At 40.0% G+C, this 72,089-nt stretch overlaps 2 protein-coding genes across 2 annotated transcripts; both read right to left on the reverse strand.

Annotated features, from left to right (window-relative positions):
• Positions 1 to 2,168: 2,168 nt before the first annotated feature.
• LOC118231508 (uncharacterized protein At1g10890) lies at positions 2,169 to 7,824 on the reverse strand. Its single transcript, XM_035425355.1, has 6 exons — positions 7,739 to 7,824; positions 6,874 to 6,916; positions 6,352 to 6,477; positions 6,185 to 6,253; positions 4,187 to 4,282; positions 2,169 to 2,851 (listed from the first exon to the last, which is right to left on the reverse strand). The coding sequence occupies exons 2-6, from the start codon at positions 6,913 to 6,915 to the stop codon at positions 2,774 to 2,776; spliced, it is 411 nt and encodes a 136-aa protein (XP_035281246.1). The 5' UTR covers position 6,916; positions 7,739 to 7,824; the 3' UTR covers positions 2,169 to 2,773.
• Positions 7,825 to 14,235: 6,411 nt separating this feature from the next.
• ntf3 (neurotrophin 3) lies at positions 14,236 to 37,253 on the reverse strand. The gene is made up of 2 exons (XM_035425197.1): positions 37,096 to 37,253; positions 14,236 to 15,054 (listed from the first exon to the last, which is right to left on the reverse strand). The coding sequence occupies exons 1-2, from the start codon at positions 37,111 to 37,113 to the stop codon at positions 14,251 to 14,253; spliced, it is 822 nt and encodes a 273-aa protein (XP_035281088.1). The 5' UTR covers positions 37,114 to 37,253; the 3' UTR covers positions 14,236 to 14,250.
• Positions 37,254 to 72,089: the final 34,836 nt, after the last annotated feature.

The following is a 72,089-nucleotide window of genomic DNA, read 5'->3' on the forward strand; positions in this document are numbered from 1 at the left end:
TGAGCTCATGCTAATCATATCAAGTGACATTTCTCACATATTAAATCATTTTTGTCCTTTTCTGATGCTGAAAAGTTAGTTCATCACATCATGTCTTGATTACTTGGTAAGACTGAAGGCAAGAAGCCCCCAAAAAAAACTGAAGATGGCTACAATACAAGCTTGGCACAGCATCACCAGTGAAGATACCCAGCATCTGGTGAGTCACAGACTTCAGGCAGTCATCGAATACAAAAGATTTGCAACTGAATATGTAATAAGAAGCATTTATTTTAAATGTTTTATGTTAATTATGTTACTTTGTCCAATTACATTTGGTTCCCTAAAATGGGGGGACTATGTATAAAAAGGGCTGTAATTCCTACATGGATCATTGGATATGGATGTAAATACCTTGCAAGTAAAGCTGATAGACTGCACTTTAACCGCATATTAATTTCTATATTCCAAATCCAATCTGCTGGAGCCAAAATAACAAAAACTGTGTCACTGTCCAAATACTTATGGACTGCATTGTATATTTATAGGCAAGTCTTTATATTTCTAAATGAATTGGCTATATTGCATGTTTACCATTGGGTTGTCACAAAGCACTGCACAGAGAGAATTTTCTGAAAGGAATCAAAAGGCCAGACCACCTTGAACTATTCTGGGAGTTTTTAAGAAATTATGCCCCCAGCAAGCCATGGCCTAAAAAAACGCCAGGTGGAAGCTTCATGTCCTGTAGCAACTGAGGGAAGAATGTGGAATTCCATTCCAGTGTTGGCCAGGGTCTTCCAGTCTAGCAACACAGGTTGAACCAGAAATGCAGAAAGAATTTGCCTCTTCTGTAAACTTTAGGTAGTTTCAGGCTGTGCTGTCAGCACACTTGTTTCTTCGATAAAATGTGGGGTGGATTACACATTGTTTTTGTCTCAGCAGTATCCTCATAGCTTCTCACTTCCTGAGACTATGACCTCATATTACGAGTATGGATGTCATTGCCATGACCAGTGCACAGCTGATGTCACTTTTTTGTAAGGGTTGCCATGAACATCGCTCATATTTTCTTTTTTTAGTTCCAAGCCACTGACTCTTATTCAAGGACTAGAAGTTAAGAAATATGATAAACCATCCATCCGGCAATGTCCAGTTTTCCTGGAATTTGGGGAAAGGTTCTGGAATCAATACAACACGCAACAAACTTCATTATATTTAGCTTGTTTAATTTTTTTAGACAATGACAAGTCATTATTTGTATGTTTCAAGCATTGCAATTCAAATGAACTGGCTTATATTGTTAGTGTACTATTTTCTTGGAAATGTGTTTCACAAAAGCATTCCTCTGCTTTATAATGAAACCAGATTGGTGATAAACCATCAAGTTACTCATTGGGAGAACATGCAGCTTGTTGTGTTCCAGGTTTGGATATTTGAAAAGAAATATCCAAACCTTCTTAACAAATTAACATTAAATCACTCACAATGGAAATATTATTATTGTTACTTGTTAGTCATTCTCCTTGAAGTTTACTGATCCATTCAGTACAATTGAGCACTTAGATTTATTTTTTTAAATAGCTCCTTGTCACTTTTATTGTCCCTTTTTATACTTAAAATATTAAGTACCATGGATATCATTTGTCATGTGATATTAACCCCATGATCATGGTAATAATATATTTATTGCTAAAAATACAAATTCTTAAAAATAAATAATGTGATCTAATTGTAAATGACGGTGTGGGGCTTTTTCTGTTAATCCACACTGTGTACTGGTTCAAGGCAAGAAGGTTTAAGCTTTGCCCATGGCGTTAGGTTATCTAATCAGGGCAGCGGATTGTGTGGAGTCTCCAGAGGCTGATGATCCAGGAGACTGTGGTATTTCCCTGTCCTCAGGATCCAGACGCGCTGGAACATGACTCCCTGTTTTGCTCTTCTGTTAATAGGAGACCTGCACTACTGGAGCCACCTGTTTCACTCTCTCCCTTGCTCTCTCTCTCTCTCTCTCGCTCTCTCTCTTTCTCTCTCTCTCTCAGTTTCATCTTTTCTTTCAGTGTCAACCAAAGTTGCAAAAAGAAAAGAAAGGGAAAATGTGGAATAGAAAGAATAATTAATTCCCCTTTTTGAGGTTGTGACAGTCATGAACTTGTTCTAAACAGCCTCCGGCTGCCATGGATCTCAGTCTGTTGTGGGGCCTCGACTAAGCACTCAATAGCAAGTGAAGCCTGTACAGTATGGAAAAGGCTTAATCATACAGTTAATAATGGTCAAGATCAAAGTCACAGACCTTAGTTCATTTAATCACACTTATTATTATTATTATTATTATTATTATTATTATTATGACAGTGTGCATGGCACAGAGAGTCAGAACCCATGTCATCTGACTTTAAATCTTTTATGTCTTTATACCAAATGCATTCAGTTAAATGCAAGGATTAGTTTAAAACGTCCTGCCAAGTTGTGTTTTCCAAGAACCTATTGTAAAGGCATTGGGCTTTCTTGCTGTGTATTACTTATTCTGGCTTCAATTTACTTGAGTTATAAGGGTGGGTAATGAGAGTTGGGTGTGAAGGGCCCTATTATATCTGTAATGTACTATATTACATTACTGCTCACTCAGAAAAAAACAAGTTCACATTCAGGCAAGTATTTGCTGGCTATCATACAAAACAAATTGGTTATACTTTGTGCTGTTCAGATGAGAATACAGGCTTCTTTGTCATCACTTTCCTAATCTCTAGTTCAATCTGTAGTTTGTTTTCCCAAGGTGTTGACCCTCAGCTTGTGCTCAGTCACATTCAATCTTCTCACATCCATTCCCCTGGCCCAGATCCATTTCCTTCTCATGAACCTTCCGCTGGAAACTCTGCAAGGTGAGGAGAGTGCTTTAAACATTCCTGAAAGTGGCCTTTTACCTTTCTTTTCACCTTTCCTGAGAATTTTCCTAACATTCTTGTCCAACGAGACACAGATCAGTTAGCATGCAAGAAAATTGTGGTCTTCCTGTGAAATGTTCGCATGGATGACGCCTTCAGATTTGCAGAAGAGAAACAGATGGAATTCCAAGCTGTCAGTCTAACTAATTTTGTTTCTTAAACTAAAGAATTGCAGGTTTGAAATATAATATTGATGCATGATTTTCTTTTTTTTTTAATTCAGCGGTTGGAATGCAGTTGGGTAAAGAACAATAGAATTTTGAAAAGCTAAATGATACTTGTCTTGTGTTTAAAGACTTGAGCTGCTATACTTTCATCCAGATAAGGAAACCACAGGACACAATGACATCATCACTCACTGTTAAAATTCATTGTATTTAGTCACCGGCAAAGGTTTCAAAGTAAAATCACGTTAAAACAAGTAGTGTTCTGAGTCAATACTGTATATTTTATGTATGTCCAGTAATAACTTCCACCCCTGATTGGCCATGGTAAAATATTTTACGTCGAATTTGAAGAAGATTTCTGACAATTTTGCAAGTCGGATGCCCTTAAAATGAGTAAGTAGACAAAGTTCTTTTCAAGGGGGTTGGTGTGGGGTTTCGAATAGCCCACCATACCAACCTGAGTGTTATAAGTTCCACCATGCATCTCAGTTATTGTGTTTTTGATTCAAAGCCACCTAGGCGAACAGTAATGACCTGGTCATAAAATATTGATTAGGGATAATCATAATTGTCTTGCACTGCTTCTAAAAGTGAAAGCACCAGGTAATTTTCAAGTAAAGAAACTATAAGTAGGTTGGGTGAGGGTCTATTTAGTAAATACAACTGGTAACTAAGGAAACAATTTGTTGTATGGTTCCATTGGGAATTGCTGTCTGCCTGTGATATTTGGAATATTGTTCAGCATGTGGTGGTGTTGAAACAAATATGCTGTTTCATGCGTCATGCATATTTTTCTTTACTTTATGATCTACTTGGACATAATGGGCTGTCATATTGCCATACTCCTCACGAATGTGAATAGATGCCGTTTAGCATTTTTATCGCTCACGTCAAAATGTTGCCCCCCTTGCTCGCACAGGATATACTGTATGTACTGACTGAAGTGCCACTTTCTACTATATACATGTAGTTGTGCACATGTGCTAGCTCAAGTGAGTTTCAGAGGTAAACCATATGAAGTGAACCACGACACCGTGCCCCCGGTACTATCGGGCGTGTGACTCTGATGCTGACGGAACGGCTTGTGTTTTTCCTCACCCTGAATTCTCGCAGCCGAAGCGCTCTCTCTTTCAGGGCCCCCTCCCGCTCTGCTGCCAGCTCAGCTACATGGCTTTTCCACTCCTGCTCCTTTTGCTGTGAAGGGTGCAAAACCGCCACTTCAGGTCTCATTAGGAGGACAAGAATCTTCCACCGCCACTCCGGTGATGTAGAGGTTAATGCTCTCGCAAAGGTTAGCGCAGAGGTTAACGCTCTCACAAACTGTTGCTAAACAGCTGGATGACATTGAAGCAGAACATGCTGCAGACTAAAGAAACATCTACTGGTGCCACAACAGCTAAATGAAAGTCATTGAGGGAAAAGACATTGTGGGTGAAGTACATGAAATAAGGGCAAAAAATACATTAATTGAACAAATCATAGGTTTTAGTAAACAGTCGCTGTTGGAGATTGACCATTGCTGCTCATAGGAAAACATGGTTGAGGTCTGTGTTCATGTACTGTACATGGCTGCCTCCCTACAGGAACAGAAGGGTTCTCAGAACCCCGCCCTCTCCCTCCAGCATTTCTGCAACACCAAGCCTCTTTCATGTAGCATCTGAGCTGGTGAGTAATACCTTTTTAAAACCTTTGACCTTGAAGGCCAGACGATGAAAGGCACAAGGTGTGACATCTGAACTCTAGTCTGTTACAAGAGATTTACCCCTTCCGGAATAATCTATTGCTTGTAATGCGCAGTCCTGGGCCGAGGGCAGGGCTGTGACCTTTATCATATGGAAATTGTTGAGATGGCTATTACCCCCGCTGTCTACAACGGCTCGAAGTAACATGTACCGGCCCTTCACCGCCACTTTTGTCAATTTTCATTCCACTGAAACGGAAAACCTCTCACCTCCGTAGAAAGAGGCTGTGGAGAAGCTTTTTTTTTTTTAAACAGGGCATGGTGGTGGCTGTAGGGGGTAGGAAGAGAGGGGGTTTTAGTAATCTTGATTAATTATGACGGTCCCAAATGGAATACACATGGGACTACGGCTGGGCCCTCTACCCCAGCATGTCTGCCATCAGTCACAGGACTGTTTGATGCTCCTGGACAACGAGGGCCTCCTCAGCTGTGAGGAAACACAACCCGCTAGAAAGCAAAGGAGCAGATGGAGGACATTGCCAGACAGATTTCCATGCTTCTAATTCCTTCACTTATTTTTTTCAAGATTAAAAGTGGGAAAAGCTTGTGTATTTTCAGACCTTTCTCATGCATGTAAACTAACAGGGAAAGACAATTCTGGGGGAAAATAACATCTAGTGTTTGTATTTCCCTTATTTCATATTATTTCAACAACTTCGTCCGTCAATGACTCTTAATTGGACTAGCTGCGGCATTACCCGTAGATGTGCTCCTGGGTGATTCTCTAGTCTACAACATGTTCTGGCTAAATGTAATCCTGTGGTTTAGGAGCCTTGAACAGTTTCCAAGTGCAAAATACAAGAGACACCTGCAAATACTCCCAGCCAATTTTTTGCAATCAAGACGTAGTAGCCCTGAATTACTGCCTGGTATGAAACTGTTATTTACATTTTCTGATTATCTAATTATTTACATTACATCGATTGGATTGAATTAGCTCATTTAATTTTTACAACACTGTGCAGATAAATGGCAAAAGTAAATATAATCAGCCATCAACTAGTTTGTTCAGCAGATAACAAGGAAAAAGGGAAAACAGGCAACAGCATGAAACTGTCCTTGCTGCACAGTCTGATTTTATATTGGAATAGCAAACGCAACACACCTTGTTTTCTGATTATGTATAATTTAAAATCACAAATTCCTACACTGAACTTTCTGTTTGAAGAAAAAAAGTAATTGTCTTGATTTTGTAGCAGATATAAGTCACATAACATATATGATTTAAAAAATGCCATGTTGAATGATTACACATATTTCAAGACAGCAGGGCTATCTGTATGTTCATGCTGACTTGACAGCTAGCGTAAGAGCCATCAAGTCTACATGAGCCTTCACGTTCATTTGTAGAATACCTTTCTCATTTCCTCCAGCTCTCTCTGCCTCTCCTCTTCTTTCTGCTTTCTCTCTTGGCTGCGACGGATCTGTGGGTTCGGTGTGAGTGATGAGTGTCCATGGGAATACATCACTGTGCTCAGTGGTGCTCACATGATCTCGGGAAGTGGGGTTCTACATTATTTACCCTCTCTTCGTGGTGTTCTCTCATTTTTTCTTCTTCTAGCTTGTCCTGTTCTGCTCCTTTGTCCCTGGAATCTTCCATCTTTTCCAGGAAGGCATAGTCTTCCTCCTTACAGATCTCCCTCATAGTCTGAGGAGAGGGAATCATTGGGCAAAAGCAGAGGACTAAACCAGAATATGCATTCATATGGTCATAACTCATGACTGCAACAGCTCTACTCTACATAGATGTCTCAAAATCGACACGATGGTTTTCCTATGACGCCACAAAGCCATGACTCTGTCTGTGCTGGCTAAACCATGTGACAATGACACCTGCCCTCAAATTGGATGCCTCACAAGTAGGGTCAGTGCTACACTCCCAGAAAGGCAAGATGGATGGCTGGTTCCCTAGCTTGCAGATTCTTTATCAAGACCAGTGCCTTTCTAAGTTAAGCTGAGGAAGCATTTTCTGACCTGCCCCAAGAGACCCAAAATGCTTTACGCTTCACAATACTGTACGTTTATATTAATGTCTGCACAGTACCTTGGACATGGGGATTCCAGCAAACCGCTTTGCATGAGTCATTCTAAAAAGGGCAGAGCGGAAGGTAAGGTGGCAAGCTGATCATGGAAAATAAACAGAGGACCAGGACCCATATGAATAGTTCATGATAAAGCAATATTAGTATTTGTGACCAGTGGAAAGCCATTAATTAATGACGTAATGTTTTTGTTTTTCAGTCAGTTCTATTCCAGCTTATTTAAACTGCAGAGCTAGAGTATATGCCAGGTTTCCATGTTCAATAGAGTTCACTCATTGTAGTGGGTAAACACACCAATTACAAGTGACATGTAATGGAGTTTGCTGAAAGACATTTGCGTGTTTGCAATGTTGTCACTCCCATTTTGCATAAAACTCACGCTCTGTTTCTCAAAAACTAAAATCAAGGCGTAAACTCAAAGATTTGCAGTTTGGAGGAAACAAGGAAGATACTGTATATAACTCTGAGAAATACACAGTCACATTTTGCATTTTGTGTTCTGTGTCATTACAGCATTAGGTCACTTTATACCACAAAATCTTCCGAATGAAAATTTTTTAATGCAAGCTTCAAGTAAAGACACTTGCATGATAAACATGCATGATAAAAAAAATGCATGATAAAAAGTAGAGAAATGCATAAGAATAAATACAGAGATACACAGGCCCTTTAAAACTGGCTGTATAACTGCACACAATCTCAGAAAAGTAGGCAAAGTAGACCCGTAACAATAGGAGCAAACCACCAGTGGTCATACATCTCTCACAGTAAGGACAGGATGAGGTCTTACTGACAGCTTGTCAAGCGCATTCAAGCAACCCTGAGGGCTTCTGAATAAGACCTGAGGAGCAGCCCAGCAGTACTCACATAGAACCGGGTCCAGTGTTTAGCCCGCGGCGGCACTAAGCGTGGCTCACTCTCTCCCTGCTCTCTCTGCTGTGCTGGGCTCCGGGTGTCCAGCATTCAGTAATATAACTCAGTGTTGAGGGCTGACATGACAACTATTTTGACAGCTCTCTGCCAAAAGTGCCACTTGCATACTAATAAAAATCTGTGCCCCATCTTGTTTGATAGATTGATTTTGCTGGTGTTGATATGTTCCTAGCTGGAGAATGCACAGGGGCAAGCTTAATTAGCAATATTTCAGTAGACCAATGGCAAGAGTGGGTCGGAATTTTTTTCTATATGGCTCTTTCTGTCACTCTGTGTGTGTGTGTGTGTGTGTGTGTGTGTGAGATAGAGACAGAGAGAGATAACAAAGAAAGAAAGACTTTTTTTACTTTTCATCCGCTTTTAGAAAGAAAGAACTAGAGGTGAGCACAAGCAATTGCAAAGAAACAGGCCTCATTATCACTTAAATCCCCCTCGTTCATGCTAGACATGTACCTCCTGTGCCACTTTCATGTTACATGTATCTCCATCCAGCATTTATTGTACTTTCCATCATTATTTTGATGTTGTAGTGTGTCATGCCTCCTAGTTTGACTTAGCATAGGTTAGGTCAGAGTAATGTTTACTGTGTGAACTGGACTCAATGTGTTCTTGGCTATAAATAACTGTTACAAATTGAGTATTGTACCTTACCGGACCTGTGTTTTGAAGTTGTTCCAATGACCTTCGGTATGCACTTATTGTACATCGCTTTGGATAAACGTGTCTGCCAAACAAATGTAATCTAATGTAATGTCATATTCTGGTCTGATTGGATAGTGCACTGAAAAATTCAGTTTAAAAAAGTAAAATATTTCATATCTAATAACTCTCACCATGTATATAGAGAGAAGGCAGCACAGCGAAACCTCACCATATTTATCTAAAGCAGTTTGCAAGCAAATGTACTGCAGACCAGCTTTGTTTTAATGGTGGAGGCGGTTTACAGTACCTTGACTAACCCCTCTGGTGAGTAGACCTTTACATGAGTGCAGATGGGATTTTACCCTTAAGTGGATGTCTTAACTCTCAGACTGCCTTGAGTGAGACTTACGTCCTAATTTATTTTTGACTCTAGCTCATTTTGACTACCATGTTCGGACGTATGATTTATTTTTAGGCCATCAATCATTCGAGCTTGCCCCTGGTCCTACTTAGGTAATTAGCCCTAGTCTAGTGGTAAATAAATCATAGGGCCTATTATCATGCATGAGTGTGTATTCATCCTGGAACGCAGCTAAATGGTAACTGGTAAATATACTATTCCTTAGAAATACAGCACAGAGAACGTAAAAATAGTTTTTACATTTTTCAAGAAACTGTCAAATACCAGCAGCTGTTGAATATTTTGTGCAAATATTTATTTCCCTAAGTTTTAAATAAAGGTCATATTTGGCATTAAGTTAAAGAGGCTCATTCACAACACGTTAAATAGACCCTGTGACAAGGGTACATTAATGGCATTTCCTGGTCAGCCAGAAATCCAAACACGCTTACACAATGATATAAAGAAAGATTAGACATGTTCATATAAAACATAATCATGTTTATTCAGATGTATTTCACACAGACTGCAGGCCCCATTAACTTAGGAGGACAGTGTCATTCTGCAAAATGGTCCTATGATTCACAATGTTTCCTCAAGTTTCACATGGTGGAGTGATTTTAAATAATGTTATTGTGAAGTAGGATTGCTGAAAAGCTCCAACCATATGGAGAAATATGCAAACAACAGATGGACTAGTTACATCAGGCAGCAAAAATAGCTCCTTTCTTATACAGCATATACCCAACATACAAGTTTTAAAAAAAATCTTAATTATGACAGTTGTGTGGTCTTCACAGAGAATGTCATTTTTGCTTTTTTGAGATTCAAGATCTTACTTTTTTGGCACAATTGCTTTTTCAAATACATATAGTCACCCCATATCCTTGGTACAATTGTAGTTAAACTCAGTTTACTGCTGTGTCACGATATTACAATGAAACCTGGGTCATTCACACAAATTTGAAGATCAAATGAAAGTATACCAACAGTAAATATGTAACAACAGTTCTGAGATACAGGCAATAAAAATGAAATGTAAAGGAATAAATCACTGAATGTACTAATAACCTTAGAACAGTGTTAAAAAGTGCCCTTTAATTTGTGAGTGCCAGACTTTCAGCTTGCATTTTCCAGATGCACTATAGCTCTGTTCACCATGGCAGCCTTTTCCCCAGAAAGGCAACGTTACTGAGCAGTGTTCTGGCCTACTTATCAAGAAAAAGATGGAAAACAGTGCTTTCAAAACAGAGGTACAGTAAAAGTTCAAGGTAATGGGTTCCTTGGATCAGTAAAGAGGTCAATTGCAATGTGTACATCTTTTTTATGTTGACAAAACACTTCTGCACTTCATTTACCAGAACGATGCTTTCCTTGATGATGCTTTTGAGTTATGTCTCACCCACTGCCCCAAAGAACCCTGAGATGGAGATGGCTCTCCTGTCATTCACATTCCCAAAGGCAGGGGTCACCCAGAACCACAAAGATAACACCAGTCCACTTGACTGCTTTTTGTGTGTGAGTGCACTATGCTCAGAAACATTGCATTGCAAACTGTTGCAATCCTGCATGTATTCTGTGATATTGTCATTGGCACAGCTCACTGGTCGGATGAGCCTGCTACGTACGGTTCGATAATGTTTGATTATGTCCATGCAAGTGACCTGGGTAATTAGCAGTGAACACGTCAATAAGGATCCAATCAACATTTGTTCTTTGACTCACAATTAAATGCTTGGGTTTTTCATTGTTTTTTCTTTGCTCATTAAGTTTGGGAGTAAATCAATAAAATTAACGGGGGAAACCCTTTGTAAAGAAATAAAATAACACTCACAATTATTCGGTAGTCAGTGTTAAGGACAAATGTTCATTGGACCCTGGCTACATTTCAGGTGTTGTCAGCGTGCAGTTTTTATGAATTCTCTTGTCATTGTATGTATTTCTCTTGTGTATGTACAGTATTTCAGCTAGCAATGTTCCTCTGACATAGAACACCGATGTTCTGTTGATTGCTCTGTTATCCTTTACTTGCTTTACTATCCTTACTGGCTTGTTTTCACTCAAACTGCCTGAGGTAAAGTTTGTCTTATGAATGACATGGGAACCAGAAACTGAAAGGACTGGTGATTTCCCACAGAGTGCTTGGTGAAACTCTGTTGCATGTGATTAGGGATTTACTGTTTTAAAACCCCCAAGGACTGCCATAATACTAAATCTGTGATTTGTGATTGATAGGTGGGTCTGGAACCTCCCCTGCCCTTGGACACCCCACCTCCAATGACCCTAAACCTGAGACCCGCCCCGCCCCTTATGCCTCAGAGCCAAGTCTAACTAAACAAAGCTGACCCTGGAGCAGTCTGTCTCTTGCTGATTTAAAATTCCCTGAATGGTTCTATGTTTTCAAGGATGGGAACATTCTCATTCGCTAACGTGTGATGCATTGTCCTTCGGGACCTGGAACCCTGTTAAGCAAAATGAAAAACAATACTCCAAAAAAAAAAAAAACTTATTTCCGAGCAGAAAACAAACACCAAAGATCCTGGATAAAAAAACTTCTTTTGGCATGACAACAGGTTGAGTTCATCCAGAATGCAAAACTAAAAAAAAATATTAAAAATCCTGCTGCACTGCAGGGGGTTATAGTGGTTTTCATTTGTTTGTATAATCTTCTTGAGAATGGCCAAGCAAGGTAGTTCTAACCATGATCAGAGACAAAGATCGTTCTGACACTGGCTGTTCTTTTCACAAGGGAAATCTGACAGAAAGACACCACAGAACACAACTCTCAACCACGTTCCTCACTGGCTGTGAGTTTGTCTTTGTGTATTTATGTCTCTGTCATGCCCCATCAGCAGTGGTTAAAGAAGGCTGAACACATCAACAGCCAAATGAGCTTGGGTGATAATAGAAGATTACTTTCTCATAATGGCCTTAGCAGGCATAGCTTTGGTGAGGACATTCGGGTCACACCTGTGGGAGCATGATGTAAACAGTAACATTGACTGAGAGGGCTACCTCGCAAGAACGAAAGAAAAAAGTCACTCTTTTTTCACCAATGTAATCTTCACCCACTCGAGTTGGCCATGCATACAGTAAAAGGGGCATTTATGTAAACTCTCACAGTAAAGTTAGCTATACCTTTTCTTATCCCGGGTACACTGGTAAAATGCTTATCCCCTAAGATCAACCTGACAAGTCGTAAAACCTCTTAAAGTGGAGATTATGTGTTCAAATCCCAGCTCTGCGCGTACGTACAGCTTCTTAAGGTAGCTATCCCCCCAGTAAGACCGCATCATTAGTGATGGCATTACACAATTAGGTGTCCTTTTATTCAAGAGGTGATCCATGTATTGAAGGTAAATTGCAGACGACTAGGTCGCAGTTCCTCCGTTAAAGGTCAGCCCATGTCGTGGGCGGGGGTGTAACGGGGGTCAGACTGGCCCTGGTTCAGATGGCTGGGGGAGGGGCTGGTAGAGCTTTGTCCTACAGCAATCATGACCACCCACCCAGCGCTTAAGGAGAGCCTGGCTGCCAGCTTTCCCCAAGAGGTCTGTCTGTGTCCTTTTACTGCCAATCAGCTATCACTTTACTGAGTATTTAACTCTGCTCAATATTTATTCCGCAATTTGTTCCTATTTTACCATATTTTGGTTCCGAACTTTTATTTTATTGTGTTGTAGTTTACATGGCATGGTCTCCACAATAAATAAATATGTGACACAGGATGTTAGGAGCGCAATTCTGCACAATTCTGACACCACACATGTTTGTAGTTTAGTTGATTTCAATGACCGTAGATGTTGGGCATCTAAATGATCTTTTAATTTTGTGGTTTCTCAATTAATGCAGAAAAATGGGGACTTGTCAGCTAGCATTTCCTATTCCGTAGTAATATACACAGTACAACACATGTATGAGACTGATGTTTGTCAAATGCTGATATAGAGCAATTCCTTCCATAAATAAATACAATTTTCTGGTAACTAGCCTAGTGTGTCTTGCATTCACCTCAAATGTTGACACTGAGCTTTCATCCTGGCTTCAGTGTGGTGTGTTATTTTTGGTTTAAAAATTCACATGTGGTTCATTTTCTCTCTCACGCACACATACACACATACACACACACACACACACACACACATATACACAAACAGTGCACACGCACACGCTCATAGTGTTTCTGCATCTGTCTAACAGTTTCCATATACAGTACAGTGCACTGGCTTCTTTCTAGAGCCTGAAGCATTTTTGTCTAGTTCAATGTCACTGTGGAGACAAATTTGTGAAGAGATTTATATTCTTTTGTAGCTAGTTCTCTCCATGCCATTCTTTTTATGTGGCCTGAGTAATACGGTGTAGGATGACATCTTTCCTTCCAGTGAGCCCATTTCAGCAAGCTGTTTTCAGTTCGCGCCTGCTTTACTTTAGATTTACTCTCCATTTCAGTGCATGTAACCAACCTTCTGAGGAATGCAGGGATTCATGGCTGCCAATGAAATTGAACTTAGGAGAAAAAAAAATATTTCAAGTTAGAAAAAAAAGAACCAGGAGAAGGTTCTAAGTAAATTCAGTTGCAACTGATTGCCTTGGGCTTTTGTACAGCTTTGTGTTTAAAAACAGGATTGTGCTTAACTGCAAACGATACATTGCATCTTGGTTTTCGAAAAAATGGTTTTTGTCTGACTTGCAGATTCTGGCATATGAACACATCCCCCATGCTAGTTTGTAATGTTTAAATTCAGGACTTTTCCATTAAAGTATGTGAGACCCATGTGCATTTGACAAGAAACATGTATGGAGACCAAAATGTTTTGTGCCTGGAAAATATGAAATTGAATTACAAAAATGGACCAGGTATTTTGTAACATTGTTTTCATGTGCTTAAGTGTCACTATTTATATATTTTTGTACACATATTTGAGGAAAATCTATTAATAATTCTTTTTTTTTTATCAAAATGGCTAAAATGGAAAGTTACAATGGCACTTCTGCAACGATCTCAAAGAGTAAAGGTAATGAAAAATACTGTTGTGAAATACTGATTTGACTGACCCAGATTAATGGACATTTCTCCCCGCAATCCTCCCTGAAGTCCAGCAAACCCAAGTGATGTTTGCTGTCTAATCCAATGTACAGAAGCTGAAACAAGGCACGTAATCTTACCATGTGATGTTCTTTTTTTTTTTGGTGGCATTGCATGTGTTCCATACATTTTTTCCATTTATAGTTTTCAATGAAGACTTCAAATAAATAACACATATATATCTATACATTATATATAAACATTTATATACTACATGCAATTCACATAACTTAAATAATAACTTATATTTACAGTCCCCCCCTGGCCACCCCCCACCCACCCACCCCCGTCCCACAAGGACAGAGTGTGTAGCGGGTAGCGTTACGTCCTGCGCAGTTTTCGTGAAAGGGCGCAGACGCAGGACGTGTCTATCCGTATCCAGCGCCAGCCCACAGAGGTCTTTTCCGAGGTGAGTGCCCTCACGTAGGTCTGGGATGTCTTGCACTGGGAGTTCCAGTGCTTGTCGTCGATTCCCCGGCAGCCACTTTTAAAGGGCTTGGCACTCCGGCACTTTGTTTCGTAAAAGTACTGCTTCACCTCATTTCCGCCGCTGGCTTTGATCACGCCCAGAACGGTGACCTGGTGACCCCGGATGTCGACGGCGTTGGTCTTGTCCGTCACCCACTTGCTCTCGCTGTCGCACACGGAGTACTCTCCCCGGTAGCTCTTGTGCTCCGCGTAGCGCTTCTTCCGCGTTTTGTTGGCTGCGTCCGAGCTCCCCGCGTAGTCGTCGATGAGGTACAGGGGCGGCGGCTGCAGGGGCGGCCGGTCGCTCAGTAAAACGCGGGGCGAGTTGTAGCGCTTGTGCTGTTTGAACAGCTCCGCCCCAATGTCCAGCACAGGCTGGTAGAAGGAGCTCGGTTTCCTGTCCTGGTAGTCCGTGCCCTCTGGGAAGCTGGGCAGGGCTGGCGGCGGGGGCGGGGCGTCCTCGATCGCATCATCCCAAGACTCCGCCTCCCGCTGCTTGCTCCGGGTGATGTCTGCCTGCAGGAGTTTGATGACTAGGGTGTTGACGGGGTCCTGTGTGGGCTTGCGTTTGTCCATCGACGTGGCCTTTATTCCACAAAGGTACACCAGGAACATCACGTACAGCAGGATGGACATCACTAGATTCACCTGTAAGATCTGTGGTATAAAAAAAACAACAAAGGCCTGAGCAAGAAAACAAGGGTAATTTATCACTGTAAGCTCAAGAATCTCAGTTTTAAGCTGCCCCATTTCAACCAAAAACTTTTCATATCTGTCAAGACAATATTATGAATGGTGGTGGAAGTACAACAGAGCGCGGGGAGGGAGTGTGCAAATGTGTCCTTGTGAAAGCGTGCCTTCAGATTTACAGGCTGGTGTATGGATAGGCAGGAGCATTACAGAGCCACGTGCGTGTGTTAAAGTCTTTTCTGACCAACATCAATAATATGAGCTGTGTAATATTGTAGGCTGCATCAAAGGAAACAGAAGATGATTTAGCACCGCTTACTGCTCTGATCTCAACACAAATTCATAAGGTGTTCAAATTCAGCCTTGTACAAACGGGACGCCAGCAGCAAAATAGAGGCTGTCATATGCTATGGTGCCTCTGACGAATGTATGACATATGGCCTGAGGTGCAAACATTTGTCTCAATGCAACATGTGGGTAAGCCATAGTCTTTAGAGACAAAACATCTAAGGCTGATTACAACTATTAATGACTTTCCTCAGAGTACTATTGGTCATAATCAGACAATTAATATTATAGTATTACAGACAGCACCTATAATTCTGCAGGTCATCCAGGTGTTATCATGTATATTTCACCAACATGAATGGAGGATTTTCTATATCCATTCTCTTAATTTGCATACAACTGATATCCTCTAAGCATAAGCACTTCTAGTTTTTCTAAAATATATATAATGACAAATTGTTTTGAAATTACATGCAATACAGTTCTACACATGGCCCACAGGTTTGTAACCAGATATTCTGTTTAAATTTTTTTAAGCTGCTGTTAGCCACGTCTGAAACCATTATTTATACAAATCAGGTGAATGCACAGTATGTTCTCCTACATCGTAAGTCACTCTCGTTCAGGGCATCTGCTAAAGGAATTTAATGTAATGTACGGTAAAAAAAAGTCCCTTGTGGACATGCAGTCCATGCCTGACTGATTGATTTGCCAGCTGCTATAGGAAGGAGACACAGACCCTCGGTGCTCTAAGATGCCATTGATACACAGTAAAATGTCCAGTGTAATTCAACTCTAACAGTTCACATTTGGCCCCAATGAGGACCAAATGTTATCTGTCACAGTTGAATCAACACTGTTAGTACTGAATGAACACAGGACATTTTACTCCTGTGCAGTGAATAGCCCATCTTGTGGATGGCCAGCAGTGCCAACCACCCTACCTCCCTCCCTCTGCCATAGGCCACACAAGCTCTCTGGGCCACTCAGGTGTCATGATAAGCCGCCTTTTTCTTTGTGTGAGATTTCTGGGTCCCTTTTATAGTGGAGCTAGGACACTCAAAATCCCAAGGAAGGTTCAATGGATTGCGGGCACCACAGCATGCACAATTAACAAATGACATAAGAAAAAGCACCCAGAGATGCTGGTACCTCGGGCGCTGCAAGTCATGTTTCAAAGGGGGCACTATGTACGGGAGTTGGTCCCCCATTACAGATGACTCTACTGCTTAATGCAAATAAACATGGCTACTCAAGAGCCTCGGCTCTCCCAGTGTGTTTACATATCCCCTTTCACTACGGCATGTCTCACCCAGCTGGAGTTCACACCCAAATGATTTATGTGTGTGCGCAAGCTAAACACCGCAGACAGCGGCCCATCTCCTCAAGCACCCAGCACAGGGACGCCCTCGGTTTGCTCAGAAACACCGCGTCCACGGGAAACACAGGCAGTCTGGAATAACGCACTTACATTGATTGTGGTCATTATGCCCCGATGATCTCCTTTTAATACCACTTCCCTTCCCTGTGTAAATGATATGAGCGTGCCATAAAATAAACCTCTTTGAGGGGATGGGGTTAGACTCTGAAGGCCAATACTTGTCCTTAGAATAGTGAACTGAATTACAGCAATTGAAAGATCTAGCTTACAGACCAGTATAGTTCTACGGGTGGCCCCTTTGGCCTTGCAGATACAACCATTGCTCAGTATATTTCCTGCTTCTGCACCAAGATTACATTCCCAGACTGGGGACCTTGCAGTTTACACAGATTATAGATTACACTGCTATTCCCAGACTGTGGACCTGTGTCTGCATTCCCACCTGCGAATCAGAAGCCATGCTGCAGCAAGGGTTTTCCCATAAATAAGAACTGTGGAACTGTAGCATATTGTACAGACAACGGTTTACAGAATACAGTTGTCAGAGCAGTCTTCATTTGTAACACAGGTATGATATCCTATGCTGTAGTGTACTGTAAAGGTATGTTTTTGTCTTATTCTTGGAATAGTGACTGCAACAGAATGAGTTTGAAAGGTATGACGTATCGTTGTGCGTCAGTAAATTGTGTGTGAAGATGAATTGAAGGCCTTAGACGTACTCCCACCTTCCTTCCAGATTTTATGGGCTGCCGGAGTGTCTGACACTCCTCACAAATCAGAGGACATTGGCTTAATTACGGACCCTGACCCTGTTAGCAATCAATAAGCACAACTAATTACACTTTTTTGGCAAAGGGGGATGCTGACATGCCAACCTCCTCATTACAATCACAGGTTAAGCTTTAAAAAGAGAAACAGCACTGTGAGTCAAAGTCACCTTACAGGCAATGGTATATGCAATGCCGTACTGCAGTACCTCCACACTACACTTTCATTTTATTGAATGTGCCCTTTGTGCATTACTTTTTTATTGTCATCTGGGGCAACCTTTCTATAACTGTTTGTAACAAGACATATGATTTTAAAAAATGCATTCTGTATAATCCAAAAACCCAGCAAATCAGTATTGAAAGTGGTAGGCTTCAGTTTAATCAAAACCTCAGTGCTGACATGTTGCGATGTTGCATAACATAATTTAAATTGCATTTGGAGTAGCACCTTTTACCAGTAGATGAATCAACACTACACAGCAGTGAAGCAGAGAGCAATAGGATGTTACTGCAGGATGATGGAAAGAGCAAGTTCATATAATGCAGTGTACTAGAAAATAGTACACCCTAGACCATGTCTACCAACCAATCAAACTTTTTTAACAAGTTATCAATAGAGAAAATGTTAGGGGGAGGTTAGTATTCATACAATGCAAAGCATTAAAGTCAGAAAATAATCCAGTGACAATCAAAGGTAACATCGTTGTTAACACTATGCAGGTTGCCCATCAGTATCTTGCACTGCATACAATGTGATACCACCTTATGAACAGCATTACCCAGCAATCTCATCAATTCATTTTTCACTCCTTATTTATTTATTTATTTATTTTTTTGGAATGCTAAATCATCACTTGTAAGATTGCCCCAACACTGTGTCAATAAACTGCCACCACTCTTCCCAATCTCAAAACCACCAGTAAAGGTACTACAGATAATGCACCAGGTGACTGAACAGCAGAGGCAGCCAACCCAGGTAATGTCACAGGTAGTCAATCAATAAGAAGTCACTACTAGGCAATGAGACAGAGGCTGACCCCGGTGACACAACCCTCAACCCCCAGGCAATGCTCTGGCAAACAGACTGCCCCCTGTGGGGCATGTGGGCACAGCTAGTACTAACAGAGTACAGGTTTGATGCTGGGTCTATGGGAGCATCACTGTAGATTGCACTGCATTGTGCCACTCAAGCCCATCATTATTAAATTAAGAAAAGGAAACCTGACCAATGCACAATTGCAGTCTTTCCATAGATGAAGCACGAAATGGGAAGACAAGAATTAGATTTTTGCTTACACAAAATAAAGACTGAGAACAATGTAGTCTATCCCTCGTCTGTCTTTTAATATGAAAGTACCCTTGGTAAGATTCGGTAACGGATTCTGTCAAAATAAAAACTAAAAACGCTTAGGAATTTAGTCCCGGTCCCGCAAGGATTGTGGGATTGATCAAACTATACGTCAACAAACTGTGTTTCCGGTCACAGTCATTCATGTGGGCTTCTCATGGTATTTCAGGGCTGAAATACGAACCAAATACATGCATTTACCAATGAAAATTATGGCTGCTGCTAAAGACCAAGCGAAACGATTTCCTAATGTTTTGCATGAAAGCGTGTATCAATAATTTGCAATACAATCGTTAAAGATTGCGGTGGAGCACAAGCGAAAATATAGTCGGTTTCAACCGCGAAGCATTTCAGGAGAACGGCCGAAATGCCGACCGGATGCACTGGCAAATAACCGCGATTGAAGCCGTTGCATCGAAGTCAGCGGCAACCGCTGAATGAGAAAAGGTATGTAGCTATTGGGTTTGATGGACTGCGTTAGACAAGCCGCGGAATAGTGTTGCTTTCTCAAGGGAGGTGGCTGAGAGAGTCTGCGAGTGAGGTAGACAGGCAGATGTGGGCGATGTAATGTAGCCTTTTGCTCATAAAGAAATCTTTCCTTCAACTCGCGAGGTTTACCAATTCCCACAATATCACCGCAAAAGACCCAAAGAAAACTTTTCCTGCGTAATCAAGCATTTCTGATCACAATAATCTGTGAAAAATTCTCGAGAACGCATGTACAGTATGTACTAAAGTAGAAATAGACGAGTTTAACATGTGTTTTTACTCATTTATTTTCAGTTTATTCATTCATGAATTATTCTTCGTCTATTCAGAGTGAAAGGATTACTCATCTATAGATCAAATTCAAAAACTGTTCCAGACTCCACCAGTCTTGTTATTTAAGATGATATAGAAGAAGATTTGGGTCACGCCAACACACCCACATTAGAAGAAGTTGGAGCTCTTAACCATGTCAGGGCATGATCAAAATCACTGGAACCTTAAATTGCTTAATAAGCTTTTACCACCTTTTTATTTATTCAACAATTGCTGTGAGTTAAAATATGATCACTTCTGTTGGGTGAACTTAATATCATGCTAAACCGGTTCTCCTTACCTCGTGTCTGGGGAGTTTTGACTGTGTCGCTGATATTTTAGGTTAGTTTAAGTGTAATGGAAACCGAGGATTTGTGAATGGAATTTGGTGGCTAATCACAGTTCGTCATGGTACTGTATACTATGTTAAATTGTATTTTCATAGCTCACAATCAATTACTGAAGGTTGTACATTTTTAATGAAAATATCCGAAAGATTTGATTGACAGCGGCTCAGAGTAAGATCACGAGAATAGTTCTCTCCAAAAAATTGCAAATATTTAAAAAATGAATACATAAATAACATTTTAACTGTATATTTAGCTTAGCATCACACCAGGCTTATGCAAATGAAGAATAATCACCAAGCTGGAATGTGAACATATAAATCCCAAGCATACATAAATTTGGATAATTAATCAGTTGATTACACTGCTAACTCACCTAACCTGGTTTCTTGGCTCTGAGATGGTTGCGTATTATAAAGTGAAAACAGAAACCAGCAGAACCTGTGGCAGTTAAAAAGAACCTTCCGCTCTTTTAAAGAAGCATGAAACAATAATGTATTTAAGACTTTTTTCAGTCAGTGTTTATATACAGTGTATAATCTGTCCTAAGAATATATTTTGCACCACCCACAGAAGGTTTCTCACGGTCCTTTCATTTTAATATAAAGAGCTTCAAACTTTCAAAAATATATTAATAACAGTAATTATATTAAATACGGTGGATCTCTTTAGAGTAAAACACTGGATTTATGAATCCAAACATACAGTCAGATCCTTCACCCTCATCCGAACCACGACTTCACTGCTATAGCACCTCCACAAATGTTCAGTAATTTATTTTGCTGGTCTTTGTAAAACTTTTCTATAGCCTTGAGAAGCATGGAGCTCAAGACAAATATCTGGAGCAGACCCTTGCTAACTGCATAAAGAACAGATGCTATTCCCCAGCAGGCCGCAGGGAGAAGATTATGGATCAAGTGGGGAGGAGAGATGGGGTTCAGCTCTCCCTCTCCCTGCCTTCCCATAAGTCCTTAGTCCTTCAGGACAATAGACTCGCTAGAATAACTTCAGTAATTACTGTCCTGTCAATTCTCCCAAGTTGCAAAGTGCCTTTTCAGTCATATTGAAGCTTCTCACTCATCACCCTCATCATTATGTTTTCATTGCAGCATGAGTCAGTGATGTTGGGCCACTGCTAAAGCATTCTGTAATAAAATGGACAAATGTACACTCAGTGACCACTTGGTTGGGTACACTAGCTCATTAACACAAATAGCCTGCTCCTCCAAACAGCAACGATTGTGGTTACAACTTGATATATAAAGCATGCAAACATGGTTAAGAGGTTTAGTAGTTGCTTGAGCAAACATTGGAATGGTTGATCTAAGCTTGATCTAAGAGACCTCATTAGATCAAGTGACTTTTCATGAATCCAAAGGGACAAAATTACCAAGCTAAAACCAACTAAAATCAGAAATATTAGATTCCTTTGCCTAAACTGCACCGAGAAACACACACCAGAAATGACAGTTTTATTAAAGCGGTAACAATATTAATGGGGGGGCCAGATTTTTCCTGCAGACCGCCAGTTGCCGACCCAGGCTGTAGAGTTTCCTGAGAAACAATAAACAAAAAACAAAAAGGTGCAATAAACAAAAACGTGAGCAGCAGTTCTGTGTGCAAAACACCTTGGTAATGAGAGAGGTCAAAGAATGGGAAGACTCATTCAAGCTATTCAAGAAAGGCCATAAATGTTAAAATGACTGCTGTTTACAACAGTGGAGTGCAGTAGGGTATCTCTGAATGCACAATGCGTCAGCGGGTGGGCACAGCAACAGAAGACCATGCCGGGATCCACTCCTGTCAGCTAAGAACAGGAAGATGAGTCTACAGTGGGCATGTGATCACCAAAACTGGATGATTGAAGATTGGAAAAACGTTGCCTGATCTGACATATCTCGATTTCTACTGTGACATCTTGCCTTGTGCCAGTGGTACAGGCTGGTTGTGGTGGTGTAATGGTGTGGGGAATGTTTTCCCGGCACACAGTTGGCCCCTAAATACCAGTTGAGCCAATTCTTTGCCACAGCAATACCAATTCTTTAATATACTCCAATGGCCTGAACAGCCCCCAGATCTCAATCCAATGGAGCATCTTTGGGATGAGATGGGAGGTTCACAGCATGAATGTGTGGCTGAAAAATCTGCAGTGTAATGCTATTGAGTCAGCATGGGCCGAAATCTCAAAGGAATGTTTCCAGTATCTTGTTGAATCCTGCTATGAAGAAGGCCACTGAGTGCACATAGCTCACCATCACTGTGACAAGCAACTAGCTTAAATTTTATGAGGAGAAATAGCATCACAGACAACATACACACAAACACTTAAAGTTTGATTCACAATATTTGGCCAGCTCTACCAAGGCCATTTTAATCTGAAGCTGTTGCTGATCAAAGCCACAGACAGTGACTTGGCCAATAGCTTATTTTTCCTATGATTTAAATTTTGAAGCACAAATGGCCACCATGTGTTTTGCCTCGCTTCAGGGACAAATGAATTGATGAGCTCACATAGTGTTTCATCAGATTGGTTACCGTCTACCACCACCTTCCTAGTGCTATATATTACCCATTCCAAAATAATGCAATTAGATGAAACTATTACCATTTGGACTTACATCTGGTACTTCTTTCTCAGCACATTGGGCAAAGAAATAAAAAAGGACCTGAAATAAAACACATTATAGGCATTTATGTGTACAACTAGGGCCCCTGGATAGCACATGCTAGATGTTGTCTTTATGCCTTCAAAGTAGGTAGGAGGAAAGGTAGCTAAATTATTATATTAAATCAACCTTATAAATTAAGAAATTCATGAGAATCCAATTTCTTTACATATAAAAAAATGCAGTGTTAATGTTGTTTCAAGTGTGTAAAAAAAATATGAAATTAAATCATTGAACATACTGTTGCTAAAACCTTTAGCAAATGTACCCAGGCACTTCTGTGAGTCTGCAAGTTGCCTACTGTACTGACCCTGCCTTTATTGTGCCTGATCATATAGTGGGCCTTTGGAGTTATGCAATGAAGAACACAGACCTCAACTATAACCACGCTATTACACGTATGGGCGATGGAACAGGCACGGGGCCTGGAAACGTTGGCCAGAGGAAATCAGAGGACAGTTCTTCCCACAACACCCTGGGATGTGTTCTGATGCACAGCTTCTTATGAAGAAACACTAAGAAAACACAGAATGCTCTATACTTATATTAGAATATTGTGTGTGATTTTTCAGACAACCACAACACATTGAGAAAAGTACAGCCTGTAGGCTTTAGCCCTAAAGCAAGGCATGTTTGCATTAACTGAAGATTTTCTTTCGTACAATCACTCATTATATAGTTTCTGTCCCATTTATCTATTTGTACCTAGGGAAGAAACTGTTTATGTCTTGTTTCTTAAAGTGAAATCTATTTGTCCTGCACAATAACATGAATGGTTTATTTTTGCAATTATCAAAAAAGGAGGCACTTAACAAAACTGTATTTAAAGCGTTAACACCATGTTCGATTGTCCTCTCATGAGACATTAACTGCAAGGAGTAGGAGCCTGGTATGTGATCTCCATTAAGTGGTTTACAGATGTGAACCCTGAGGCATCTTCTGCCTTTCCCAAGCCGTAAAAAGTGACCGCCCAGCAGTGAAAGACCTGGACTGCCTCAGGTTGTACAGTAACTGAGATACTGTAATTTAAAGTTCCAGAGATTCCTTTTCCCCTTGCACATATTTTGTCAGCATGCTACCCTTAATTTACCACATTGGCAAAGAAGTATCACACTTTCCTTTCTCATTGCATTGATTCACTTCAGCAGCAGAAGCAGTAAAAACAGTAGTGCACTCCGCCATGTCTATTATAGAGACCTGGACCTGGACCTGACTTCACTCTCAGATGTTGACCTGTGTTTATAACAATGCAAAACAGCCTTTTATGGTCTGGCTGGTTTGGAGTGTTCCTCTCTACAGTTGCACAGCACCTGAGACTTACTGTATGTCTCTCTGAGCTTTTAACTGCTGGCGATTTTTAACGCACTGGGGATTAGTGGTCACACAGTCTGTGGTGTGGCTCAGTTGATGCCACTGATCTCATTGATATCACAGCACCGTGATCTTTCAGGAGACACACATTTGAGTAATCCTGTTTGTCAGTCCTGTGCTATCTAGGCGTCAGCCGGGAGCGTTTGTGCACGAGGCAGCTCGACACCCCACACAAGGGCTTTCTTGTCTTGAGAATGTGGATGGACCATACGTCTTGTCTGAAATAGGCCGATATGGTGTGATCTGTGTAGCAATGCCCATGTGACATTCAGATTAAACAAGGTATGGCTTGTTATGGCTGTACCTAAACAAAGCAACAGTGTCCCTGAAGGGTAATATCCCATTTGCCAGACATTCTGACTGCTTTTATCCCATTGTAACAACTCGGGCAAAAAAGAGCTTCACTTAGATGCCAAGTCACCTGGCTAGGCTGCAGCCTGTGGTGTAATGTGCTGTAACGTAGACTATGCAGTTGCAATCTTGAGTGCTTACCTGTTCTGTTAAAAAAAAGTTTAAAACAAGTTTTTAAAAAATTTAATTATGTAACTTTGTAGAGATCCAAATTGATTGAGAGAATCATTTGACACCTTTGCCAAAGCCAGTCAGTTTCACCCCAGAAGATTATCTCAGAGGGCATCGTGCCAAAGGACTGATACACATGTATTTCAAAGGGAAGCAACTAAGCCCCATCACAGACCAATAGGCTCCAGATGTTCCAATAAAAAAGAGTATCTGGACATCCCATCCCCCTTCCCGCCCCTTTTCCTTGGGCAGTCCCATGCAGCTACTCCCATCTGGATCTGAGCGCAGTGAGGAAAGAATGTGTTTTACACGCATCTTAGTTTACATACGGCAACCTGTGGAATGGCGGCACCATTTGGGTGCCGCACGCGGTGTTTGAAATCTCATCAGAGATCGTGAGACACATCTCAGGGAGAATAAGTACCTGCACATGTTCCGGCCCCTGTATTTCATAATACTCTCCAGTTTATTGGGTGCATTGCTGCTGACACGTTGTTTGACGTTCTGTAATATGAGGCGGAGTCCAAGTTCAGAAAGATGACGGTGTATATGTTGAATGAAAACATATTGGTACATATTTATCTGTTTGCTAAAGGCAAATAAATAGCCCCTTGTACATTATACACAACTTTGCGCAATGTTCAGTGCCAAGTCTACTCATACAGTTCATAAAACTGTTGACATATTTTTTATTTCAATGTGTACTCATTTTAACATTTTTGTATGAATGATTACTGACTGAATACTGAAATATTGTTTCAGCAAAATAACATGTTTCTGTACCTGCAGTGTATCTTACAGTTTGATATATTATCATGTGTTGTACATCAGGAATTGTGTGTGTACCAGATCTCCTCAAAAACAAGTGACGAGTGCACAATTTGACCACTCCTCCAATTACATCCACCCACTCTTACAAACACATCTGCTTTCTCCACTCCTTCACTTGTTCAGATGAATTCTGAGGGGATTGTATGGATTTATTTCTTTCCAAGTTCATGAACAGCAGGGCACAGCACAAATGATCTCAAGGCTTTCACCTATATGTTTTATTTTATGTGCTCAATGATCACTAAAATATGTCTTACATAAAATAATGTCTAATGCTCAGTTTAAATCTTTTATTCATTTTCTGCATGAAATGGTGAGGGAGAAAAACCATCGATTCTTTCCGTACATCATTATTTACACAGTAAGGGCCACTGCTTCATATTGTGCATGTAGAAAGGACATGATTTGAATATCAACATATTTGATCATGGAAATCAAAGATTGTTCCAATGTAAAAAATAATGCAAAGCAGACATGCACATATCTAGTGGGGGGAAAATAAGCAACACAAACAGACAAAGCTTCAGACTTCACATGACACATTATCCTCCATGAAAACATGGAGATGAGAGTAAGAGCGATATGTCCTTTTAAATGAGGAAAGATCTTGCAGAGATGGGACCCCTGTGGATGCTCAGAACCTGAGAGAGGTGAAGCATATCCACACACAAAAAATGGTGAAACTTAATTTTTTCAAATTTTCAAATTATATACACAACATCTAAATGAATGAAGACATGCCTTAGCAGAAGTATCCTTTTTCTCCTTAATTAGCAAAATGTAAATCTCGGCAGTGTTTGCAATGATTTTATGACAAATCAGAGCTGCATATCATAAATAAACAAGTTACAAATGTGAGGGCATTACTCAAACCGTGAAGCCAATCAGTTAGAAGCTGGGACTCACTGCACATTCCACTCTGCCCTTCAAAAGGAGCAAAAACTGCCGTAACAAATCCTTGAAGAGACCTTTAACGGCCAAATAAACTTGGAAGAATGCTTAAAATGACCCCATTACAGAACACTAACATTCAGAGCCAAACACAGTAATAAGACCCGTAACCCTAAACAACGGTCCCAACCCATCCTGGGAAACCAAACCAAACAACTGTCTGTAATTCTTCCAGGGATATACTTTGCTTATAGTCATTTAGTATTTTTTACAAAACACAAAGTGGTATGGAGGATGGGGGGGGGGGACTCTAACTGGAGGTAGTAATTCTGGCCAACTCAACCACTCACCTAAAACATAACGCTGTCTAGAACATACTAGAAAAAAGTTGTATTGCGGGAAACTCATCTCATAAATTGCAGCTTCCCTTTCCTGATTTTTTGGGGATGGAGTTGAGGTCAAGATTGCATAACTGTAGTCATTCAGTGACCTGGAGGTGTACACGTATAGTGGGACAAGGGTTGAGCAATACAGTCAAAAATCCTCTCATGATTTTTTCAGATGTTTAGGCAGTACACAATACATATCATTGTGTATTGTGTCAATATGGTTAATAAACAAGTAGTCATGATGATAACAAGCGTAATAAAGGTTTTTGCCGGCTTGTTATAAAATGTCTTCAATTTTATGTCAGTTTTTCCTTAGTTTGAATAACTAATATTAATGTATTTCTTCATAATTGGGAAACATTGTGGCAGATGATTTATTGGGTGAGGTTTTACACACGCTAATATTAAGTCATCATATTCATTCATAGCCGTGCATTTATGTTACTCATTGATAGCACTGGTATTATCCCTGGTATGATGTGTTTTGGCCACTAATATAGGAAATGCGTGTTTCACAAGTTGTATAGAATTGCTATTTTATTTAGATGCCTTACTGCCTTTGATGTTTCTGAAGTTTTATTTTATTTATTTTTTATATTATGTATTTATTTATTTTATGACTGCATGCAGAATTTCACAGAATAGAATGCTGTAATGTTTGTGTAGAAAGATTTCCAGCATGAGTTAGACATACACAGTAATGTACATTGTTGTTAAGTCGATGGTATCTGGTAAAATATGCAGAAGTTGAATGCAAAGACACCAACTCTCAAATTAGTCTGCATGCCTCTGTCAAAGTCACTTAAATTTTCAACTGGCCCCAAGTTTGTTTCATTGGTTGAGAACCCCTAACACCACTCCCCCACTTGAAAAAAAACATTCCTGCGTGCCAGCGTATCACCCTAGCAAGTGGTACTGTACCAACTGAAAGACAATATGCCAATCAGGGCCTCTTCCTCACTGGCGATACGGAAAGCTTTCAGTTTCATGAGAAAACGCTGAGGTGCCCAGATAGCATGCAATCATCGGCATCACAGTAATCCTGCGCTGCGAGCATAGGGAGGTTTCCCTGGGTGTCCTGACCGAATTCCCAATCTGGCTGTCTCAATCTGGACATCTAATCATCTCCCAGTTTTAACGGGCGAGATAAATCTCTCCCTCTCCCTCTCTGCTGCTGAATTTCCGGTTCAAAATGGCAGCTGTTCACCGCAGAGGGGCCCACGCAATGTTGGTGGGTTAGGTGAATCCCCTACCCCCCCAAACACATACAGTAAAATGCTTTGAGATCCATGTGTAGCGCTGTATGAAAGCACTCCATTATTATAATTGCACTATTTTGCAGAAACTTGCTATTCAATTTAAATATGTAAGGCACTTTGTATTTCTAAATAAGTACAAAAATATATTGCTTATTAATTAATCTCTCAACACATTCAGGGAACGTTGTGAGAATGTTGTTTCTTAACTCAGGAGACAAAGACATTTGACAGCCAAAGTAATACCTTCTTGACATATGCATGTGATTATGGTATGACATTGCACTATAATTACTTAAACTAAAAAAGAAATGGGTTAATATTTAATGGAATCATCTGAATTTCATCCTGATTTTCTTAAATTTAAGTTTTTTTAAATGGCAGGACAAGATGTTTTACCCCTATTAATCCCATGCAACATATTATTCTTTAGCCATACAAAATATGTGTCAAACACTTATATCCAGCACATGGAAGAGGGCTTCATGAGAGAATGCAGACAGTAAAAGAAAGTGCACACTAGATGTAGATACCTTAGTCCTGTGGTAGAGACAGAGTGCACAACCTCCATCTTGGTCAATAGCAGAGACACATATGCACAATAAAAACTTTGGTGGTCATAAGTAGGAGGGGTAGAGGAAGGTAGTAATAGCCGTCATTAACCACCAGTCATCGCGGTGCATAGTAAAATAATTTGCAAAATATACAAGGGGTCACAAAAACCTCGCTGGTATAATGGTGTCAGTGACCGGTTCCCACAGTTTTGTGGAAGTTGTGGTAGAAGGAGCCAAAAGAATTCCTAAAAAACAGCAGCAAAATGAAAAGCGCATGTCGCCCTGTCTCCAGTTTCTGAGAGGTGAGAATATGCTGGAGCAATGAAGGCTCCTGATTGGCTCAGCCTGGAAAGACACTCAGTCTCAGAGCAGACTGAGCCCTTGAGCCCAGACAATGCATTTTTCTTATAGGCTATGCCGACTGTGACTGGGAATCCTCCGCAGTGGGACTCTTTTGTTTTCATCACTCTTGATTAGGACTGTCAAACATACGTTACCACTGCTTAAGAGCTCCCCGAATACTCTAGAGATTACCACAAGCCAGCAGTTGTCTTCAGTGAGATATGCACCTCTCCACTGCCCAGCATTAGCTCTGCTGTTAGCCACTATGTGCTCTGTAGTGTAGGACAAAGATACAAGATCATGGGAAAGTGAAAAAAGGGGCCCCTGTACCATTGTGGGTGCAGGGATGGGAAAGGGGGTGACTGCTTATACAATCAAGAGCACAATAGCATTATGAAAAATATTGCCATACGATTAGTCATGATCACACATGCCTTTTGTTCAAGGAGTCATACACTTTGCAGTAACGTTATCAGGATTTATTTTCCAAAACTAATTCTGTCAAAGTATTTAAGTTTTTACTTTCCAAGAATACTTTACAAATCAATACTAAGCATCAAAGTATTCGTTTTTACTTTCCGAGCTTGTTTGTTTGCTTATTGCAACAAAGGGTGTGTTCTCCGTCATTTGTGCTTCCACCCATTAATGCTGAATCTTGACGGCACACTTGATTAGAGCTGTCATGGAAACTAAACTGTTTAAGGATGGAAGGAAGATGTAGGCGTGCTAGACAATGACTGGGCTTGTGAAGGGACATCTACAACAGTGTAATCAGTTTAAGTGTCAAGCCATTGTGAGCAATATACCTTGATTCAGCCAAGCCTGTATTGAGACTATTCTAATTAATAATAATGTATAATCTTTATACAGATTTTATTTTAATAAAAAATAACCAATAGTTCAGTTTAATATTTATAAGTTGACCAGCAAATTATTTTATTGCATACTGAGACCTCTAGCTTACAGTTGGCTGGTGTTTATCAGAATGGAACTTACTGTTTGGGAAGTTCACCATGTCATGATGAACACTACTCAGCAATGAAAGAGAGGAGAAACTCTGTAATGACTCCATAACATAGGCACAAGAAATGGAAGAGACTGAAATATGTAACTATGGTATAAATAGATTAGAGCAATAGCTTTCCTATGAAGACTGTAGCTGTAGTTAACTTTACCAGGTAATACTCCTGTCACTTTCGGTATAAAGCTTGACAATTGCAAGATTCTAGTTTACACTGTGGTATATGAATGCATAAGGGGTGACCAGATGAAGGAGGTGGTTCGCTTCGCTCTCAGGATCGGAGACAAGGGTGGCGTCATTAGCTTTATGGTGACTCATGTTCCCATACTCTGGAAGTATGTCACTTGCAGAGTCTTTGGGTAGTTGGCATCATACCAGTGGAAGCAGATCGTGAGATCCTGTCAAGACACTGATAAAAGCCTGTGCCTAAATGAATAATGCATTTTAAAGTGATTTAAATGTCACTTTACAAGAAATCACTGGGAAAATGGCAATGTGACATGGCACTTTGCTAGTCTAGTTTTTCTGAAGCACAGCGACCCCTCTGAACGCTTCTAGAACTTTTGTTCATTCATGTGTAAGAAAATGAGCTTTTAAGCGACACATATTCCCAACAAAGTACAACATATTGCAGGTGGTCCAGGTGGTCTTCTGCATTTCTTTAGCAAACTGCCAACAGGAACGGCACAGAGAGCTGAAAGCACTGTGCCACAGTATATTTTTATGTATGAAATTGAATGTGACTGAATCCATTTAAGGACAGTCCTGGACCAGGATTTTACCATCCTGATTGATAGCAGACCAACACACAGAAATTTATGTCAATGTTCTTGCTTTCTGACTTACTCTTGTGTCCCTGGTTTTATAGCAGTGGAACAACTGTAGTTTTCCTTGTTTTGTTAAAACATTGTACAACAACCACAATAAGGGCATATCTGAAAGATACTATAAAAAGAGACAATGTTGCCTTTTTAATAATGTTTTTACTACTGTTTACTGCAGATAGAGCTCTTGAACTTTGACAAAGCAAAGGTTTTTATAAAACTATCCCTCTGAATATGGATTGTAAACAAGTGTTTCAATAAACAGGTTTCTCAACTTTGAGTTCACTTGTTTCTTAATAATGGAAGAACTGTCAACCTGGGGGTGTTTCTGTTTTTCTTGCAACAAATTACCATTGTTTCATTTTTGGATAAATGCTCACATGTCTGTGAATCTCATCTACCAAGTATCATTGGTCACCTTCAGGAAAACAAAAACCTTTATAAAATGCATTATTTATGCATTTTTGATAATGATATTCCAAGCTCAGATACACCCCGAAAGTAAACAAGTAATTCTCAACAATATTCCAGATGTTAGCTACATAGATGCATAGCAGTAGGTTAAGTGAGAACAAGGCAGATATCTAGCCAGCCAAAACTTGTTTCCCAAATAATGAATTCACTTTACTTCACGTGCTTTACCTGGAACAATATTCAACATGCAAAAACCTCACAATGGAGTCACAATTGGGAGTATAAGTGGAGGAAGCAAAGGAGCAACAAATTCATTGGGAAAAGAGAGTGAGTGATGGTCAGGCAACAAGCATAAACAATATCAATCTGCAATAAAACTATAGGTAATATAAAATTAAATTTAAAATAAAATAAGGAAATCTAAAATAATCTAAAGCTTTTACTTGTTCACTTACTCGCTGGCTGTCACTTGTCTCTGTTCTCCCCATCAATCCTGGTTAAAGAATCTACAAAGCTAGTGTCTGTGAGTATTCCTACTTAACTCTTTCAATTTGCAATTTTATTGCAGTTTTTTCTTAAAGTTTTCAGTTTTTGCTATTCATCGAAATGATTTTGTTCCAAATAAGCTTTGTTCGGGTTAAAACGGAATGAACTGAATTGGGTGTGCACCCATTTCATCACATTTATGTTCTGCAATAGTGCATAGAAAAGAAATGGAAGGAAGAGGAAGAAGGAAGAATAGGAAGGAAGGAAGATACTCTTTTTTATGTTTTGCCATGTGAAAATGAAAGGAAAGTAGGCTGCTACATAAACAAACTCACATTCAACTTGCATGTTCAAAAATACCTGAGGTTTGCTATTGGCTGTAGGTTGTACAAATAGAGGTACCTATCATTATTTAATTTGATTAATAAATATGCATGAGTCTGTTTTACTGTCATGCAGCTTTTTCTTCCTTAGAATGCTCATTTATAGCATAAGGAATTTGAAGCTTTAATTTAACCCCTGTCCTTGTCTGCCCAGTAATTCATTCTCTGTTCAATTCATAATAAACAGGCAGGGCTCCCAAATTAATATACTGCATGTAAGCATAGCAAATATACTGCAAATATAAACTGTATATACATTATGTAACTTGCTTCTTGTCCAGCTCACAACTGTTTGACAGTCAAACACATCTATTAAGTTCTGTGTGCATGCACAAGTTATGTATCTAGTCGCATTCAGGAATGAAATGCATCTTCTCTTGCATGTGAAAGAATCCCATAGTTTTCTTTTTCTTGTTCCCGCTCTCTCCACCACTTAACCGATGAAATTAAAGCTTCAAGGTTATGGTAACAAAGGAGAATATTGCTTTCTGAGACTCCACACCACACTCACATTTCTCTTGAATGCTGAGCCCCAAAACAGCATTATTCTATGTACTGGAATAATAGAATGGCAAAGAATAGCAATACGCACATAATAAACTAAGAAAGCATGATGATTCGTGATGGCCATTCAGCTCATCTAGGGTACCCAGCACTGCATCAAGCCTGGACTTGAATACCCCAAGTGTTTCTGCCTCAGGATAATCAGTACTCTGAAAATTTTCACCAAAATTTTCACCAAGTATTTGATACTACTGGAAATATTTGATATCTCCACTGGATTTTCTTGGAATTTTCCTGGATTATACCCATCCCACATATTTATTTATATATTTTTCCTAATTGCCAGTGCATTACGTGTATTTGGGCCTAAACCCCATCTATGTTTGCCAGTAAGTGTTGCTTGTACTATAGTTTTAACAGCTCCAACAATGCATGTATGAACCATGAGCAGTCGGCCAAAAACTCTTGCTGCACATTCCCCCGCTGTGCCTGGGTTTGAGTGAACAGCCAGGGCAGTGAAACATTGCACGGATTCGATGCTGGATCCTGGCCTGTCCTGCATTCAGTGACACAGCGGCTACTCTGTGGTCAATCTGTCATCACATCTGCCCAAAAATGGGTCAGAGCTGCATCTGCACTCATCTGTAACAGGCCGCCTTATATTCAGAGACATGCAATCCAACGTTAGACAAACTGGCCCATTGATTTTTATTGCCGGTTTTTGGTGGTAGCTTGTTTGCTCCGTAGGGGAAAACGCCATATGGATCAGAGAGAAGTAAAGGGTGAAAGAAGACATTTTCAGATGTGTTTTTGGAAGGCCCCTGTCTGGCCACTTATGTAAGCTTTGTTTATTAGGGTTCGAGCTGATGACATCTAAGACATTGTCCACTGTTTTCTGCCCCTTGTAAAGAGAATGAAGAGGAGTCAGGACTCATAGGCACCACTAGCGTTACCTGGTATGTGTTAGCAACAATTTGCGTGCAAAGCTCAGGCCCTTTCGTAACTTTCATACCAATATGGACGTTCTCAGTACTGCAGACCTCATGTTAACGAACTTTTGAAATTCTTAGGAAATGTTTCAAAATGTACTTTTCTTTACAAGATCAACTTTTGAGCATATTCGCCTTTTTGCGTTATCAGACTCTTAAAGAGAACATCCCACGTCTTTGCCAATCATACAGGACGCAGATTTGAGGCTTACATTGTGATGCCAATATGAACTGAAAATGTAAAGCGAGACAATGCTCTGTGGACCACACTCTCTTCTGTTGCATTGCACACTGCCAAAGTACACATCCTATCTAATCCCATAGATTAAGCTGTGATCTCCCTGTAAATCCATTGCACGGGTTTCCAACAACTTCAAAGCAAGATGTACTGGAATGTGACAAAATAAGAAGTGTCAATAAACTAAAATGCAATTGAGTGTGACAATTGCTCTTACAGTTTAAGATTGTGTCAATCATTTTGACGAGCATATTTCAATACATTTCTTTTCCCTTTTTTAAACTCAGCTTTCAGTTTTGTTGTGCAACTAGACTAAATTTACATTTGGTCTATGTACTGTAACAGACAAAGTAAAATTCCCTTTCATCTATGACTGATCTATGGCAGCACAATGACGCATTGTTTTGACACAACACAACTCCAGAAATGAAGGATTAAATTGCATCCATGGGATATATCATGAAGGGAATGCTATTACCATGTCAAAGCACCCTTTGCTGTCCCACCTGTTGTTGCTCACACTAGCACTTGAAACTGCAGAGTGCACTATATAGAACTTTAATGAGTCTTTTAAAATGGCTCTGTGCAGAATGTCTGTTTTTCAACATTCACAGGTGTTAGTGCCAAGGCTCCCTGTAAATAACTCCAAGAAACTATAGATCAATGTGTGTGTGTGTGTGTGTGTGTGTGTCTGTGAATGTGGTCTGCTGCAGCCGTCCTATCAATTGGTCATATTTCATGTGGGAAATCCCCTTTAATAACAGTGTTACAAAAATTCTTGTAACTTAACACCAGAAGAATAATACGTAACATCAAAATAAAAATATATGTTCTTAAAATGGTGTATGATCCCAATATTGGACTATGCTTTGCGTGCCAGTTCATCCTCATTAATTTGGTTAAGAAAGGCAACAACAAAAAAGTCCTTGAAGGTTCAAACATCCATAAATCAATAATCTCATAAAAAGGATTGGAAGATTGTATAAAGTATGGTACATTTATGTGGAAGTCTTTATAATAAGAATGAATGAAGTATGACATCTCCATTCTTTACAAAAAATGTACAGTAAATAGTCAACCATGTCTTTCTGTCTTCAATATAACAATGACAGCCAGTCCCCCAAGGACATTGCTGTAACATGCAGAGAGTAGTGTTGGATGAAATCTCAAAGGGAAATGCGGTCTGAAACCGGAGAAAACACAGAAAGGGATTCATTTTAATCCACAAACGATAAATCCTTCCTCCACTGAGTAAGACCGAAATTCAACTTCAAATCCAGTCCAATAGGAAACGCCTTTATTTCGCCAAACACGGACAGAGATTCTTTTACTGCAGCCTAATCTGAAATGCATGTAGAATAGGTCTGTGTGTATTGAACAATAACCAAGTGTAGATGATATCTTCATTACTCAGAGTAGGCTAATGTAGTGGTGCCATATGAGTGCAAGAATTTGAAACTAAGCACAGAGAAAAGAACAAGGTAGATTTTCATTAACTTGCTGTACTGTAAATACAGAACCTTTAGTGTTCTAGCTTTGACTGAGTTAAATTGCTGGTGACAGAGCCAAGTCAAAGTGTAAGTCCTATTTATTTAATGTTACACATATATTTTGGAAAGCTATGTGTTTTGAATAATATTGTATGAAGACTTAGATCAGCACACATGGTATTGGTACTACATGCTGTGTGTGTGTGTGTGTGTGTGTGTGTGTGTGTCTGTGTCTGTGTAGCACATTTCCATGGTTGATTTGGTTCCTGGTTTCCTCTCCATGCATAGGCCTACCATATGTTTCCCTCATTCAATAAAACGTTCAATTAAAAATTGACAATGGATTAAAATGATGAGTTATGCAACCAGGATTATTGATCCCAAAACAAATGGTTGTGGTTCTAAATATGGAAAATCAATAAGATATGGTGCCTTCTTGCCAACCAATGAAACTTACTTATTTGCTTGTATGTATCCTGTTCTGGAAATGAATTAATCTTTTCGATGATGTTTAAATTGTTATAATTAAATATTCGGTGCGTTTTTGCCTTCGTCGACAATTGAACAATATCCCTTAAAATGAGTATGCCTGCATGCGATATAACGTAAAACTTCGTTTCTGGAAAAATGATTTTCAAAAAACCTATATTCTCTTCCTAGTTGAAGCATCTAAAGTCTTAAGTAGAGACAATTATTTGACAGATGCCTTAGTGAAAAAGCAAGCCTACACACGACTGCCCAAAGAGCGCGCCAAGAAAACGGGAAATTACGAACACCAGTAGCAAAACTGCAAATCGGGCGTCGAACAATTTCAAGCCAACTGCGCTGGTGAGCCTATCAAAATCCAAAAAAGAAATGTCATGCTCGTCCTACTGTACATTTATAAAAGCGGATGTCCATGCCGTCTACACCACTGATGCGTGTGGATTATCCAGGTTTAGAATTTTTTTTCAAGAACTCTGCTCAGGAAAAATGGTGATAATATCTGAAATACCTCTATTTTGGTCAGTACTTCAAAATTGTAACCATATAATAGTTCTACTAGAAGCACGGCGCTGCTGAAGTTGGACTGAAGTCTCATCCTCAGAATAACGAGAAACGCGCTGGGTAGCTGGACTTCCCTGCAGTTAAAATTCATCTATTCAGTGCATTCTCGTGAAATGCTTATTTAAATTTTGTACATAAATTTTGAGATTGGAAGAAAGTTTTAAGAAAATAAAACTACATCGCGCACACTTCGCTATGAAGTATTGGCTAGCCCATTATTTAGGAAAGTCACTGCTGAATTGTGGCGATGTGGTCAAACCACCCGAACCGTGACTGAAAAGGGCGTTAATGCTTAAATAACAGAAAAGAAGAAAAGTTACAATAACCTCGTAAAGCCCGTGATCTATTGTTTTCCACCTGGGACAGGAATGCATGCATTCTCGGTAAGGTAAGAAGACTGCGCCCGTACTGGTTTTAAGTTCCCCCTAGGGCAGTGCGCGCTGCGCAGAGCTTTTTAGAGCATTCCATCTAGATGTATACCTATGTGCACCATAAGCGACCAGGTAGTCGCCCTTGGCTTCGTCGCTCAGATTATGTTAAAACAAGTTTTTTCTACCTCTAAAAATCATCCGCCTCCACAGAAATACCTGTTGTCCTATTACCCGATTCAAACTGTCCCCATTGTGAAACTAATTAACTCAAAAGTAAATTTCACCCATTTCACTGTAAAAGTCATTTTACTGCGACTCTATTTGTTATTGTTGCTAGAAATATACAACGACATATTTCCGATTTCATCACAAAAACACAGTCCCAAATTAGTCATGTCAATCAGAAGTATATACCGCTTCCAATCCCCATGGACCGTAAACACAAACAACAAGAAGCGCAAAAGCATATAATAACAGATCCTACCGTAATAAAGGTAACCATAGCATCGGTGTGAAAAGATCCAACAGAGCCGACATTAAGGTAGTAAGTTAATATGTCTTTTTTGAAACTTCCCAATTTAGAACGCGTGGTGCGTGTTGCAACACTCTAGCTAGCATTTACTGTGCAAAAGCGGTCTCTTTCTACTCGCTCTTTCTCTCGAGCTCCCTCACTCTCGCCTTTCCTCCCTCCCTCCCTCCCCTCCTCCCGGTCGGTTCTCTTGAAAACGTAATTGCACTGCTGTTATACCGTTCGAGCTGAGCCAGATGGCTCTCAGTGCTGTTAAACTGCAGGACCCGACCGGACCAGAAGCGCAATCTCTACAGATAATTTATGTTTAAGAAATGCACTCCATGTCCCATGTAGGGTACGCATAATAATGTAGATGATATGTGCATTTAGAATACATTTCGTTTCAGATGTACAGTGCATAAAATAGAAGTATTGCAGCAGGACTCTGAAATAATGACTGAAATTAATCTTACATGCATGCTGAAGTCAGTGTCTTGGTCAGTCTCCGTGCCTAGCAGACACCCTCAGTGACCCTATAGTATTTTCCACTGTAGGATCGTTCTTCAAATATCGAATTTGTTTTGCACAAGTGTACACCGGTAAACTAAATATTGCCTCGCATAAATATTGCAGTTGTTTTGTATTTCGTCGATTAATTTCCTGTGTTATACCTACAAGTTTAATTAATTCCAAATATACCCTCTTGTTTTTATGTTTATTTAGGTAATATTGAGGTAATATTCATGAAATATTAAAACGATCATGAAACATTTCAGCAGTTAAACATTTGCTAAATATATTCAATAACTATATTGAATGTTCACAGGAGCTTTGAGATTGTGTAAATGTTTGAAAATATGAATCATTTTAATAAGTATGCAATAAATGCGGTCTTATGTATCAAATATTTGTTAGATATTTGAAACTTGTTGAATTGAAGATTCAATGTAAATGCAAGAAAATGGGCTTTTAAATCTTCTTAATTCAATTTTCACAAAATAGTCAGGAAATATGGTATTTTGGTGAATGTATGACACATGGTCAAAGCAAAAATTTTGTAAACATTGTAAAACACATTTTTTTTTTTTTTCTAGATTATTATGATAACTAGTCACTCGTTGTGTAGTAAATTGATCAGAAGAAGATCATAAGAAACTTTGGAATAAAAAAGCTTTATGTTTAGTGCCACTGTTGAACGTCCCTTGAAATTGTAGTCCTGTGTAGCGGCTACCACACTAACTAGGTCTTACTGGTAGGGAGCCATGGAACAATACTACTTCATGTTTTTTTTAAAAACCTGTGGTATAATGGGAAGAAACTACATGTATTAGGGGTCTTTGTTTTGGAAATAATTCTGAAGGAAGTCCTGGATGTACAGTACAGTACTGTAGAACAGAGAGCTGAAAAGTGTCGTTAAAAAATTAATGAGTCCAATTCACATTCCCATCCCCCAGGCATTTTGTGTGACTCATAACATACTGCTTTAATCATTCATTCATGCAAGAGTTATGCAAGTTTAGGTAAATACGGAACTCACTTAACTGTGTTTTTGGAGAAAAATCAATACAGGGGTACATTGTTGAGTGGAATGTAGTGGTGTCCCAAGGAATCCTTGCAGATTTACACCCATCCTGCCCCTGGTTGAAAGCAGTACAATTCATATAAATATTGCACACATAAATTCCATGAACATCTTCAAAGAATAAAAAATTGACTAATTTATATAATTCAATCAACAGCCCATGTATTTCTTGTTCGCCTTACAAGTCCTTTAGAAGCATTATTAGCATGCATATTATTATGGACAACATTTCTAGCTGCTCTTTTGGCTGTGTGCCAGCCATATAGAGTGCAGGGACATTTATAAGAAACTTAAAGGACCATATTTTCTGAATGAAAGCACCTGTCACATAAACCCTGACCTTGCTGTGTCGCAGGTGCTAAATTTGAACAGAGCAACAGTGCCAATCATCATACAGTATAATATCAAAACACTTTTTCAGATATAGGCTGAGGAATATAGTTGTTTGAAATTATGGATGCAATGTGAGGTGTCCAGTGATGTCAGTCTTTATGTCGGACCAGTTGGAAGCGATCTGTTAATAATGCGAAACTTTTTGAATCTCAAAATACGCAAATAATGTAACAGCAATCAATGACCTTCAATCTTTCTGATGTGACAAAGAAGGCAGAGGCAAGCAGGTTGACCTTCTTGTGCACAAGTGCATGCTGTACTTACAAATGTATGAGGGAAAGAGAGAAGTATGCACTCTATGAGCATGTGATACGTGTTTCGTCATAAATTAACGAAAATTGCCTTTACTCTTCTCAAGACCCATGTCTACATGACAGACAGCATTACCTCTCGAAACCATATCACATCTCTAATGCAGCATTAGCGCCCTGCTAACCTGTTTGGTCCAGAACGTTGACTTGCAGTGCTGTACAGTACATGTTGTGTACGGATGAATGTTCAGAAGAGCATCTCCAGCTGCTTCTGCATAAGTATGTGGCCAAAGATGGGAAAAGAAAAGAAAGGAAAGGAAAGGAAAAGTGTGCTGCTAATCCAGTCCCATAATTATGGCCAAAATGTTATTTCTTGGCTGATACCTTAAGACCAACACATATTCTGACTTATCATGCAGTGAAACTGCTTTACTGTGTCCTTCCAGTTAAGGTAATCTAGTTTGAGGGTACAATGTTTGCACCCCAGCAAGAACCTAAACCTTCAACCTTCTGGAAATGAGCCTAGTTCCTCCATCACTACATCATCCTGCCACTCTTTTTATAATGTTGGTTATAAATACCTCCCACCTGTTAATTTGTCACAGTTAAAAAAAATTATTCTAGTGAGGTTTAATGGTGCATTGCATTGAGGTTTAAGTGCACATTCTCAGCTTTTATTTAATGGTATTTTTATACACTTTGGTTTCACCATGTAAACTTATTATACTCAGCCCCCCCACCCCCTTATTTGAGGCCACCATAATGTTTGGGACGTATTAATGTTATGTAGTCATGTTTAGTGCTTTGTTGCAAATCTTTTGTATGCAATGCCATCACCAGATGCTGAGTGTCTTCTCTATCCTGCAGCCACTTTCAGCTCCTGCTTGTATCAGCATAAGGAACTCATGTTCAATTGGATTCAGATCAGGGGAATGACTTTGTCAGAGCCAAATCAAGAATAAGTGTGTCTTTACCCCAAACATTATGCAGCTCTATGTACAAGATGGATGGTTTTTCTTGAGAATCAAAAATGACTGTTTTTATGCTGTACAGAAGCCCAGGAGCTTGTAATGGCTATGAAAAAAGTTAATTCCTAATATAAATCATTTTTAAACTGTAGTGGATAATATGATTCGATTGTAAAGCCATTAGAAAATATCAAATCCCAAAAGTTTATAGATGAGTTCTTTTCACAGCCGCATTCAACTTTTCTGTAGTGGAGCAAAACAGTTTAACATGCACAAAAGCAGAGGGAGAACAGTCAACACACCACTCAGACGTAAGACAAATAAACAGGAGGAAAAGGCAATGGAGTACAGGTCTCAGATGGACTTGGAACTCTCCCTTGCATTGCACTGACTGTAATCAGAGACTACAGCCATGCGTTATAAAGAGCCCCCTCTGACACTTGACTACACAATGTCTTAATTATACTATTAATCTTAACGTCCCTACTTAGAACTACCACTGGTCCTCGAAGCGTACCATTCAGTTCTGTCACTGAGTAACAGGCCTGCATGCTAATCAAATGCAAACATTCTCGTTTATCATCAGAGAGTGGAGCAGTGTTGATGACAAAGAAATGTGAGAAAGGTGTTTTCCGCTATTATTTATTATTGTGTGTGTCAATCAAATGCAGACATTCTCAGTGTTTTTGGTCATCTGAGAAGATGACTAAGTCTATGACCAAGTCGTTTAAGAAATGTGAAAGTTGGTTATTTCCTTGTATTCATTTGGCAGAAGCTCTTATCAAGGTTCGTTTACAGCACCATGGTGACACAATACACAAAGCTCAGTGTTTGGTCACTTTCACTTAATGTAGGCATGACTATACAGATGCACTCATTTTTGTATGACGTCTCTTAGCTGACTGATCCCCCCCTGCTATATTCCCAAGGTTATTATGCCACACAGCCACTGAAGTCATCCTTCCCCAACATTAAAAAGCCTTCCAGGTACCATACGCATAAATGATTCAAAGATGTGGCAATATTCAGAAGGGTTTGATAATTTCCTCTTATAATAAAGAAAAATATGTCATACTATGCATTAACACCTGTAGATACACGCAAGTGAAATTTTCAGTTCTTGGCCTTTTTAATTCCCTGAAATATTAGTATGTAAAATGACTTCAGTGAGTAAATATTCACATCAAAGTAATGATAAATTGCATTCTGTGAATAATTCAAAATGATGTATTCAAGTGGAAAAAATTTAGTGAATGGCAAATTGCCTGTTGCTACACCGACAAACATGTTTTCTCTTCAAAATCTACTTTTGACAACTTGTTGGCACCGTAGGTAAGTACCGTCTCTAGGACTGAATTGTCTCAGTATTTAAAGTCTTCAAGTAAGTATATGTCATCCATGCATCTAAACGTTTGCTTTATTATATCCTCAATAAATTATGCTATTTGGAATCCTTAAATCCCAAAGAGATTAAAGTTTTTGCAGAGACATGCCACAGAATATTCTACATGGGGCATTGGTTTCAGAATGTTTCTTCATGTGGTTCTAGATATCTAAAAGGTACTATATTTCAGTCTTATCAAATAGGTGCTGACAGGGAATATTTTTCCTACCAATGTACCAATTAACGTCTGTTGAATATATCATTTTTCACTATGCCTGCCAGAGTACTGACCTTATTTAACTCTCTGACACTGCTTTTGATCTGTAGTACAACTCTGCTGTTGCTCAGTTGTTTAATTGCTGTTGCTTAGTATTTTAACTCTGCTGTTGTTCAGCAGTTTAACTCTGCTGTTGCTCAATTGCTTAAATTTTCTGTTGCTTAGTATTTTAACTCTTCTGTTGTTCAGTAGTTTAACTCTGCTGTTGCTCAATTGCTTAAATTTTCTGTTGCTCAGTAGTTTAACTCTACTCTGGCTCAGTGCTTCAGCTCTGCTGTTCCCCCATTATGCCCATACGTTGATTATGACCTCCTTCAGCTCTGCTGTTCCCCCATTATGCCCATACGTTGATTATGACCTCCTTTAGCTCTGAGGTTCTTCGTGCAGTAGAACAGAGGGACCCTGGAGCAACTGGAGACTCCTACAGTGACGAAACACCTTTGAACCGCTGCCAAGATCACATCACATGCTCAAAATCAGGAAATTGATGAGGGGGAGGGCAAATCATTCAGACTAAGAAGTGTAGACTTTTTTTTGTTTAAATTGGAATGTTTGACGCACCTCTTGGAAGTGAGTAGACTGTGCCTGAGTATCGGAGAGTACAAACTGTGGCTGACGTTGGGGTGAATCCGTGCTCAGTCTCCAACAATAGAGAGGGTGCAGGTGAAAATAAAAGACATGGGACAATGCAGGCAGCTGTAGACTGAAAAGCAATCCTCTAGTTGATGCTGTTTCTCAATACCAAGTTTTACGTATACCCTGTCATTCAAACACAGCTAGCTTTACCTGCCATTTTTCCTTTTCTCTGGTGCTCTGCTTTATTCAGATTCAATAAATCTGACTGTCAACAGCCTCTTTTGGTAAATGCTCCTTCTGTAAACAAGTAGTGCATGAAAGAGGAGAATAGGGAACTTTTAGCGTGCATTCAGAGCCTCCGCTCTTACATGTTGTCTGCCACGTTTGTGTCAACCGCAAGCTTTTTTTTAAAAAAACCTCCCGTCAGACTCGTCTGTAACTGTAAGCCGAAGCCGTTGTCAGCTTTAAGACTTCTTTTGTTACTTTCCTTTTTCCTCTTCCCTGTGGTAGACTTGAGAACGCAGCTGCCTGGTAACAATATTACCTCCCCGAGGGTGCATGCCCCAAATGCTGCCTGATAAGGGGCTGTGCTCCTCTGGGGTGTGCCCAGCCCTCCTTTGCTGTGTCCTGTGGAGAAGCAGGGCCGGTCTGGTTGCCAAGGAAACCACCTTTGACCTTGCGTGCCTATGGGCTTTGAACCCAACCACTGGTTGAGCCTGCCTTCATTTTGGACTCAGTCAGCTTTACAGCACAGGTGTCACACAGTTAGCTTGTCTGTTGCTACGTGTGCATGTCCCGTCCTTTGTGTATCTGGGTGTGAGAGTATTTACTCGCGCGTGTGCACACATGCATGTTTTCGTGTTTTGTCAACCACTGCTTGTTAGATATTTTCAGGTGTGTTGCTAGCAGGCATATACCATCCTTGAGCAGCCTCACCTGCTTCTCCTTCAACCCAGTGCAGTCGGAGCTGCGTGCAGACGTGTTTTAGTGGCAGTCGGAGGCCATGGACCCTGATAGGGGGGAGCGAGGGGTACTACTGCTGTTGGCCAGATCAGATTTCTGCACATTGCCAGGAATCACTGTTTTCTTTTCCCCTAAAAAACACACATACACACCCAATCACACATATACACACACACACACACACACACATTATCAAAGGCTGGCACTCACACACATTCACACATTCAAGAGCACAAATAAACAGACTGGAGTTTACCACAGCTATGCAGAGCAGTGAGACACCTCACTGTTGGGGGTCACAGCAAACCATACAAAAGCTGCAACCTTCCTAAACCTCCTTTAATTTGTTAAGCTTTCAAATATGCTGCAAGTACGGCTTTTGTGTCTGTTTTAAACGGCCTCTGCACACTTTCTTGTTCAATGTTAATTTAGTCCACATTGGTGGATTAAGTCTCCCCACCGCCATATCCACCCACCAGGTACTGTAACCTCTCGGTTCCTGTCTTTTCAACAATTATTTATTTTAAACTTGCGCACAGGTGGTCCAGCAACCTTAAACCCGTCTTGTAATGGGTTTATGTCTGTGTGATTGTAACAAGTGTTTTCTGACTTGAGTCCCCTTGGCACGTTTGGCACAGGACTCTGTGGGCCTCTGGGGTTGGCTTTGACAATGCCTGACGCCAACGCGCGAACCCGTCTGAATGCCCTTGATGAAATGGGAGTGTAGGGCAGCGCTGAAGTGTGCCCTCCAACAAAGACAGGGGCTCCTTGTCCTCTTGTACACCCCCCTCCCCCCACCATCACCCACCAAAAGAGGGATCAAGCCCCCAGGCTGATTTTTAAAAAATTGGCCCCAGGAGCCAGAAAGAGGATCATTCAAGGACTGAGGTGGTTCAGCTTACCTTATCTGAGCACTGTTACCATGACAAAACTGTGCATATGGTGCATAGGATAGCAGTATACATGTGATCTGTCTGTCTCAGCCTATATTGTGCATTCCTAAAAAGTGCACACTTTCTTGCTCACACACAAACATTTTCTACAGATTTGGCATTTTTTCATTGACAGTTTTTACTGACAGTAAAAACTTCCAACACATTGTACTGTTGCTTGATAGACGTCAGTTTCAGCCAAATTAAGCTGTATAAAATTGGTAAAGGAATGTAAATATTAATACTTTATCTATGACAGCGCTAGAACAGCAACATTAGTATTAATATGGCAAATGCATCGGTTGGACTTCTGAAAGCATTCCTACCAATACAGAGATGCCTACCCTCACCACAGCTCTCAAATCAGCTCTACAGCTTCAGATCAAATCTCTCCCTTTCCAGCACCCCAGTAAATGCCCACAAACTCAGTGAAATCCAAGCAGCATCTGTATTTCCCAGTGATTCGCTGACATCACTCTCAAGTAATGGAAGTCGTTTTGAAAACACCATCCATAAAATGGAGGAAATGCAAGCTTTCCCCAGGAATGCGCAATACATTGTTCTTTAGTGTTTCCTCAAGAATGGCAAGATTCCGGAGCAGTTCTTGGCTTTTCCTGGCTTGCCTGTTGTTAAGGAGTGACTCGTTATTGCACACTAATTTTGATTGCGGCAGACATGACTCCTGGCTGCAGTTTGAAGGTCGAGTAGCTTAATGGTTAGGGAGCTGGACTTGTGGCTCCGAGGTTATAGGTTAGATTCCCAGGTGGGTCATTGTTAGTGTACCTAAAATGTAAGTGGTAATCATAATATCCACTCATGGGAAATGACTGCATTGTGGCATGTGAAATTAGGAAATAGAGTGAAAAGAACAGAATAAAAAGATACAAAAAGTGCATTTATGTCCTTAAAGCAATATAAAATTTAGCGGTTCTTTTGGAACATGCTTACAGTAATAATTCGGCACACACACCCCTTTCCCCCATGCTGTGATTATTTTACCACCTTGATTCTCTTCCAAAGCTACTTTAGGTCAACATTTTCCAGTTTATCTTTACAGACTTAATTAAAATGGCTGACTCTAACAGTTTTTTCGAAGGGATATTTCGGGAGGACGTACAAGATGATTTAAAATCCTCACCTTATTCAAGTCCCAGATTGCATTACACTACATACTCTCTCTCTTTATTGACTAGCCAATCGTGTCGTTGTTAATTCATTTAATAATATTCTTGATCACTTGACTACATGAATGGGGGCTACAGATGCTTTTTTGTAGAGCCAGAATCCATATTTCAATAGAAAAGGCATATTAAAATGAATATTTCAGGTGAGTCACGTGTCACCCGAGGTCAGAGAAACTTTAGAGGTACAGTAGAGAGACTAATATCATTGTCAGAACAAGAAAATATTGTAGAAGGTAGTAGAGCTTGTTTGACCATGAACACAGTTTCTTGATTTTTAATATGTATCCCTACTAAGCGTAAGTCAGTATCCATTTGGGATGACAGAAGTGTGCGTCAGCAAGAGACCCCGTAGGCTAATTTACAAGTGTGATTCATCATTTCCGGGATTCGTTCTTTTGTCACCCAAACACAGTGAGTGAATACAATGTGTCACCTGTAATTTGCCTTGTGCTGACACATTTCAGGGGGACAGTAATGAAGGGTACAAGTTGAATTTAGACTATGTGTACGTGATCACAGATAGTGCCTTTCACGTCATAAATCCTTTAATATATGTACCATTGCTTACAACTGAAGAGTGTATGTGTGTGTATGGTGATTGAATGTAGATTAGACAACTTGGCCCCAGTAAAGTCGTCTTTGCTATGTTGAGGTAGTAAGGTTGTAAAGCACATTAAATTGTTTATTTGCATACCCCTAATCAAGTCATTCGTCTATGCAGGTGAATATTTTCATTCAGCACAAGTAATCTACTCAAATTCACCACAGCTGTGGCCCATCCATGATTTGAACCTGCAGCCCCCTTGACCCCATGTGACAGACAACCGCGCTTGCAGTTCAGTGCTTAAGATATGGCTGTTCTCTTTAAAGAGCTGACACGACTGAATGAGGAGACTGACTTCAAATGTCCCAGGGCCCCACTGCAGGACCAGTGGAGCAGATCCTGACGATCCCAAGGAGAGAGAGACGGCCATATCTCTCAGGATCATCAGCGCTGGAAGGTCGTGTCATTGAGTTTCACTGCGTCATCGCTGTCTCTCGTTTGCATTTGGAGAGCTCAGCTCTTTCATTTTGCAGATAAAAAACAGGTATAAGGAAGTAAATTCAATCTGATTCCCTCTCTTTTTTAGATTTGAGCTAAAAGTGAGAAAAAGACATGTAATTTTGGGATAAAAATTGGTTTAAAAGAAAGTGCATTACCATACATTTGAGTGGTATGCAAAAATTATGAATAAAGAACTCTCCCTGAACCCGAAAGATATGGTACAGATATTCAGATTGAAATTATTGGCATGTGGTATCGTATGAGTGTCTTCGGTGCACGACGGTATGCAGTGATGTCCCATTACCAAGAGTATAGCACGTGCAATACGCCGGCATGTGCATCATAGCCTACTTAAACATGCTAGAGATTCTCAGTGGAGCTCAAAACAATCTTCAAGAGAGAGCTTGCAAAGCATCCCTTACATTTATGACATGAAGCCTGGATTTTGATGCCATTACTTTTTTTGTTGTTGATGTTGTAATTCATGAAAGTCATAAATCAGTATCGAACATTTATAAAAAGTCATTGAATCAGTATTGAATATTTAGTGCCATTTTTGAATCAGTAACGAATATTTAGTGCCATTTTGTTAAAGCCTAGTCCTGAGGCTCAGGAAAGTCCTTTCTCAAAATGGCCTTACCTCTATTCCTCTATTGTGACCTGTGGATTTCCTGTGCGTTTTGTTGCTTCTCCATGTTCAGCTGTGGGCCTTGTGCTGTTATCGTACCCAAGAATACTGTATCTTGCTTTTGCTCCTGGTCTTCTTCAGGTGTGTCACCAGGAGCTCCTGAGGAGAAACAGCACCCTCTGTCTCTCTTGTACCATCTCCTCTTCCCAAACCTGCCTCCTCTTTTCATTTTTACCTGCCGTATTGTGCAGCACCGGCTAGTTCCCTGCAAAGCATGATGAGCTAGAGATTCCTCTGTATGCCTTGTTGTTGTCGTACTGGTATGCATTCACTGAGCCCGTGGCTTTTTCTAATCCTGTAGTGTAAAATCATATAGGCACAGTGAGGCACAGGTATAAACAGTATATTTAACTGTAACTCTATTTTAAAAGTCAGTTTGTGGTATTCCTACATATACAACTGACTATAGTGCATTGTTAGATTTCTTATGAATGTTTTTATGTGCGTAAGTAAATAATGTGCGCCCAACAATGCAAAGATCGCCGAAGTATTCATGAAAGTAGGCTACGCATGAATTGGCATACAGGGAAGTATTGATCTTGAAAAACACTGGAATTCTGGGATTGTACGCCTTGTGCAATATAGATGGAAATCTTTAATGATTCTGGTGTGTGTTGTTATAAATCGTGGCATTTTCATGTAGTTATAGAGCAGAGCTAAGTATCCATCACACACACATGCATGCAAAGGTACAATGATTGTGTTTGTAGCATGTTTATACTGGCATATGATTCGTGTTTGGAATGAACTGGTAATTTTTCTATTTGTCAGGCTGGCAAGCAAAAATGTCAACTTACATAAATTCTCAAAATGAGCAAAGAAAGCCAAACAGGAAACATGCAATTTATGAGAAATGAAATTGAAGTAATCTTATAGTAAAAATTCCTCTTTAAATCAACCCCATATTTCTGCGATTAATAAGTAATTCATCATTCTCAGTATAAATGCATCAAGGGTGGTAATATGAGGAGACATCATAGGCATCAGTTCATCCCCCAGATTTATTTTTCTTATCAAATATATATTTTAGTTAGCTTATGATAATCAAATATAACACGATAAAAACATAAAACATGTTACTTGTCAATATGTGTTGCGAATATTTTGGACAGCTAGCCTAGATGATAACAGCAGATTCCATATTCTTTTGTTTGATAGACTGCAGAAAGACTCAGCTTCCACTAATGAATTCTGTATCTGGCAGCCTATAAGAACAATAATTGATTCACAGTTTAAATTCAGAAATGCAACATTTCACATTTTAACATTTAATTTACTCAGATCAGATAACTTATGATGGTTGCCAGGCATATAGAATTCTGTGTGCGTGTGTGTGTGTGTGTGTGTGTGTGCATGAGTGCGTGCATGCTTGTGTGTGGTTTGTCCCTAAATATTGTTTGAGTTATCCATCAATTATGTTTAAACAAAATTCACATGATCATTTGATGGTTTAAATTTGGCTTTCATAATCCTTTGAACTTGGTTTCATAATTCTTTGTTTTTTTGTCTGAAGTCCAGAAACAGCCCATATTTTATGCTGAGGAAATTGGAAGAGAAATATGTGTTACAGGCTTGATCATAACCATATTTTCAAGTGTTACCCTCAGAAAATCTTATCACATGAACTTTATGTCCAATTAATTTACTGTAGGTCATAGATTTAGAGGTTTAGATTGTTTCAGACTGTAGCTCCTACCCAAAAACAATAACCAGTGCATCTCATTAAACATGCAAACCTCAAACTCAGAACTCTCTGTCTCAGCTGTGGTCCATCCAATTTTCATACAATAACAAACTGTGAAATGGGGGTATTTGTTTTTCATATCTGGGTGCATATAGTCAAGCATCTCAGTTATGAAAATTGTCACTTACACTTTGCAATAGCATTGCAGTCAAAGCAGCTATTGAACAACTGTAGTTTCCCTTCTTTCTCCTCTGCTCTCCCCATTTCGGGGCCTCTGATTCAGGGCTTGGCAGCAGCCTGCAGCACAGATTAAGTGGCATATGTATCTGATGCTGGGGCAAAGCGTTTAATGACCTGCTCTTCCTTGTGGGTCCTCACCCAGACCTGCTCAGTCAGGACACGATTTTGCCTGAGGGAAGAGCTGTTGAACAGAACCAGTAGAACTAAAATTGTGTGGAAATAAAACCCATATATTTGCCTTTCACAGTACAGTCTGCACTTCATCAGTAAAGCTATTAAAATCTCAAAATATATGTGTTCGGATTGGTATGTCTATATCATATGCATAGGGTGTTGTATGTACAGAATGCACTGTAATGTGTGCAGCAGGTCATTTTGTTCCTGCCTCCAACTATGTTGTAGGTACCAATTAAATTTCTTAAGTTTACTTATTATATTAATCATTTCAGTCATTGCACTGGATTGTCCTGTGGTTCTAGTGTAGTTCTCTGGGATCAGACCTGCACTGTGTTTGCACTGTGTGCACCTTTTTCTTGTGTTCACTGTTTCACAGGTGCATTGGCCACTTTTTAGAGCTTTTTAAATTGTAAATATATGCATTCAATTGGCCAAAGTTTGAGTAGGAAAAATGTGAGTGAGAGGATGGATGTGCAGTGTCTCTATCCTGCTTAATCCTTCAAAACTGAAATTGTGCTGTAATGAGCTGAAAATAAAAAAGTTAAGTCGTTGAAAACAAAATAAGAATACCACAATTTTCCCTAAACGTGGTTGTTCACAGCAGTGCCAGAATGAGCTGTGTTAACATCTCCGTCTATACGGTGGCCTTCAGCATTTGATTTTCTCTTTTTTCCTCTCTCTCTCTCTTTCGGTCCTTTCCTTGTGGTTAAACTAAGGGTTCTTTTCAGTTTTATTCATCTGTGACCCTTCCTCCCCTTCCACATCCTTGGGTCTGAACAACAGGGGCTGTAACCCAGGAATCCCTGTCGGTATTACTTACATTATTTGCATTAGATTCTCCGAAATAGGGCTGTCTAGGCCATTAGACCTCAATGGATGGGCACTGATCTGGTGCAACACCAGCCAACAAACAGGCAGACAAATAAGAGGCGGCCATTGTTCTCCTGCCTCTGCTTCATATTTTCAGTCTCTCTGCGTGCTGTCTCAATTTGCAATCTGGCAGCTTGAAGATACTGCCTTCCCACACAAATTGTACACCTAAAAAAAATAAATACATAAATAAAAATAAAAAAAATAAAAATATATATATACACACACACACACATGCAGATGTGTGACAAAGGAAAAACCAGAATAAATGAGTGGAGAAACATATTGAATGCAGATGCTACCATACAGGTGTACTGCATGATACAATTAAGCAAATTAACATGCTCTAATGCTCTGTGGCATGTATAAAAATACTGAGCAGGCCCAGTTTATCTTGATTCTGGATCAAGATGGCAAGAGAAAAAGATCTAAGCAGCTTTGAAAGAGGTTTCATTATTGGGGCACTGATGGCAGGAGCTTCAGTCACAAAGACTGCTCAACTGGCTAGTGTTTCAATAGGAACAGTGACTGAAGTGACATCTGCATTTAGATCTATGGGAAAGACGTCAGTAAATAAGGTGCATGTGTGGCGTACACCAAGAAAATGGTACAGCCATGAATGCTTGACCCCAATAGTGAGGGGGTCCAGTGGCTCTGTTATGCTGTGGGGGCATTTTCCTGGCATGGTTTGGATCCCTTAGAGGGGAGGGTCACTGCACATTTTTTATATACAATGGGGTTTTAAAGAGTATAATCCAAAAACAGTGTATAGGTATTTATTGACAATTGTTAGTACTTGGCGTGATTTATCTCGCCTTGATGAATGCTTTCACTCTGCTTGGCACTGATTCCACCAGCTTATGCAGCACCTCATCTTCCATTTCATCCCAGCACTTTCTAAAACCTTCTTATAGATGATTTGCTGATCTTATTTGCTGTTCAGCCTTTTCCCTGTTTAGCTGTTTTACTGTTTGTTCTGTTTGAACTGTTGGTTCAGTTGGGTTTAGGTCTGGTAACTGTGGTGGGAACGGCATCCTAATAAGCTCCCCTTGAACTCAATCATTAAGTATTCTTGAATAAGAAGTGAAATTGGAGTATTATAATTGCACTATTCCTTGGTGAACAATGACAACAATCCATTTTTTCTAGCATTCTCAGGCTTTTGGTCCTCACTGTGTATAAGATGTTGATTGTTCTGCTGACCTCATTTGGACACAATATAATATTATGTACAATATTAAACCCTAATTGAAAGTTACAAATTATTCCAATCGTATGGGTCTGAAGAATAGATCAGATTGATATGAAAAGAAAACTGTTGCACCTGTAGCTTTTTGTGCTGTTAAATATTTATGCTTATTTACTTCTTCCTGTGGTAACCCTCTTCCCTGGGTGATCATGGGTAAATTCCTTTCACAAGGTCTGACTTTATTAATCGGCTGCATGAGCAGTGTTTGTGATGTGGATGAAGAGCAATAATTGACTTTCATGTGCAACACCCAGCTCTAGTGTGTCTCCACTCTGCATCGCATGTTTGCTTGTGAGCAGTAAAGTAAACAATTGCAGCCTGAAGCTCTGCCTTTTCAAAAAACAAACATTGACAACTGCTTTGCTTTCATGACATGTGTCATCTCTTGCTTGAATTGAATTCTTATTGCATTACAAGGACATAATTACCTAAATTACACAATAGATCTGGAAGGCAAAGAAAACTAATTGTGATGCTGTCATAGCAGTTGTGTGCTGTGTTACATCATCACAGAAGCTGAACAGTTTCTTCTCAGTTTTCTTTTCGATGACAGCCACAGTGGTTCTGAGGGGAGTGTGATTCTGCATCAGATCTGCGTCTGATGAATACCCTCCCCATGTTCTTCTGTGTATTGAAGACTCACTGCTTCACTATGGCTCATGTGGCCCTCTTTAGATAACCACATATTTATTCTGTCTGTCTTTGTATTTCCTTTAGAATAATAATGTAGTTATAGCTGTAGAAAGCTAGGTTATGTGACTCGTGGTACATTCTTGATTAGTTACAAATTGTTGTTTGTTAGGTTAAGATTACTCTTATATATTATTAATGGACCTTGTGCCTTTTTGGTGATGCCACATTTTTCTATTCCTGAGAGTTATTGTACACTAATGTTCTGCACTTTTGTATGTCCCTCTGGATAAATGCATCTGCTAGGTGATTGTATTGTAAAGGGATGGGCTACCGGCTAGGACAGCCTAGGAAGAACACCAGCCCTTAAATGCAGTGATGGGCCCCACAGTCCAGAAACTGATCCTGGCCAGGAATCCCATGTAGTGAAGCCCACTGTCGTGTAGAATCACCCAGGAAGGCAGGGCCTCCGGCTCCAGCGTATCTGCTTTCTCACTGTGGAGCTGTAACTCTGGCCGATAATGCACCTGCTAACTGCTAGCACCAGCTTGGTTAGAGCTGCGGTCCTCTGACACATTTCTCATTTAAGGTAAAGGGAAAAAGAGTAGCGGTAAAGCCCAGGGGGTCACTGAAAGGGCCGCATGGAAATTCTCATGAAAGGCAGTAAAGTGACTCCTTCAGTCACTTCACTTACAGTAAGTTGATTGGAACAGATGTGACACTGCAGATGCTGGGCATATGAAAGACATTATAAACTCTGAAAATACTCATGACGCATAAACCCGACAGCCCGTCAAAGTCTTTGATCAACCTGCCATGACCATTTACCGATTACCTGCCAAAAAAACCAAGCAAATCTGACAGGAGGCAAGGCAGTGCCGTGTATGCCTGACACCTTAAATTGTGAGAGTCTTTCTAAACTGCAGAGAGCGAATGCTTCATCCTTTACAGGTTGATCCCTTTATTTTTAGCCATGTGTAAGGAATTAGCTTGTGTGTGAGCATGTGTGCGTGTGTAAAGTATATGCCAGTTTTATAGCCCAAGCTTTGATAATGATACTGTTGTCATCATTTCTGAACATTTGAGAAGACCATATTTAAAAAACGCAGATTGTTCTTCTCCATTAGAGAGCCCATTTTCAAAGAATCTGTTTCCAGCTCATTGTACACACACTAGAAAAAAGTGTATTCAGCATTATTATATTTTTGTTGTATATAACATGTATGAATACAAAATAATGTAGCTATTATATATAGATGCTGCCTGGATCTACACACGTGATACCATTGGCAACCACCACATGAAAATGTTGGCTATAAATTCATATAACGGAGTTTTCTTGCACATTTTATTTGAAGCCTTTCTTTGATATGGAATTCCTTGGCATAAAAAAATTAAATTACATGAAATGTACCAGAAAGCTGTCATTGGGTCAAAATTTAGAACCTGAAGGAAGACAGACATGCATTCCCGTTTCTTACTATAAGGAGGACGTGCTCCGCGGAGCGAGTGGGTTGCACACGGAGCCCATTTTTCGCTGTCCTTGTGCGTCCTGTGAGCCGCCATCTCCTCGGTTCCCATCATGCCCATCTGCTCCCACATTCCTCTGGTCTGACAGGCTCCGGCAGCAGTAGACTCCCTGTCCCACGCCCGTAGACCCTGTCCCGATGGACCCCGAGGCTGGACGACAGTGACACCACCTGCATTGTCCTGTTGCCCAACCCCTCCCCCCCCTACTCGCGCTGAGCTAAAGGCTGCTGGGATAGTCTGGATCTGACATAAATAGAATGTTAAAAAGTTCTTGCACATCTTTGGCCCCAAAAATGAGTGTACGTCTCGTCCCCTACTCCTTCCCCAGTGAGAGACTCTTATTAAAAATAAAAGATTAATCCCAGCTCTTGCTTACTCACTATATTTAAGGTGGAAATTATTTATTATATTAACTCCTTTTCATGAGACTTTCTGTGGTCAGAGAGCCTGGATGGGCAAAAAGACTGATCTCTGAAGACCCTTAGTGAGTGACCGAGTAAGAGAGAGAGAGAGAGTGAGGGAGAGAGAGAGAGGAATAGAAACTGGGTGAGAGGGTCCTCCTCTGAAAACTTTGCAATGACACACTTTTCATGAAAGTGGGAAAGGAATGCCCTGCTCATAATTGCCAGAGGCAGATGTACTTTAATATGCACTCCTGTCTCCTTGTCTTTGACCATGAGGCATGTGAAGCTAAAACGGGAGGGGGAAATAACACGCTGTCCTTTTCCATTAAAAGTGCTGCTCTTAAGGATGTCCACAGCTATAAAACTGCACATAAGTCACGCCATAAAATTATTGGCAGCCCAGCATTTCATTTCTGTATTACTTTGATGTGCTTTTTTAATTCGAATGCTTGTTCCAGTTTATCGAGTCCAATTGATTTTCCAATTGTCCAATCATTCTATTGGCAACTCAGATTTATTTCGTCCAACATAGTACTTGTTTCTCATATCTTGCACATTTATGATGAAATGTACTTTTCACACTGACAGTTATATTCATTTTACGCAAACATTTTACGCATTTATAGCTGGTCTGGTTTGTAAAACTCTGTCAAGTAAGGAATGACAGGAATGATAATATTTTAGTTTGAAAAGTTTGTGCATGTGCCTTCCAAGGGCCTACAACAAAAATGAATTTGATAAAATGTGTTTATTATGAATCAGTCATCATTATTATATTTGTTTAGCACCACCCAGAATCATGTCATCAAAGAGCCTCTCATATAATTGCCTGACCCCTTAAAAGCAGATCACGTTGAACTTGACAGGCTCCCCCTGGAACTGCAAACCTGCATGGCTTTCTTTAAGAATGATATGATTTCTTTCATGATAAAAGTGTCAAATGTATTATGATGATAATGATGATGATGATTATGATTATTATTATTATTATTATTGTGAAACGTGAAATAATGAAGCAAGTTTATCATGGAAGGGCTGGTGCACGCCATGTGAGTTATCTAGCACTCCATTAAAACTGTGCAGAATCAGTCCAGTTTAAACCAGTTTATCCTAATCCCTCTCTGAGATGATGATCTCTTAGCAGTGCCTAGGAAGTGAGCACTCCTTGTGACGTGGTACACACTAACCAGAGTTCAGTGTAGCAGGGGGAACAGGCAAAGCGAGAAGGACATTTTCTGGACTGCAACCAAGATGAGAGGAGGGAGACTCTTAGGAAAAAGAAGGACCGATTTTGTGAGGAGATTCATTGTGCTGTAATTATCAGCAGCTGCTCAGAATGGGATTAAAATAGGTATCACAAGACAGTGGTCTCACGTCTCTACTGCATTCTTTACATTGGTCCTCAGGGGCAGACTGCTTCCTGCAGCTAATTGCATGACTCAAGAATTCTCTCCACCCACTCAAGAGATCAGTGGAGCTGAACCATCTGCCAACTATCCGTCCTCAGAATTATTTATTTTTGTGAGATTATCTCTCCACGTGGGCGTGTTGGTGAAGAGTCTATGTTTTCACTTTCATCGGGCAGTTTGCAGTCCACGTCCTTTGAGGACCGAGGTGTAACATAAAACAGTATTTCATTTTTTTGCAGTCATGCCAAATGGTGAATGGTGAGTGAGTGTTATTACATGGAAAGGTGGAACCAAAGGAAATGAGCCTTAGATATATTCAAACAGGAAAATGTTTACTGTCAGTTGGTAAAGACAAATCTGTATAGTTAGAACAAGTACCTGCATGCCATTTTATTAATTTCTGGGTACAATAAAAAAAATTTTAAAAACCAGGTGCAATTTGTAAAGAAATAGCAGCATTCAAAACTCCCTCAGGCTTGGTCTCAGATTTCATCTGTGTTAACACAAGTGCTAATACTATCCGGTGCTCCTTACATCACATTAAAAGCAAAAACATAGCTTTCATCACTTTACTGAACTCTACCACACCAATAATGATCTTGTTATACAGTCAGTTTTGTTCCTTCACAAGAAACATGTATATTTTCAGTTGTAGTCAACTGGGAAAAAATATCTGTCAACCCTAAAATAGCACTAATATCTGTGCTGGTGCACACTCACTGGTGTTGGACTTGTATTACAATAATATTTTTATTATCATCGTAACTGAATGTTTACACGTCTCTCATTCACTACACAGAGATACAATCTACACAGAAATTTAGGGCCCTAGTGCCCCCTGCGGAACTTGGTGTTGACTGGGGTGTGGATGTGATAGCATGCTTTTTCCAAACAGAGACTAGGACAGGTCTCTGCTATAGTACACGTCCTTTTCATTCCTGGCCTGGGGTCACCATGATCGGATTTCAAGTCTGGTCTAATCTTATATATCCCGTTCAGTCTTTTCAAGGTCCTGCTTTAAAGTTTACTTCCATTCAAATCCCTGGGCCACAGGGATTGTTTGACCCCACACATAGCATAGGTATGAAAAATGTGATCATAAGAATTACAGTTATTCTGATGGGGATGACTCCCTGCAGTGATGACAGAATCTTGTCTTTCTTCCACAACTGTTTGTTTAAGCATAAATGATTCGTGTGAAGAGTTGGTGTTCTGTTTGTGCAGCCTTTGGGACGTCAGCTCTGTTATTTGCTTTTGTATAAGCCTTGCCTCAAGGGAGAATAGTCTGTTCAGCTGCTTTTGCCTGTGAGTGGTAAAAAGACTATTGTTCTTACAGATCCAGCCCTCATTGGCTGTGCATATGCGTAGCCTTGACTGCTATAATGGCCACAATTAATTATTTAGATCTTTGTGCAGCAGGATGTTAAAATAATTGTGCATAGATGCAACGTTCCACAGAAATGGAAAAGTATACGAGTCATGCAGAGGGAATCAAAAACCGATGACGGAATGAGTAATCGCACAAGTGGGAATTGAACACAAATTCTTTCTCACAGGATTTTCCGTACACACACACGGACGCACACACACCCACACACACACACACACACACACACAAACCATCTTTTAAAACAAGTTCTGCTTTTTTCCTGTGATTGCATTAACAATGATGTATGTCCATTCTATACCAGAATGTCTAACCCTCTTGAGTGAAATTGGCTCAGGTACAAGCTGTTAATGCTAGAATTGTTCCTTCATTTTTTTGTACTATCTTCCCTGTTTTGGGTGAAGTAGCGCAGCCAAATGGGCTGAAGTCAATCAAAGACATCAGTGCTCCACCCATGGACTCAAAGAGATTGTGCCATCATGTTGATTTAAAGACATTCTATCCTGAGGGGCTATGTGGAAACTCCCTTGTAAGTATTAAACCTGGCTCTTAAAATTATTAGCAACATTGATGTTAGACAGCTGATTGAACTGATAATACATACAGTATACTGTATAAATTACAGTGATGGATCTCTGATTGTTTAATAATAGTACTGTGTGTATACAGAATCAGATTAACCAGTTTTAATTTAGGATACTATTCAACAGCTCCTGTGGGGTCTTTCACCAAAGGCACAGGTATCTTGAGCGCATGCTATATCAGTGATATAGGGAGATCCACCCATATGGATGCAAATGAGTTTTTCTTTTTTATTTATCCTGTCACTTCAATGTTCATTGGAGCTCAGTAGAGACGTAAAATATACTGTATTTATTTATTTATTTATTTATAAATACAACACACGGTAATCAACATTTCCGCAGTTGCATCAAATGGTAGTGCCAGAGTTTGGTCAAGAGCTAATTTTCATCAGTAGTAACACCTATATCAGCATTATTATTTTGGATGGTGTGCTTTCCGGATTCTGTCTGGTCACGGAATGACGCATCATCGATTTTACACGTGGGAAAGGCTGCTGTTTCAATCAAATGGAGAGTGAAGTGTGGCCTCTGCCTCTTAAATGCACTGACCCTGGTTTGCAGTGTGCCCAAGGGGGCCATCATCATGAGGGTGGGCTGAAGTGGTCACATTGTAATCCTCATTATAACAGGAGCTTTCAGCACTGCAGGCATAAAGATGTCCATCTCGTGGTATTTAACTTTCACAAGTTAAACCCATCATTGGAAACCTTGACCACACTATTTCCGTGCACAAGTCGTGACCCCGTGCAGTCAGTGGACTCCCTGGAGGTTTTGCATAACCTTGCATGCACAGACATTATCAGCCTTTCATAGTGTAAGACATAGCCTGTCAGAAATGTCATTTGTAGAAAGGCATATTTTGTTTGTTTGTTTGGTTTTTTTCTTCTTTTTTTTGCAATGATGAGCGCAGGAAGAATGTAATGCATTTGAAATTTGTTGCAAAAAAGATAATCACAAAGTAATTAATGGATAGCTACATAGATAGATAGATGAAAACATTGGCAAGAAAAAATGTAGTGTAATCACTAAATTCATTTGACAGTAATGACAGTGAGATAACAGTAAATAATAGTACTGTAATGATAACGGTCATATAATAACAACAAAGAATAACCTCTCCACCTTCAAAAGCAGAAATGTGTGCAATATATCCTGGGAAAGACAAGCCAGATGGGGGGAAATTACAAAGAGCGAGAGAAAGAGCAGAACATATTATTGTATGTGCTGTACTCTGTTGGACAAACAGTGTTACAACATAGACTTAGCAGACTTCAGATTCTCCATCTCACATATAGTTTATCTTCCTTTCTCTTTTAGAGGACAGAATCGGCAACACAGCACTGGGAAGAAAGGCAGCAGGTCATTTATCATGTCGATGAAGGCTGGATGAGGAGGTTTTGGATTGTTGTTTGTGCAAGGAAGTCTATTCATGTGCACATTATTTTCATATCTAAATCAAGATGAATTCACTTCTTGTGCTTTGCTTTTTATGCATGTCATACTTCTCACACATGTATGTCTGTGTTCCACATTATTCATGTTGTCTTCATTATTCAATGTTTGTATTTCCAACTAAAAATAGACTGTAGTATTCTGTAACTTTGCACTGGAAAATGCCCCTAGAACTGAATAATTTAACATAAATGTTTTAGTTTTTTTTGCTGGATGAATGCAAAAAAACATCCATCCAGCTGACGTCCAGATTCAATCTGTTGTGTACCATAAAACGTGTGCATAAAACTATATATAAAAAATAAATTTTAAGACTTTATCAATTACTACTTTGTTGTCACTTATTTGGTATGTGCGTGTGTGTGTGACTGACAGAGAGAGAGAGACAGAGAGAAAGAGATGAGTTGTTTATGCATGCATATTCTGTGAGGTGTATTATGCATGTCTCAATTATGGTTATATGATTATATTACTTTTTAATCCCCATTTTCTTCTTTTTCTCACAAGTTGGAATGCCCAATTTGTCTTTTCTTTTCGTCTCCTCAAAACATCTGACATAGCAAATGCAGCTAGGGCAGACGGGCTGCAGGTGCCAAACTGACTGCAGGAGAAATACTAGAGACAGCCTTTCCCACTGTTATCATCCCTCCCGGGATGGTGTTATGCCCATATTTACTCATTTTGCTGTTCTTGAGAATGAACTTTTTCTGGGGGGATATAAGAGTTGCCACTAGTACTCACTTAACACACAAGCCTTACTGTGTAAAAGGACACGTTATTGGCTGTATGATAAGAGTGTTGAAGCCACTTGATAAATTGTTTTAAGCAAATGCCATCAGAGTCAGGTAAGAGGAATTCTAAAGATTTATTTGAACTGGTGTCTTTATTTGAACTTGAAAAGTGCTGAAAATTGTCAGGATTTATCTACATAATTAACTACAAGACCACTCTAACTGGAACCATGTGCTTCTGACATCCAGATCACAGAACAGCTAGCAGTGCAGCCAGTTTTGGAAACCTCTTACTGAATGCTTCAGTTAGGTAATTTGCTGCTGCATACCTTCTGATATAAACTGGTAGAAGGGAATGGGGCTTTTAAATTTGATGTCCTCTATGAGTGGTAATTCAATGATGTTAGTTACCCACAGTGTAAAGCTGAGGACACACCCTGGCTGCAGGAAGAGACAAGCAAAGACTTAGGCTTTCCCATGTAGTGGCATGCGGCTGCTGTAATTGGCATGGTGGGGGTGGAGGGTGGTATTATTACATTAATTTTTTTTACTAAAGAGGAGAAGAGTTCTACATACTCCCTTGTGTTCTCACGTAAAATGAATGGCCGAGTTCATCATGCCAAATGATTAAAAGTTCATTACTATGGATATTTTTTATTGGAGGATTCTGTGAACTTGCACAAACAATTTGCACCGTGGAGAACTGAGAAGTTGTTGCAGACATCAGACGAAGACTGTAACCAACAGTGATTCCCACTATTCTTTTGGATGCCTATTGGCTGTAGTTGCCAATGTGTCATTCTCTATGAAGTTCCTGATGAAGGTGTCTTCTGACACCCTAGATTTATATTTGTAGTGAACTTTTTCAGAGTTGCTCACAGGTTGCCTTGCGTCTTGAGCCAATGCACAGACATCATGGTTGAGGAGCATGGAATTATGACCACAATTACCCCTAGCTGATTGTCTGTCCCTCGGACTTTCGTACGAACATCACCTTATCTGTGCCCCCTGAATCATCAGCGAGCTGAGCTGTCTTATTTACTGAGGCTCCTGCAAAATGTGTCCCAGCAGCCACCTCTCTTTCAAAGTCACTGAGATTTGTTCTTCTAGCCATGGTACCCAATATAATAGGCAACTGGGATTGGCCAGAAATGTTATACACAGCCATGAACATGCTGGGATGTTAATCACTTACAGTAATCCAGGAATCAATCGTGTGTGGAAGCAACTGCGATCAATATTCAATGTAGCCATCTTCACAATAAATCAAGGGACCATCATGTTCAGACAATAGACATTCAGTTCAGTTTTGGCACACTCACCCAAAGCTGCAGCTTTGCCTTTCATCTTTGAATAGTGTTATACAGTGCTATACTGTATGTTGGGCTTGTTGCCTTGCTCTACTTCATAAGTGAAAGTCTCTCCCAAGACTTTCCAATGAGATGCATTTATTTATTTCTGTGTGCTTGTGAGAAACTGCTAAGCTTGAATTTCCCTGGGGATTCAAAATGCCCAAATATCCGCTGATCGACTGGGCAGACGTTGTTGTTGTGACTGGCAAGGAGCCACAAAGTGTTTGGCTATTCTTTGAATTCTTCGAAAGGCCACCAGTGAGTTTCATACAGTCACGAACAAGCCAAAAAGCCACCTTCGATGACAGAAGTCAACAAGCTATATTTTTGACAAAGCATGAAAGTAAATCCCACAGACCACAAACTATGTCAACTGATGAGAATTCCATAAATATGCAGTTACCCATTACACAGGAATGAAATCTGAGTAACTGAACCTCAGGTGCCTTTTCTCTGAGTGTATACGGCAGTAACAAAGTTATGTAAGGCTTAGCGTGTGAGTGAGAGGGAAGACTCATAGTGACTCACCAGTGTCTGTCAACAGAAATAAATTCATTTTTCAGGAATTGCGAATTCAGGAAATCACATCTGGTGGCACTGAAAAGAAAAAATCGGTGCTCTGAAAATACTTGTTGTAAACCATTCATCTGAAGAAGTGTCTGTATATTGTCACTGATAATCCAAAATACCTTTTTCATTTTCTTACATTGTCAATGCAGCGGAACCGAAGTTAAATTAGCAATACACACCCCAGCAGGGTCGGGTGAGAGAAGGAAGGGATATAACAGGGAGAAGAGAGAAAGGAAACACTCCTGTTAGGACTGCCGTCAAGTTCAGATATCCTCAAACCAGTTTCCCACAAAAATTAACAATTTTCCTTTTAGCTTTCACAGCTACTGTAGTAATGGGAACACTTCTTTCCCACTCCACCTCTCCTGATGTGCGGGGTGTTAACCTGCCCGCCTTGCTTTGTGCTGTGTCGGACACTCCTCTAATGAGTAAATGAGGGGAAGTGCCTGCTTCCCAAAGATTTCCCCTTCTCTTATTGTTAGTACCTAGCATCAATTAGACGCTGAATAGGGGACCAGTAACAGCTAATAATAACACCAGAGGGCTGCTTCCCCTTCTCTTCGCACCAGCATGCGTAGGCAGTGGCCATGGTGGTCAGCGGGTAATGTGGGCCACATGGTGGGTCTGGAACAGCGGAAAGTGATCATGTACTGTGTTTGTTTACCACAGGGGCTTGCTCTGCTGCACCATGGTAACCAGACAGCCAGTTGACTTCAGTTGACCCAGTTCATCCCTTTGTGCTTCTCTGACCCAGTTCGTCACCTTACGCTCGTCATTGACACCCCCCCACTTCCTGCAGCCTGCAGGATTCCCAATAGTCAGTAATCAGTGGTCTGCTTCGAACACGCTCAGGCTCAGAGAGGCTGGGTTTCTGTCCCGGGACAGAGGATGAACAGAGCTCTCGCTAGTGGAGTCGGGAGAGTGATTATCTGAGGAGGTGTAGGACACTGAACACTGGAACACTGAGAATGAATGCGGCGGCATGTCATTATTCAGCGATGGCGTTTAAGCTGGTTTTTCCATGAATATTAAATAAACACAATTTTCAAAGACCAGAAACAGTATTGGCAGAACTTCTAACAACAAAAGCTAAACCTGCCAACCCTGGGGCTCAAGCCTGTTCAACATGCATCACCTTGAAGTTTACATTCATTTTACATTGATATAGCCACAGTTCCCTTGGGGTTAAAGCCGCATCAGCACTACTATTATTTGGCCAGGCCCCAACAGGTTACTGGATGTCATGGGAAACTCTGATGAGTATGAGTTCTGTTGTTTGTACTGTGCTGTAGGCTTTTGGTGTGTATAGTAGTTACTGTCTCACCTGTGTGCAGCAGCTGCAGTGCTGTACCTAATGCAGGTGGTTTCATAGCACCTTACAATTATAACAAAAATATGCTACCTTAAATAAATGTATCTTTCCAAAGAACACATTTGCCCCATTCCAAAACTCGACAGTCCAAAACTGCCACAACCTTCTATCAGTTACCTACACAAAAATACGATGATTACACCATTGCTTCATCCTTCAAACAAAATGGTGAACTCACCATGCATCTTGGAAAGTCCTTCCATGTCACATCCATGCCTGACATTGTTCTGCTTATGTTATCACATGCAGCATATAAATTACATGGTAGGAAAGGGGCGTAAGGTAAGAGTGATTATAATTTGTAACATTACAACCAAAGCATTCTTGTACCTCCTTCATTATTGAAGCTCAAATTGTCCCAAACAATCACAAATATCATATCCGCAAGAAACAAACTTCCCCAGCATTCTAAAGGACTGTATTTTCAATTATTTCACCCTGCACCATGTCTTTTGTTGTATTGTATGGATTTCTGTTGGTCTATATTTAACTTGGTCGCAACCAGATTGCCCCCTCAGGGAAAATAAAGATCGGTTCAATTTCATTTGTTTGCATGACCAATGGAATTGTGTGGCACATGCAAGAATCTCAGAAGGTGAGCAGAGCTTTGGAATAGCCAATCACACCATCATCTGTTATAGCAGAATATTTAATAATGTTAAAAATTAATGGATGAGACAATATAAGATGGTGGTGACCCTTAAATGCATTTTTGCATTTACGCATTTTTATAATTGGAGTTTGGTTACTGCAGCAAGCCTGAAGCTTTGGAGCTCTATTTTGCTGAATATTTATGGCAGGAATCTGTAGTTGCCAACATGCACACTACGTTTCATGTCTTCATGTCAAACAGTTTAGAATTTTTTTGTGTATTTGTGAAAAGCTATGCCCACTGAAAGTTAATTGGATCCTGATTCAGCCATATTTTGAAAAATATAATTTCTGTATAGAACCTTTTTGGGGCATCATCTAAAGAAGCTCTATGACAAATTGCCGATAAATGTGCAGATAAATCAAATTTTGTCAGAAGAGTGGCATTTTAAGTGTTTTTAATTCAAAATGGCAGAAAATCTACCCAGGCATATGTTTTTGGTCATTGATGCAAGGAGGGAGAACTGTGAGGAGAGGAAACTGTGTAGTAAATTTTGCGACTCTCAGGACGACCAGGACATGGGGGCTGACTTTGTGAAAAATTTATGAAGTGCACTATAGCACCACCAGGTGTCTAATCTGCACCATATTCACCAGGATCCCAAGAGTTCAGTCATTCATAGAAGTCTTTTAAGTTTGATAAAACTTGAACATACCAAATAAAAGTTATTTAAGGTCAAGGGGCAGGGGGAAAATAAATCCTTGCAAGAATAATATGGTTCAAACAACTGCAATTGGGAAATTGAGCTTGGACTTTTGTGTTAAACGATTCACTTTTTAAATCTGCAACAAAAAAACAAAAATCTAATTTGGCTCAGTTTTTTTGCATAGATTTGGATTATTGTGTCATTACAAATCTCTGCAATTATATTAATAAGAGCAAGAGAAAGACAGAGCGAGAGCGAGAGTGAGAGAAGCACACAGAGGGAGAAACAGAGGGAGGCACAGATAAACCAAGATTATGAAGATTAACGATAACTGCAAATACACCCCAAACTGGCAAACTGAATTCCTCAGGACTTCAAACGCAAGGCTTCGATAAGCACATAAAAAGGATCATCATTATGGAGACGGGGGCTATGTCTCCCTTACAGTAGAGAGACCAGGGGTAAGAGGTTATCATCAGGATTGTCTCTCAGCCATGTGTTCATGTGCGTGTCTCTACATATTTGTGTGCCCCAATGTACCCCAATGGTGTGTGTGTGTGTGTGTGTGTGTATAATGATGTAGCCTATTATGCCAAAGTTATTTTAGGTAGAGTGTCGTAAGTCTATTGCAATGACATCACTCCCTACATAGCTCTGAAAAATAATTAAAGCTGAGGTCGCTGAGAGTTTTGTCATTTGTCCAGAACAGTTGTCTGGCTGCATTATAGGTCAGCATGATGTGTGTTGTGAGTAAGGCTATGGTGTGTGTGCTGTGTTTGGCTGAAAAGGAGTCCACTGACATTCATACTCTGTCTCCTCCAGAGGGATACAGGAGATAGCCCCTGTTTTCAATGACCTCCAATGACACCATTGTTGAACACTGGCACGATGCAGTTGGTTATCTTTCTCTGACCTCATGTTGACCAGCAGTAAAGTTTCCCATTCTAAGTATCCCATTTCACCCAAAGAATTCCCAATAAAAAGACTACCAGTTTCATTTTTTCACAGGTTCAACTGTTTAGTTGGTTTTAAAATTATTAGGGTAAAAAATAATGCACAAAGGAATAAACTCTCACCATTTTGCCATTTTGTCCTTTGTTATTTGGCTGGGGGGTTTTGTTTGTTTTTAACGTTATTAAAAGGTTCATTACCAAGGTACTGTTTAATTGTTGGACATGGTTCAAGATAATATTTAATGGGTAAAAATGAAGTGCTTTCAATAAAAGCTGAGGGTGACAGTACGTCAGAGAATGCAGTATTTAGTGCACTTTAAAGTTTAATTATTCATGTGGCCTTACATCTATATCCAAAAATGTTTTTTTATTCCTATTGGAGCTGTTGAGCTCTAATGTTTGACATTGGAATGGCATTTAATTTGACAAAAACACCATTGGTGTTGTCATTAGTGAGAGTATACATATGCTTGTATTCCACCATAATGATATTAAATACCTCATGAAACAATGTGTTTTTAGTCAGATGAGTTGTGCATTTGCATGTATAATCATACTACACTTTCCAAAGGAAATAGGTTTGTGTATATAATTGAATACATTCAATCAATTCTGCACTACATTGCCATTGAATCACTGGCCTGGCTACTGCCTCTCCCACTAAAAATAAGCAGAGGAATATTCTCTTTACATAATCCCTTGTAAGCACAGAATGGTATTATAATCATTCAAACCACATGATTAACTAAGGGTGTGGGATGCAAGTAGTCACGTGATAAAACTGTTGCAATTTTGTGGGCATGTTTGCTTTGGATTAAGAAAAATATGGCCTGTGTGTGTGTGTGTGTGTGTGTTGCATTATATAATACCCAGATAGGATGATTGTTTTAAATTGATACTGATTGTTCTGACATGAGGAATGGGTTTCTCTGCATATAGCAGCTGATCACATTGAGTTTCAGCATAATAGTTTTTTTAAGGCATAATCAATTATTTTAAGAAATGTAAGTACCAAAGGTGTGGACATATAATGGAGATATACTTAATGCATGTACTGTATCATATCTTTCTACTGCACATTTTCCAGTAGAGGAAAGTAGTGGGGATCAAGCAAGGGGGTGATACCTGGTTAAATGTCTTAATAACTTTTATATGTCTTCCAGATAAGCTGACTAAAACTTTGTAGATGTGTGATTGTTATAGTACTGTAAGAAGAGTGCAGAAGCCAACAATGGGGCCATGTGGGCCTCTGAGCAGTATGCTCACAGCACCAGCTGTCCCTCGGGCTCTCACCTTTGTGTCTCATGAGAAACTTGATTCAGGAGAGGGTGTGGTGCAGCAGTCTCATTGGCTGGTCCCGGTGCAGCCTTGTGTACGTTGCAATATTAGTCTTTTTTTTTTTGGACAGCCAACTTCTTGCAAATGCCAAAGATCTTTATCTAAGACAGCGACATCCACGATCCTGGCCACTCCTTTATAATTCTAGGTTACCGGGGTGATCAAAGTGAAGCAGGTACAGTGATTGCACAGCTCACGTTATATAAGTGTCCCAAACAGTCACAGGCACCCAAACAACCAGAGTTGTTGCTAGTAAGCAAAGAAGCAGTGTACTCTGCCAACCGGAACCTTCCTTCTTTGGATGATGTTACGGCCAATTACACGTTATCCCTTTGGGACTCTTGACCGTAGCTGGCACCCCACGTTTTTTTAAGCTGCAGATAGACACCAAGTAGCATTGCTCCCAAACCAGTTTAAATTAGACACAGCAGGATTCAAGTCTAGATAGCACTATACAGTATGTGAGACTTCACTCTCTCTTTCTACTAAAATTTGTGCAGAGACACCTGTGCCAGTGAAAGCATGTGCATATGGCATTTAAACTCCGTGACACCATGGTAACTAGCGTGTTGCTCCACTGGCTCTTCCATGTGTAACAAAGACTCTGGTCTGATTTCCCAGGAGATCGTTGCTTAGCCTCCAGCTGAATAGCAGGGTGTTGTTTCCTAGTATAGAAAGCCTGTCCTCTTTGTGCTTACATATGAATCGCTGGCGTAGTTCAGGCAAATGTTCATACTATCTCTGCAGGTGATTGACAGACAGAACTTTTGGAAAGGGACGTTACAGTTTCGAAATGAATATCCTTCAATCTAACTGGTTTAGCCAGTGGTATGTTATAGGTTCGAGGCAACAGTATTGCTGGTGCATCAGACACAAAAACTGCAGAATTATTTAATGGGACAAGGAGAACAGTGTCAAAAACAAGTCTCAAGTTAAAGTTCATTGGACAGGAACAGAAAACCAGTTAACTAAATAGTTGCTAAATACCCCAAAACAACATCCTCAGAAATTATCACAGAATTGAACGTTTGTGTGATCCATTCTCAAAAAAAACTATACATCATAAGCTTCACAAAGAAGCCTTCAATCCACAATGTCTGTTTCTGACTATTAAACATGGTTATGGGTCTTTAATGGTATGGGCAGCCATCTCCTGGGGACCACTGGGTGCTATGGGTTCTTAATATGGTTGTATAATGGCCAAGGAATATGAAGCCAAATTGCAAGACCAGGTGCACTCTGTGGTACAAGCACTTCCATCTTGATGTTTCCATATTCCAAGACAATTATGCTGCATACTATACATACTTCCAAACAAAATCAAGAGTGGTACCATGAGCAGAATGAAGTCAAGCATTTTCCAGGGTCTCCCCAATCACCAGATCTATACATGTATGATAGCATTCCAAGGACTGGAGCTGTTCTGAAGTGGAAGGGTGGTCTTATTCCCTATTAGTTACTTAGTACTCATATAGTGTTAGGTGTTTCTAGCATTTTGTCAAACTCCCACATTTTATATGTAGCATGGGTTACTCATCTATTTTGTGTGTGTGGGTGGGGGGGGGGTCATTGTAGTGCATATCTCTACATATAAACAATACCAGTAATGACCTGTGTGTGCTCAAAAAATGAGAAAAGTATATGATTTTATAGTAGTACATTTGCTTCCCTGTTTTCAGAACTTGGTGCACTCCTTTCCCAAAGATAGCATTACTGAGTTTTTTTTTAATTTTTTTTTTTTTACTTTGACCATTCATCCATACAGTACTTTTTAAGACCTTCAGATCCTTTTGTGCTATTCTGATGCCAAACCCACCTCAGGATCCTTAAGACAGGATGGCAAAATATTTTAAATTATACTGACAATAACATCTGGTTTGTAATGATATTTTGCAGCATAATACATTTCAGTGTGACTTTGCCTATCCCTGGCCGTAAGGTTATTAGTGAAGCCACACAATGTGTTTTTACTTTGTAAAATACATGTTTTATTGTCAGTGAGCTGTCACTGTCACTGTCTCTGTTCTACAGACAGCAATGTCTAATGTTTTCAACATGCGCAAGTAATTAAAACAGTTTTAAAACAATAATTCAAATATGGCTACATAAATAATGTAGGTAATATTAATGTGATGATAAGTCCCCTTTGGTGCCTAGTACTGGCATAAAAATAGAAAAATGACACTATGATGGCCTGCAGGATGTATTGGATAGTCGGCAAACAGCCAAAAACTGTTTCTTTTGACTGCCAGCATTGAGGATTTGCTGCTCAGAAAAAAGAAAAGAAAAAAGAAATATTGCCTGCTTGTCTGGTTATGTTTTCATTTGTCTTCATACTAAACTAAATGCTTTTTTCTGGCAGTGATGATTCTTGTTTTACCCTCTGAATAAACTTAATAATGGAAAAAATGCCTCCAATTTATTTTCAAAAACCCTTAAGATAAACAAAGAGGCTGAAAACTAAGCACGGTAATAATGCATCTTTGCAAACATATCGTCGCAAAATGCCCAAGTATGGTAAAGGCCTGTCCCAAAAAGAGATTGTGCTGTGAAGGATGTGCTGCCTTTATAAGGCTGTGGCTTGCACCTTCCCACAGATTTGCTTCCCTCTGTGTTACCACACAGCTCTCTGATCAAAGGCTTCTGCCTTCTTGCTCGCTCCAGGCTGCCTGTGTTCGAGAAAGAAAGAAGCCCCATCAAAGGTGAACCATAAGCCATCCATTTGATATCCGAGCTGTTCTCCAACCTGGTCAGAACCAGGCCAACCTCAACCTGCCGGTCTAAACCGCTCTGCGGCTCCCCGCTCTGACACGACAGCCGATACCTTCAGGGTCACATAGCGAACTGTTTATCCTCGCCGCGTGTCCTCATGCCGTCAGGAGAAGATTTACAGTACACATTCAGGCACCGTGCAGGATGGATTCAATTAAATGATTAATATTGCAGAAAATTAAAGAATCATGGCAGTACGTTGCCAGCCATTGACAAACGCAAATGCAAAGTTTCAGTTTAATCTCTCAGTGTTATATACAGCGCAGCTGATTAAAATTGAAATTAATAATAATAATAAGTCTCCAGCCACATTCCAACAAAGTTTCAGTCAGTGTGACATCTAGAAGGATTGACCCAGTCAGACAATGAGAGACCTTCACTCAAAGGCCAGGACTGCCTACGCCTCAAGTCACAACGGCATTCTTTGATGTCTAAAGACGGCTTATGGATGTAACTGATGTGGTTCAGCCAGAGTCTGCTGAAAAATAGGAGGACATTACCCCTCATCATTTCACTCTCTCTTTCAGGCAGATCTTTTTAAAGTAACTTTTTCCCCCTGAACTCTTTTTGACTCCGGCTCCTCGGTGGTAGTAGGCGGGGAACATATCAGCCGGCGTATTTAGGATATCGAGTGCCTTGGGACCCATATTTAAGCCACCATGTACACTTCAGTCAAGGAGAGTTTTTAGCTGAAAGTCAGGAGGACGGAGAGATAACCTAACAATACAATTCATTTCAGGTATTTTGAGGTGCCCAACTTCAAGCACCTGTTTTCAATCCATTTCAATGAGACCCTCCAACCAACTCGGCCCCCCAGCATGAGTGAGTGAGCGATGCATTTCATGCATGTTTCTCCCCCATTTTCTCTGATCCCTAATGGGAGACCCTTCAGTGAAATATAGCAAGCTTGTTTTGAGCGTTCTGTCACAAGTTAATTTTAATTCTTTGTCCAAACATCATTCCTCTTAGGGTAGGAGGTTTCGTTCTGTCTCTGCGAGTGGGAAAGTGCCATCATCAAAACAGGCCGACCAGTCATTCAATAGTGAACCTCTATCATCCCCTCTAGGAAAAATATATCAAATTGGCCTAAACAGGATCTGACCTTCATTATTTGTTTTGATTTTTTTTCAGCTTAAACAAAATAATTTGTGTTAACACTGGAAGTCTCTCTGTTAAAAAAAGTAAAAACCCTCAGACTGAATTGCAGCCGGTTTGTTTTTGCTTCTTCCCTTTCTCTTGTGTTTCTTGGCTGCAGGAATGGGCAGTGAGATTCTGTGACCCATATTTCACCAGCCACCACCACAGAGGAGAGACCAAGGCCTGTAACTGCAAAGCTTCTCAGAATACTGATCTCAGATCAGTTGTACCTTTTAATTTGTAATAGATAAGGTTAGCCCATGGTTCAGCCCTAGTCTGAGATACTTTATCAATGTAGGCTCAGGTCTGACTCACAGTAATGCTGGGTTTGCAGTTAACCCAGCTCTCCAGAAGCCCAGTCAATCGCGATGCTGCTCTTGTGGGTGTTTTTGCTCTCACAATATAACTTTGGTGAGTCATTTGGCAAAAGGACAGGACCAGTAGATCCTGCCAAATCAAAATTTGATCTGACTACATGCGAACCCAATAAGAAGGGGCCATCTCCAGAGCATGTATACATTTACTAGAGTATATTATTTATAACCTATGGGAAACCCTATCCTGGAGCTGCAGTACAGTATTATTATTATCGTTAGTAGAATTATTATTATTTGTGTTATTCATTCTAATATTAGAACCACAGTAGGGCACGGGGTCTCTACATCAGATTATGTTCTTTGAGAAAGGCACAACCCTTTGGACAGAGAGAAAAGCCAGGGTCTCTATAGAGTCAGTGTACAGTGGGAAACCAATAGAAAGATCATATATTTTTTTCCCATGCGTAGGCCGGATCCTACACTAAGAATCCCATTTAATAAACTCTGATTTTAATCTCTGACAGAGTACAATTGACCGCTATTGGCCCCATTATGTTTTTAGAGTTTTTAAAAAAATATGAAATATAAAAATTGGCTGCCCTAATTCAACCTCTGTAACTGCATTATGTTGTTGTGTCATGTGCACCTTGTGGTTTTGCTATCAAACCACATGCTGTAGTTGCCTGGGCAGAACAAGTCACATGATTCAGGTATCAGACTTGATAAGGCAGGATGGTGGAAAAAATTGCATGAACATATGTTTATTCACTCCCAGATTGGAATGCCAATTGTATTTACCAAAAAGGGGCCACCAAACAAGTGGAGGCAAAGCTTTAGATCTGAGCAAACCAGGCCTGGTGAGTACTGCTGCATTTCAATGGATATTTGTATAGATTTAGCCCCTGTGAAATTATGTTTGATAAGTGTATTATATTTCTCATTTTATAAAATCACAACGACCATAAAGTAAATGGGAAGCTTTCGTTTTCTGAAGTCACTGGGTGTTTTAACGTCAACTTCAATCATTCTGGTAGAACTTCACAAGCTTTTTAGCTCCACCCAGTGTCGAGATCTAGAATAACATGTCAGTTAACAGCCATACAGAATTTCCATATCTTCAGAGAATATGTTTTTCCTGGAACCTATTCAGTGAGAACTAGGTCCAGGAGAACATTAGTATGACTATGGTTATTAAATAATTCGTTTTTTGTTTGAACATAATTTTATGCTCTTTACCTGTAATTTCCCCTGAGGTGCAGTTTACAATC

Source organism: Anguilla anguilla, chromosome 7 (assembly GCF_013347855.1).
Source record: "Anguilla anguilla isolate fAngAng1 chromosome 7, fAngAng1.pri, whole genome shotgun sequence".
NCBI lineage: Eukaryota > Metazoa > Chordata > Actinopteri > Anguilliformes > Anguillidae > Anguilla > Anguilla anguilla.

Excerpts from the sequence above, each read along its gene's own strand:
- LOC118231508 (XM_035425355.1), bottom strand. The coding sequence starts at position 6,915 with ATGACTCATGCAAAGCGGTTTGCTGGAATCCCCATGTCCAAG. Across the intron at positions 6,254-6,351 it reads GAGAACACCACGAAGAGAGG|ATCCGTCGCAGCCAAGAGAG; the intron begins GTAAATAATGTA and ends CCGAACCCACAG. Across the intron at positions 4,283-6,184 it reads AGCTGGAGGAAATGAGAAAG|CAAAAGGAGCAGGAGTGGAA; the intron begins GTATTCTACAAA and ends CACCCTTCACAG.